This window comes from Crinia signifera, chromosome 9 (genome assembly GCF_055691185.1).
Source record: "Crinia signifera chromosome 9, ASM5569118v1, whole genome shotgun sequence".
Classification (NCBI taxonomy): domain Eukaryota; kingdom Metazoa; phylum Chordata; class Amphibia; order Anura; family Myobatrachidae; genus Crinia; species Crinia signifera.
Window position 1 is genome coordinate 48,824,751 of NC_139225.1, and position 72,089 is coordinate 48,896,839.

Sequence of the window (72,089 nt, forward strand, 5' to 3'; positions counted from 1 at the left end):
TGACGATGGGCTGCAAGCTTAAATGCATTGATCAATTCATGAACTAAAACCCCATTATTTATTTAATTGATTATTTGAATGTTAAGGTGAGTTCGTTTGTTGCAGTGAGTGCTGGACCCCTGTGTTTGTATATATATATATATATATATATATATATATATGTATATATACGCAGCGCTACTAATGTCAACAGCCGCTATGAATAAGCAGCGCTACTACTGTTGGTAACTGTAGGCATATGCAAGTGTACTAGGGGCATTTCGTGGAGCATTATGATGTGTGGCATAATAAATGATGGGCATTACTGTGTGTGGTATAATGTGTTATGGGGATTTCAATGTTATTAGTACTTTTATATGGCCTTGCCCCTTCTCCATGAAGCCACGCTTGACTGTGGTGGTGGGGTGGTCACCAATTCCCTTTCTGGAACAGGGTACCAAAATGGCTAGTCATGGCTCCAGGAAAATTTTGGGTGTGTGGCCTAATCATGGGAGGTGTGGCCACCTCCCGCGATAATGACACGCCCCCAAAATGTTTAGGAGTTTGAAAAAACACTCTAAAGTCAAGGGGCGAGTGTTATTGTCGCCCACCCCCCCCCCCTTCGCAGAAGCACACCGTCAGGTGCTGCCATCCGGCCAGAAGAGATGGAGCCGCCCACTGTACCGCCCAGCCGGAGTGAAGTGCTGCCACCCATCATCATCCGCCGGGCGGCGGCGCGGGAAGTGCTTCTGATTTCGAAAACACTGGCCGAATGCTGATTAGCTGAATCTCAGCCAATCAGCATGCGGCCAGTGTTTTCAAACATAGAAGCGCTTCCCGCTTCGCGGCCCGGCGGATGATGATGGGTGGCAGCACTTCACTCTGGCTGGGTGGTACAGTGGGCGGCTCCCTCTCTTCTGGCTGGACGGCAGCACCCGTCAGGGCTCTGTAAGTTGCTATTAGCGGTGGCGGCGCTGCAGGTTCCCCTCAGACCACGCGGACCCCCCTGCTGCATATAGCCCCCCACCCCGCCGGATAGCGCCGCAGTGACCCCTCTGACCGCACAGACCCCCCCTGCTGCATATAACCAGGGGGGAGCACCTCCGCTCACCTCCATCCTGGGGGGGGGGGGACACCTGGTTCGAACTGCCGCCTTCCAGTGGCCGGCATCCTAGGCAAATGCCTAAAGCTGCCTAGTGGTGGCGCCGGCCCTGGGTGTGTGCTGCTGCTGCTGCTACCCGGAGGGATTGAGGGGGAAGGGGGTCAGACCAGGGCCCCTACCGGGCCCCTCCAGCAAGCCCGGGTCCGGGTAATTAGTACTCCCCCCCCCCCTCTCGCCGGCCCTGCGGCTAGTTACGGCACTGGTTCTGTGGTGCTACTGTGTGGTGTAATTTGGAATGGGAGTACTATTGTGTGGCCATGCCCCTTCTTTGTGAGATCACATGTCTTTCTTTTGGTGTGCGCTGTCCCTTTGTAAAGTTTTAGAGGGCACAAATTTATAGTGTGCAGGAGGGCACCGAACACCCTAGCACTCTCCCTAATGATGTATTTTCAAGCCTTGAAAAGGTAAAGTTGTATTATGTGAATAAGATGTAACCTTTACATGACAAGCCTCTGTCAAATATTTTTTGTACATTATATTATTAAAAAATTTGTATGAAAGAGATCCAATCACGTAGTTGATAGTGACCATGTCAATATTTTTATTGTCGCTACTAGAGTAGAATGTCAATATTTAAAATGTCCCTATGTGAAATGTCTATATTCTCAAAATGCTGACGATTAGGTATGCTGGGAGAATAAACGAAGACACATTTTGGAGTGCACTAAAACCCAAGTGCAGCTAAACTGTGCCGACAGATTAAACATTCATGGAGTACTCAACCAACAATAGAAAATAGAATGCACAATAATAGCACTCTTAAAGTAATCAAATGTGGAATAAAAAGTAAAAAGAATTTTTGGAATATCACTATATAGTAATATCTATATATGTTATTTGGCATTGCTGAATGAAATTCCAAGATGGACAACTAAGCGATCAGATCTATGGAGACAATCCCCCATATCACATGACAACCAATATATTGATGTATGGGAGACGTAGAAAGGAGAGTACAAATAACATCTTAAAACAAGGACATTTAATAATACAATTGCACTTACAATAAAAAGACAACATATAGAGCATAATACAAATCTCCCAGGTAAAACTGAAACAGGTGAAGAAGCACCTGGTTATAGTAGCATCTCCTTTCCACGTCTCCCATACACCAATATGAGGGTGATAGATCTTATCTTAAAGTTGCCTATGAAAGACTCCACTTTGTGTAGACATACATGTTCCTTTAAGAAATGCATCCAGGGCCGGCGCCACCATTAGGCAGCTCTAGGCATTTGCCTAGGGCGCCGGCCACTGGAGGGCGGTACTGAGCCGCCGAGGAGAGGTACCAGAGAGAGGTACCATAGAAAGCAGGGAGCAGGTGAGTTAGTGAGCATTCCCCCCCCCGCCCAGATACCGCCCGTGAATCAACGCAGCCACCATATGGGTGGTGTGGGCACCCCCCGCGGTATCGCCTGCACCACAACCCCCCCCCCACGCTGGTCAGCGGGAATCAAGCGCCCGACATCCCCCGTGTGCCGCAGTATTGTCCGCACCCCCCCACTCCAGATCGTGTGTAGTGCCCGCTGAAATCCCCCTCCCCCTAGAAGGGAGAGGGGGAGCAGAGGTGGGGAGGGGGGGGGGGGGTTGCCTGGGGTGCAGACAGGGTTTGCACTGGCCCTGGATGCATCATTAACAGAATGTATTCAGAACACAAGTTGATTATTTGGAAACTAATAAGCTTCTTACTGTAGTTTGGAAAGCTCGGATAAGACCGGGAGTACAGGTCCCATGACCTTCACTCACACAGACAAAGAAGGCTAAACTAAGGAGCTCAGCAGATGTGGGATGCTAGCTCTCACATATTTTAGGCAATAAAGATGTTTCTTTTAATGTTATTTGTTAACGCACCTGTTTTCACTGAAGACCACCTCTGTTTTAGCACCCTATAATTTTAATATCACTTTGAATAAACCCAGAGACTGTTTGGACAGGACCGAGAGAGCGTCCTTTTCTCTCCAGCGCTGGTAACAACAGAACTTCTGAATAAGTCACCAGCGCTGGAGAGAAAAGGATGCACACTCTCTCGTTCCTGTACAAACAGAAGTTATGATAACACACATACATATTACTCTATACATGTTACATCTGCCCCAACAGCAGTGCACATGGGCCCTTATTCTGGTTGGTGCGGTCGAGCCGCATATGCGGCTCCGACCGCACCAGACGAATCCCCGCCTACAAGACGGATCGGCACGGCCGTCCGTACACGGACGGCTGCCGATCCGCATGAAAATGGTGGAGGCGTACGCCTCCACCATGGTGGGAGCTGCCCCCTGCATTCGATGGTCGTCGACCATCGAAGGCAGGTCCGCACGCCGCGGCAGCTCCCGCAAGCTGAGACCACACGGACAATCGTCCGTGTGGTAGCTTGTATGGGGGCTGAAAGCTGACATCCGGCGACGTCAGCTTTCCGCCCCCATGAGTTGCGTCATGGCCTCATTACCATGCGTACGCCCCGCGTTTGCATGGGAACGCCCATGAAACGCGGGGCGTATACATAGGGAAATGAGGGCATGAAGCCCCTCACGCCCCTATACGCCCCCTTTGCGGCGTACTAACGTTATGTGCGGCGAATTCGCCTGCACATGCGCAGATTGACCTCTGCGCATGTGCAGACGGAAAACATCGGCGGTACGGCCGCACGCGGGCCGTACCGCACGAACCAGAATAAGGGCCATGGTTTTGACCATTTTGAGAAGAAATTTTTACTGCGATCAGATCTGAATAAGGGCCATTGTCATCTGTTGTCATCTGATATTGGAGATTGTCTCCAAAGATCTGATCGCTTGGTTGTCTATTTTGAAATGTAACTAAATAAAATTGTGGTACACGCCAAAGAACATATGTGGTGATATTCAAAATTCTTTTTTATTACATATGAACTTTTTTTTCACATTTGGTTACTTTTAGGGTGCAATTATTGTGCATTCTATTGTCTATTGTAGGTATACTGGGAGAACACACTGCTACTATGCCAGAAGTGCTGGTCCAGTTACCGCTGCAACCCAGTTTATAGAGCAGCTGCAGCTATTGGGACATTAGGTTGACATTCTATCATGTCGATATCGCATCCATATATATATATAATGACTGTCAACATTCTTATGTTCTTATTCCATGCTGTTTTTTTCTTTCTTTGCTTAGTATTTTTTTTTCATGGCCTATGTGTCTTTTCTTTAAATTCCATTTGTGTTCAAAGTAATAAATAAGATATAATTTGTTGTACTTATAATAAATTTAAGTCACTTGGAGCCAGTCCTTGTTTCCCAATATAGAGGGTCATATATGAAAAGGTAGTCTCTAGATCCCCTTCAGTTTTGACAATTTTCCCATCATGCCCTGGGTCCACGTATACCTGGAGGGGGAATAGAAATCTGTGGCGAGCGAAGTGAGCCACCGTGTCCGAGGCATGTGAGCGTAGCGAGCCTGCGAGGGTACAATGCAGCTAAAATAAAACAAAATTACCTACACCTAAGTGAATTACAGATAAAATAAAAAACGTTGTGAGGGCATCTAACAACTTCCGCCCTCACTGAACATCATATCCTGTAATCAAAACTGAAGGAGATTTAGCCTCTACCTATATGAAAATGTACTTAATCTTTGCACTGTGACATTCTGACTTTCTGCCTATCACAGGGATGAAAGCTATATTAACACCGAAATGTATCAAAATAAGTAAGTTTTATTTATATAGCGCACTTTCTCCAACAGGACTCAAGGTGCTTTACAGACATTAAAGATAATGCACATACTGTAATACAAAGGGTTATCAGTACGAGCATCAATGGCAGTACAGATATACATCTCTGGGATCAACAGCTTGTCATAGGGGTGTGTTAGAACAACACTTCTCCAGTGTCAAATCAACATAGCACTGATGTAATAAGGTAGTTCTGTGTGCGCAATTAGACCAGACATGTGTGGGACTAACGGAAAGCTACTTTATGTGGGGTTTTGTTAGACTACGTAGGAATTCTTTGTGCATTTTTCTTGAAGAAATGAGTATGATTGTTTATTTTTGGCTCAGCAAAATACTAGGTGATTCATGGTGTGGGTAGGGGAATGGCGGGTTCGGGGATACAGTGGGTGGTGGAGTTGCAGGTGCGGGGGTGGCATGTGTGGGTGGCATGAGCTGGTTAGGTGTGCGGGTGCACCAGTTGAGTGAGGGGTAGTTGCGGGGGTGCTGTGGGTGTGGGGATGTTGTGGGTGGGGGAAGAATGGGTGCGTATGCAATGTGGGTGGGGGATGGGTGGGTGCAGGGTTGCCGCATGTGGGTGGGGAAGGGGCAGGGGTGCTGCAGTTGGGAGGGGGGTTGGGCCGGGGTGGCCCGGGTTTGGAGGGGTGGGTGCGGGATTGGCATGGGTGAGGGACTGGGTTTGGGTGTACTGTGGATGGGGGAGAGGTTGGTGTGCCGTGGTTGGGTGAGGGTCAGGTGCGGGGGTGCATTCCACATACATACATTAGACATACTATACTTACCTTATGTGTTGACCACCCCGCTCCTTAACGCATAAGGGAACAGCTAGGACAGAAAAAACAGGAGCAGAATTTACATGCCTCCCCCTTCTATCGCTGTGCACTTGGGGGAGGGTCCATGCTGCTGTTGGCGGTGGGGCACTGTAGCATTGGGGGAGGGGGTGGCACCATAATTGCAGTGGTGTGGTGGCGCTGCTGCTAGTAGTGGCCACTGCTGTGTGTTGTTGGCAGGCAGGAGGAGTGTTTGTGTCCAGCAGCTGTTTATGCCCTGCAGCCACTACCGCTGCCTCCGTTGCAGAGGGGGATGGCGGGGGGGGGGGGGGTGTTAGGCTGTGTGGGGAGGGGTTCAAATAATACAGGTGCTGCAGGGGGTTATTAAGCCCTGCAGCCGCTATTTCTGTACCCGGGAGGGGTTGGGTGTTTAAGTTGCTGCTGTCCCCACTGCGCTGGTGTGTGCGTGTGTGTGTGTGTGTGTGTGTGTGTGTGTGGGGGGGGGGGGCAGAGACAGATTAAGGCTCTGGAGGTCCCGAGGTACTTAAGACTGGGGAACCATAAGGGTTAAAAGTAAAAATCATAATACAAGTAAATATATATAAATATATATTACACACACAAACACATATATCGGCATCTTTCCGTCCCCACCTCCTCCAACTTTCCGTCCCCGTCATCCTCTCTGTCCATTCATCGTCGCTGCACCTCTCCGTCTCTCCATCACCCCTACACCTGACCATTTCCCCATAACCTCTACAGATCTCCTCCGTAACCGCTGCACCTCTCTGCCCCCGTACACTTGTCCATCCTCCATCACCTCTCCCCCTCGTCTCGTAACCACTGCACCTCTACATCCCCACCCTTGCATCTCTGTGTCCCTACCCCTGCACCTCTCAGTCTCCCCGTCACTTCTGCATCCCTCTGTCACTACTGCATGTATCAGTCTCCTTAACACCGCTGCACCTCTCCACCCGCGTCACCGCTACACCCCTCCGTCCCCGGTAACTACTACACCTCTCTGTAACCACTGCACCTCTCCATTCCCCTATCACCCTCTCCGTCTCACTGTCACTTTGTCCATCCCACCTACACCGCCCTGTCAACGCTACACCTCTCCGTTCTCGTCACTGCTGCACCTCTCTGTACTAACCCCTGCATCTCTCCATCCTCCAGTGAACCTATCCATCCCCCCTACACCTCTCCGTCTCCCCATCACCACTGCACCTCTCTGTTCCCCCATCACTGCTGCAGGGAGGCAGGGCCATGGGCAGGCGGGTGGCAAGTGATGGGCGGGCTGCAGGGCAACGGCCAGCCGGTTGGCAGGTGATGGCAGGGCTATTGTAGGGTGGGCGGCAGATGATGGTAGGGCAGCATCTCAATGACATTGTGACGGTTGAGTGGGAGGCAGGTAATGGGCAGGCAGGTCATGGCCGGGCAGGTGGCAGATGATGGGGCAAGCTGCAACATAAAATATTTCATAAGCTAGCCGTCTCAGCACTGGCGGCTGTGATGAGTGTCAGTGTGTGGGAGCTGTTTTTTGGCTGGGGGGGGGGGGGGGGGGTCTTAACCAAATCTCAGTTTGGTTAAGGTTAGGTGAGGTTAGGGTTAGGCTGTGTTAGAGTTGGGTAGGTTAAAATACAAAATCACACACACCTACCTATACACATGAACATTTACTTTCACACACATGCACACATTCATACAGTCCAAAATATTTAGCAGGGAAATGTAGTTTATTTGTTTGTTTCTTCACTACAGTGCACCCAGCTCCTCAACAGGGTGAAGCTCAGCTGGGGAAAGGGCCTCTCCAGGGGGAAGCTGCTGCGGGGGTTCTGTGTGTCCTGTCTCCTGAGCTGACCAGTATATTAGGCCAGATCTGTATAATGCTGGGCGGAGTTATAGAGTGGACTCCGCTCAGCGTTATACACACAGTCACAGATTGACAGATCTGGCCAAATATATAAGAGATTTAAGATTATTTTCTATTTGACCATTACAGTGTTGAATGAGACTTTATAGCACTTTTCACTAAACATAGTGTCCTGCATGGGCATCCCAGCTGAATCATGTTTATGGCTTTGGTCGGTTACTAAAACTGCTGTCACTCAGTATGACCTAGAGTCAAATAAACCAGTTCTTTGTATTTCTAAGGCTTCTGGTAGTGTTGCAACAGGGAACACTCATCATATAAATAGTAAGGTTTATCAGTCCATTATTGCTCAACAGAAACAAAAGATCTTTCTGCAAATTATTTTACAAAAAAAGATTGTAGTATCTCATACAGATCTCCAAAGTTTAACAGTATGTTATCTGTCAAAGTCTTCTCCATCTCAGAAATTCTCCTTATTGAAGTAGAACTGCACTTTTCTGGGATCCAAGCTAGAGTACTGATGGCAGCATTGTTGTAGGTTCTTACCCAATGCTTGTGGACCACAAAGAAAAACTCCCACAGTAGACCTGTAAAATAGAAAAAAAGCACAATTCAAATGTGTGTAAGATGGTAAACGGTTTTCTCTGTCATTCATGGGAGCAGGGTTGCACTGATCCACATGGAAATAGGGGAAAACCCCGGTGGGCCTCTACTGTACCTCTTCCTTTAGGGATCAGGTTCACTTGAATTACACATTACACATATGTTACAATGACAATGGCGTATTTTCTACAGCGCATTGCTGTTATCAATCTGGTACATTATAGTGCATGCATGCACTAGCAGAAATTACTATAATTTTTTTTACCATACTAGATATGCTTTAATCATTAGCCAAACCTCTGTGACAGATGGGTACACATCCTCTGAAGACTGAACACACCCCTAAACATGGTTCCTATCATGGCATTCTTCAATGGGTCCTCCATGGCCCAGTCTAACAATGAATGGGGGACACTGGAACTGTGAGTGAGCTCAGGAGTCTGAGCACCAAAGATCTAAGGCATTTTCTCCAAAGTGCAGGCTGCTATAAAGCAGTTTTGTCAGGACCACAGTTTTAGTCTTACTGGCTTTCCTTGTATAGGAGGCTTCTCCTCCTTATGCCTTGTCTCTGCCTGCAGCAGCCAGTTTTGTCTTTGGTGCCCCAGAACCCTTCTTTGGTGCTATGTTTATTGCAGTGGTGTCACTACAACAGGCATTCCCAACCATGGTCCTCAAGGCACACTAACAGTGCAGGTTTCAGTGATATCCAGGCTTGACCACAGGTAACTTAATTAGTACTTGAGTGATTCTGATTAAACCATCTGTGCTGAAGCCTGGATATCACTAAAACCTGCACTGTTGGTGTGCCTTGAGGACCATGGTTGGGAATGCCTACACTACAAGGATGCAAAGGGTGTCAATTTCTAAGGGGTGTCACCAAAATTTTTGCTCCTGTCACTGTTAAGGAGCCGCCACTGCAGATAACACATTCACTGGGAGCAGTAAGCATCTCCCGATAAGTCCCAGATTGTCCTCCAAGTACCACAGGAACATACAGAGATCATTCAGAGCTGCACCAGGTGTTATTGGGGTAAGTGACGCCCCTGTTTTTTTGCTTGTGTATTTAGATTCAGTTTGTTATAAGCTTACATTGAAATAAGCGTTCTCTCTTGATACAATGTATAAGTCAGTACAACTGACCACTATGGCAATTAGGTTTTAAAACACCTGAGCCTCAGTGACTGTAGCTATAAAACATTCAGGGGTACCACTGCCTTAAAATCCTCACAACAAACACAAAGTGTTCCAAAATAAGCACTGTCACATTCATCGGATTAAGAAGACCTCACGACAATCTTTCACTTTTATAACAGAGAAAATAAATCCTTTATTAGTGTTTGGTCATAACTCTAGATGACACTTGAGGTTGGAACCAAAAAGACACCTCACATAACTTTATGGAGACATCAGTTTGTGGAAATGAAACCCTTAGAGAGACACTTACCTAAAGTGATGCTTCCTATATGCATCATATGGTTTCTTTTTCCATGTGATCCCCTTTAAGGTTTCACTCAGGTAAGTTTCCTTAGTAGGAATACAACCAGATATCCAGTGCTCAGAAAAAAAATTTCTTCTACGATCCCATGGCAGCCTTCACATCGGGATTTCATCCCTTCTCCTTGTAATTAGACAGGTTTCTTTTTTTTCCCAGGGACCTCCCCTTCCGGTATAAATCCCTGCTCCTCACATTCCCTGGTGTCTTTTATTCCTGTCTCCTTGTTTAGTTAGAGGCAGGAGAGGTATCTTTTAGTTTGGGCTCACTTCTTAGATACAGGTGGTCACTTTGGGGATTGAAGCAACATGGAAGTGTGGGTCTTGTAGAGTACTGTCATGTGATCCAGTATGGGAGCCTGTGATCTATAAGTCTCCATATATTTTATGTACCTGGTCTCGTGCTTCGGTGGTCTGGCGGCTCCAGGGACACGGTATCTTCTGTGAGCAGGAAGCATGTGTAAGGGACTACATTGACCAGGATGCATAGGGCCGGCAGCGGGGTCGAGCACTTCCGTCCGGGGCAGCTGTTATCTTAGTCTGGACTCTGCATCCAGAAGGTATAGCGTGTTTTCCGCTTCCGGGCGGTAGAGACTACAGCCTCCACAATGCAGGAGGCGCATTCCAGCGTCTGAGGGCTTCCCAGGTGCGCTCTGCTGATATTTAAAAAGCCAAATGGTGGCATACGGAGCAGTGACCTGAAGGATCTGTGACAGCGTACGGTTCCTTGGTTCCTTGGTTAAGGATGGACTTTGGTTCCTTACATAATCACGTATAGGCTGCGCATTGTATGAGCATACCTTATGGGTTCTATGTTCATGCAGGTTATTGCAAGATGGATCTGCCTTCCCCCCTAGAGAGGATAGTGCCTCTGTGAGGTGAGCCTTGTATGTGCTTTTGTTAGGAGGATAGACTATTATTATTTCAGTATAGTTACAGGCTTTCTTCTTATTCCATAGTGTGCCTTCTGGAGCTAGGAAGAAGACTGTTTAAAAGAAACGGTACTTGTGTATTAGCAGGGCGCCCACTAAGCTATTTGCTTAGTGGGCTATTCTGCGTAGTGAAATCGCATTGCATACAATATTTCTGTGCAATGCGATACGATGCGATGCGATTTTTCATTGTATAAGCACCCTTACCATGAGATGTGATGGTATTTCACTTTAAATGCACCCATGCACACCCTCACTATCCACGTCACCCCGAAGTGTGGTGAGCAGATGCGATTACAGGTCCTCTCGATCTTTTCATACCCCCACTATCTACGTCGGCGTGGAGTTGATTTTATAAAGTGTGGCGAGCGCAGCGAGCCACCGAGCTAGAAGCATGGCGAGCTCAGCGAGCCCCGCGAGGGGACGCGTAATACATGTAAAGTAATCCACCTTGAGTTTATTAAATGGTGTGGTCTACCAAATGTAGACGCAGCAGTAGTGGAGATTACATCTTGCACAACACTACCATTGGAGGACGGTGCCTCATTTAAAGAGCCAATGGATCAGAGAATGGAGAACTCTTTAAGGAAATTACATTTCTCCACAGCAGTATCCTTAAAAGCAGGAGTATCCATGGCATCTGTATCTAGAGCAGTAAGAATGTGGTGCCCTACACTCCACACTAATATTGAGGAGAAGATTTCTAGACAGTATATATTTAAGAGTTTGGAAGTCATTCAGAAATCGGTTGAATTTTTATGTGAAGCTTCTTTAGATGTCACATCATTTGCAGCTAGAGCTATGTCAGCGGGAGTGGCTACAAGAAGGGCTCTGTGGCTTAGAGCCTGGTCTGCTGATTCCAATTCAAAGAACTGGTTAGTGTCATTACCATTTGAAGGTACCTTTTTATTTGGGACTAAATTAGATGCACTAATTCACAGGCTTACTGGAGGCAAATCCCTTAAGCTACCTCAGGATAAGAAGACTCATTTTCAGTATCCTGCAACTTCCAGACAAACATTCAAAGAAGCCAAATCATATGGGCCGGGTAGACCATATAATCAAAGAGGTACATTTGCCTCATTACATCAGTCCTTTTGGCAGAACTTCAGAAGAAGTGGTAGACAATGACGTCCAGCCATTCCCCGCAGTGGGAACATGCCTATTACAGTTTTCCAGCGTATGGGACAATTCAATTCAGGACACATGGGTGCAGAAGATAGTTTCCGAAGGTTATCTGCTGGAGTTCATACAAGTACCCATCAGAGACTATTTTATGGAATCAAGAAAGACAAAATCTACACAAGAAAGCAAAGAATTGAAAAAGATTCTAGTCAATCTACTACTTACCAAGGCAGTAGAACCAATCCCATTAAGTCAAAGAATGAAAGGTTTTTATTCCAATCTCTTCCTGGTGGAAAAAAAGCACGGGAGGATTCAGACCGATTATAGATCTGAGGCGTTTGAATCAATTCCTGGAAGTAAAGAAGTTTCACATGGAAACTATGAAAACAATTACAGCAGGAATAAGAAGAGGAGACTTTATGGTGTCTCTAGATTTAAAGGACGCTTATTATCATGTTTCAATTCACCCACGACATCGAAGATTTCTCAGGTTTTCCGTGAAAGAAAAACACTACCAATTCACATGCCTACCCTTTGGTCTAGCTTCAACCCTGAGAGTGTTTACAAAAGTCTTGATAAGATTAATAGCAAATCTCAGGAAGAAGGGCATTATTTTGTGGCCTTACCTAGACGACATCCTCATAGCGGCTTTGTCCAGACAAATATTGATGGGTCATCTACAGATTGTGCTCAAATTCTTACAGTCTCACGGTTGACTGGTGAACCTACAAAAGAGCCAGTTACATCCCACTCAAAGAATAAATTTGATAGGGAGATATTGAACTTCATAGAATCTATCAGAGAAAAGATGCATGAAGATAAGAGACCTAGCCATCTCATTGACAAAGAGAAAAGTGGTCACCTTAAGAGATTGGGTGAGCCTCCTGGGAATGATGTCCTCCACAATTGGGATAGTTCCATGGGCCCAGTGGAATATGAAAGACTTGCAATGGACAATTCTTCCATACCTGAAAATAAAGATGGTGAAAACAGGAAAGGTATATCTTTCAGGCAAGACAAAGAGGTCTTTTTCCTGGTGGATCAAGCCAACATTGAGGAACAGGGTAACATCGCTACAGTCACCTCGATTCTTAGTCATTAAAACCGACGCAAGTCAGTCAGGTTGGGGGGCTCATTGCGAAGGAGAAACAGTACAAGGTCTGTAGACAAGGCAGGAGAGTCTGAACTCGTCGAACTGTCGAGAAACCGAAGCAGTTTGGAGAGCAATCAAAGTGTTTTCCCAAAGAGTCAAAGATGACATTTGAGAATCTTTTCCAACAATACTTCTGTTGTGGCATATATAAATCATCAGGGGTGTACGAAGAGCAAGTCACTCATGATGGTAATCTCAAAAATACTTGCATGGGCAGAAGAAAACCTGAATTCCTTAACAGCTATATTCATGCCAGGAAAACAAAACTTTCTAGCAGATTTTCTCAGTCGCAATCAAATTCTTCCAGGTGAATGGGAACTGAATGGAGAAGTCTTCAGGGAATTGACCAGCTGGTTCGGGGTTCCAGATATATACCTTATGGCAACACAATTTAACAGAAAGGTGAAGATATTCTTCTCCAGATATTATCTTCCCCAGACTTCAGCCGCAGATGCCTTTTCGGTTCAGTGGACATGTTGACTAGGGTATGTTTTTCCTCTGTTTACAATTTACAAGGTATTGAAGAAGATAATAGAAGATCAGGTAGAAGTGATAATAATTCTTCCCTTTTGGCCACGAAGAGCCTGGTTTACAACAGTTCAGAGGTTGGCAGTACAAGGGCCTTGGACCTTACCGGTGATACCGAATCTATTAATGCAAGAACAAGTATTACACCCAGATCCAGCTACCTTAGCTTTGACGGCATGGAGATTGAGAGGAACTCCCTGAAACAGAAAGGTCTGTCGGATCAAGTAGTTTAAATTTTACTACAAGCAGGAAAGAAAGTATCATCGGTAATTTCTCACAGATTATGGCGTACATTTATTAATTGGAGAGGATCATTACAATCAATTCATAAAGCACCAGCTGCAGATGTGTTACAATTTCTTTGCAAGGGGTTTACTGATGGTCTGGCCAATTCTACAATGAAGGTGCAAATTTCAGCATTAAGCGTTCTGTTAGAAAGAAAACTGGCAGAAGAACTACTCATAATCAGATTCTGTAATGCAATCAAAAGAATGAGACCTCCAATTAGATCGTTAGTGGCTTCATGGGATCTGAATTTAGTCTTGACAGCTATAATGAAACCCCCCTTTGAAACATTATCTGAAACTTCACTGAATTATTTAACCTGGAAGACGGTATTTTTGGTTGCCATAACAACCGAAAGACGAGTGAGTGAGTTACAGGCTTTTTGGGTGGAGGAGCCTTACTTGAAGATATTGCCAGGAAGAATAGTTTTAAGAACCAATCCGCATTTAATTCCCAAAGTCATCTCTGAGTTCCATCTCAATGAAGAGATTTCTTTACTAACATTTTATCCTAATCCCAAGAATGAGGAAGAGGAATAATTACTCAAGTTAGATGTGGTAAGAAGTATTACCATTTATCTACAAAAGATGGAAGACATTAGGAAGTCAAGAAGCTTGTTCGTGATCCCAGAAGGAGCTAGAAAAGGGCTGACTCCTACCAAACAAACCATTGCAAGAGGGATACGAGAAGTTATAACATTTGTGTACAAATTGGAAGGCAAAGAAGTTCCGGCAATCATAAAGGCACACTCCACTAGGGCTACTGCAACATCATGGGCTTTGAAGGCGAAGTCATCGGTCAAAGATTTGTGTGACGCTGCCACTTGGTCCTCAATACATACCTTCTCGAAGCATTTAGAAGTTAGATGTATGCATACCCCAGTTTGGGGGTTAGGTTTTACAGTGTTTTTGATAATTAAATCTTACAGAACATGAATTGTGTCCCTCCCTTTTATTATTGCTTTGGTATTTCCCAATGTGAAGGCTGCCATGGTATCATAGAAGAAAACATAGGATTGTACTCACCGATAATTCCTTTTCTTCTTAGAGACCATGGCAGTCATTATTTGCCCTCCCTTGTGTTCTTTTTTCCCAGGAAGCTGGAAGGAGACACTCGAAAAGACACCAGGGAAAGGGAGGAGCAGGGATTTATACCAGAAGAGGAGGCCCCTGGGAAAAAAGTAACCTGTCTAATTACAAGGAGAAGGGATGAAATCTCAATGTGAAGGCTGCCATGGTCTCTAAGAAGAAAAGAAAATAAATTATCGGTGAGTATATTCAATATCTATAAAATGCATGTAACATAAAAGTTTAAGGAGGTCACCAGCAGGTATCAACATCTGGATAGTCCAACACAACCCTCTCATCTGAATGAGAATGCTGATGGGGCATCCAGCCAGATGGAATTGGCATCAATGGACATGCCAGGACCATCCTCCAATAGTAGCAACTGTAAAACACCAATGTGTTTCTGACACTACTGTGTCCTTCTTTAGGGTGTTTAGGTGAGTATCACTCTATGGGCTTCTTTTCCACGTACTGATGACTCCATAAAGTTGAAAGAAACCTGTACGTGGATGTGAGGTGATTCTTTTTTGGTTCCAACATCCTTGGAACATTATTTGGTGTTTGTTGTGAATATATACTACTGTATGCTTATAAGGAGAATGTTACATTTTCTTATATGGAAAACTGAAAGAAGTTTTTTATTTTTCTAAAAGAAACACAAAGAACTCCCATCTTAGTAAACAAACATATATTTTAAATGGGATGTTGCTATGGGCAACCCATCAGAATATACTTCTTTATTTAGAACCTTTTAGATGATAACAGAATCTGATTGGTTGACAATAGCTACATCCCATTTTAAATATAACTTCTATCTTAGTATGTAAACCCCATAGGGGCAGATTTATTAAGCCTGGTGAAGTGATAAGGTCTCCATTGATAAAGTACCAGACAAGTGCCCCTAACTGTCATTTTTTTAAATCCAGCCCGTAACTTGAAAGTTCAGAGCTGACTAGCTGGCACTTTGGCCCTTATTCACGTTCACGCGTACGGACCGTGCACGTACGTTGTTTTTTTTTTTAACTACTGCGCGTGCGTATAGTTCTCAAAGCGCATGCGTGTTGATTGTAATCCGTGTTTGGACGTAGCTTTCCGTGTGAAATTTACTGTACGCAACCACACGGTCATTGGCCGCGAGCGCACGGACATTGTGGGCGTATTTATGAATAATGAAGGAAAATGGGCGGACACGTGGGTGGACACGGGGGCGTACACACAAAATGCACGGTGCCACATCCGCAAACGCACCGTACATTTTCAACCCAAAACTGGCGGACGCCAAAGAGTGCTCATGACCACTCTTACAACTACCGCGTTCGTGCGGATGGCTGATTGTGCTAATTTGCGCTAATTGAAATAAACATGTACACCTGTCTGCACTTGCCACTGCTGAAGGCTATTAAGTGCCAAAACATCCAAACAGCCACATTAATAGTAATTTTTTAATTAAAAATAAAGAGGAGACACATAGATATTGATTAATATGTCACATTACAACAGTACAAAGATGCATTCAGAGAGGAATGCTTTGCAGTTTCAGCAGGTAGTTTTGGAAGGGAGACAATGTAGGTAATTGGAACAAATTAGTAAAACTCAAATTAGCCTAATAGAATAATTGACAACATTAAAGTTGAGATGTATGTTAGCAGGCCCATATGTGCGAGTGATATACCACCGTGCACGGACGTACGCTTCCGCACACGAACGGTGACACGCTGAGTTTTCAATTGAAAAATGCCTATATGTACAAGCAGTGTAGCGTACGCGCACCTATACGCAAGATGTCGGCGTGGAAATGGGAGATCCGTCCGTGCACGCCACTCCCCATTGACGGTGTCTGTGACTGTCCGTGCACGGACAAACTGTGGGCGGACTTACAGTCCCTGTGGCACACGGGAATACGCACGGTGCAGGGATCCGTACGCGCGTTTCACCGCACCAACGTGAATAAGGGCCTTTATCACTGGCCACTATATCACTTCACCAGGATTAATACATCTGCCCCATAATCATTAAAGTGAATATATGGTGACAAATAAGCTGTCAAATATGAATAAGCAAAACAAGAAATCAGCTTATTACTGTCTAAATCAGAAGTTATAAATGAAAACATGTGGCTGCTTATCTCCTTTACAGGGAAGTGACTATGTCATAACTTATGTATTCAATGCTACTTCACCAGACAAACCTGGGATGTGCATCTGCTACCCGTGAAAACTCATTCTCCCAGACTGGTCGTCCAAAACTGGTCTTCTGCTTCAATCCTGTGACTGCATCAATCGCTACATCAAAGTTAATAATGGCATGTCCAGCCTGGGAAAATACGTACAGTAGATTACTCCCCACCCAAGGTAATAGAGAAACAATTTTGCAAAAATAGTAACACAGGACTGCAACAGCTGAATAAAGCGTATATTAAATTTAAAAAAGTGGCAAACACAAGGAAAAGCTGCTTTCCAGGGAAGAGCTGGTAGCGTCTGGGGTGGTGGGGAGCTGGTGGAAGATTGGATTAGGGAATGTGTTGCCTGTTTAGAGTGCAGCATCTATAGTTTGAGTGGAGGTAACTGTCAACAATTTGTGTTCTTTACTGTACAGTCAGTGTTCTGCATGTGAATAAGATAACCTCTGCTCGACATCATGCATTATTTCTATTGGTTTAAAATGAACTTCTCTCATTTTTGTTTTTAGAATTCCTTTTGGAGGGTCTTTTAATACACCATTGAACCTTCAATAAGCACCATGCAATCAGAGCCATCTCTACTAGTGCTTGAGATGCACAATCTTACATGGCCCCTGTCGCGACCCCTGCTGTGACAGTGTGTCAGTGGGTGTGGAGGGTCACTACCCTGCATGACACACATTTCACACATCTGGTGTCACACACAGTGTAAATTGTGTGCCGTATACGTTTTTCAGTATTTTTGTCACACCGGCATTGTGTGAATGTGCGTAGGCTCCCTATTAGCCCTGTGGAGAAATTGTACTGCAAGGGGATATTCAATGCAGTTTGCTGCTTACTACTTTATCTCTTACAGTATATTGAGTATACTGCAGGGCTGCATTTTGGACTCAGGGTGTCATTAGCCCTGGGCCCCCCTCTAGCTAGGGGCCCCTTTGGTCGGATGGACAAACCTTGTGCATTGCAGGTGGGGCAGATGTTACTTGTGCAGAGAGAATTAGATTTGAGTGAGTTATTTTGTTTCTGTGCAGGGAAAATACTGACTGCTTTATTTTTGCACTACAATATAGATCTCACTTTTAAGTAAAACCCCACCCAAATCTAACTCTCTCTGCACAAGTTACATCTGCCCCTCTGCAGTGCACATGGTTTTGTCCATCTAAGAAGGATTTTGTCAGAAAGAGTGAACTAGAATAAGGCCCTATGTGAGAAGACGGCTACCTGTTGATCCTTGCCTATATATGCTGGCAAGCAGCTCATTTTAAATTTATATCGTACGTGAGCTGCTATTCATTTATAAATGTTATCTGAACATTTTGCTCATTGTGCGCTTGTCTCCTGTTCTTTTTCTTCGGAAGCCACTGACAAGTGTGCAGTGCATTACTGGAAGTTGACTAAGTCCAATGAAACTTTGCACAAGAGGTTAGAGGCTGAGAGGCTTGTGCTGAGCTCTAATTGGTGGAGCTCAACACATGCTTCTCATGCCCATAGAGGGCCACAGCAGCAGCCTCGTCATGGAAGGGTTTTTAATCAGAGGCCATGCTGAGCCTGTGAGGTCTCTTACAGTCCTACAGAGTAAGGTACAAGGTCTAAAGTGACTTGGGCCCCCCAAAGGATTAATCCGGCCCTGATATACTGTATAATGTAACAGAGCCTAAATGCCTCTGTGACTTGTTATTGGACATTTGAAGATCTATTTTCCTGCATTTGCAGCAAAAATATAACTTTGTGCCCTAACGCTAAAAAGATGTTTTGCAAATGTAGGTCCATATGCTATGTAATATACTGTAAGATTAGCATTTAAAGATACTGTACTCCACACATACTATGCTGCTGTCCCAGTTGGTGAGGAACAGTCTATAGTTAAGAAATCCATCTTTTCCTGAACAGATCATTTCCTGTTCCAAAGAGCGCAGCAGATCAGCAAACCAGGCAAAAGCTCCCGTCTCCCGACAAATCCAGTAAAAGTAAATCTGTAGATAGAAGTATAATTGATGTTCATTTGTCCTTTGTTACATAAACTGGTTTAAAACATTTATGTTAAATACACTTGCTGGAATACAGCATCGCATTAAGAGAGAATGGGACATGTGTGCAGACTCCAGAAGGGCCCCTCTTCTCCACACTACTGCAGACTCTAGAATTCTCTGAGAGTCTATTGTGTATGTGCAAGTCTCCAGAAACATGGTGCCTGCCATGTTCCGGGGCTAAAATCTGTACTGCGAATGCCCTGGTCATTTTGGTTGCATTTTTGCTAGGAATGGAGTCGCCATTGGGGCAATACACTATGGTATAATGGGAAGTGGAGGAACTACAGTGAGACTTAATATGAAGTGGGGTATAATGAGAAGTCGGTGACCACAATGTGGCAGAAAATTAGGAACTGCTATGACAGAGAAGTCTTTGTAAAAGCTTTGATGCAGGGGCCCAATGATAATATTGTATGGGTCTAACAAAATTCTAGTTACACCCTTGTCCCTGGATAAACAATATTGTAATACAGGTTTAGTATCCCTTAAGGTGAGTACACACGGGTGCAATTTCATGTAAAATCGCTGGGAATATGGTCGCTGAGCGACCATATTGCCATTGATTTGCGCGCTTCCGTGTGCACTGCCTAATGGTCGCAGGAGCATGCTCCTGCGACCAGCAGCTTTCCCTGGCGATCGCTGTGCCGGGAGGTCAGCGCCGGAGAGATCAGCGTTGATCTCCCCAGCCCCGTGCCGCTGCTCCCTCCCTCCTCCCATCAAAGTGACAGCAGCAGCGTCTGCTGCTGCTGCGCTCCCCCTCAGCCTCGTAGCAGTGTCTCCTTTTCATCGCTGATGAAAAGGAGACACTGAGCAATATGATTGCTGGGGATATATTGCTAGCAATATATCCCCAGCAATCATATTACCCCGTGTGTACACAGCATTATCCAAATATCCGTTATCCAAATTATTCCAAAAACCATAGTTTCTAAAATGTACGTTTTTTTGTTGTTGCTAAAAGCACTTCTGGGGACATCTGTATCTAGTACTACTGGAGAAATTATATGTAACTGGCTCTAAATATGTGCAGGAAAGTGATTAGCATTAAATTTCAGTGCCTGAGATAGTATACAAACTTTGTTTCATGTTTTAAAACCTTGTTTCATGCACAAATAAAAAATATTTGTTTGTATTTAATGTGTTTGATGTGTTTATACAAATGCAGGATACCTCAAGATACCACATTGAAATATAAAAATATTACGAAATACGGAATAATCCGTTATCGAAAATTCTTCTTGTCCCGAGCATTTTGGATAAGGGATACTCAGCTGTACTATTGTTGCAAATACAAAATGTTTCTGCTTGCTTTAGCATTTAGCACATACAGTAAATACTTTATGATAACACTATTTAGGGGGGTAATCAATCGCCGGCGGGCATCTCCCGTCGGGGAGATGCCCGCTGGGCCCTATTCAATGCTGTCTTCCCCGACAGTATTGAGCAGGGTATCTCGGCAGAACGAGCCTGACATCACTAGCTGTCTTGCTCGTTCTGCTGAGAACGGCCGGGAAGTGACAAGCTGCCGGCTGCAGCTTGCCTCTTCCCGGCCGCAATTCACGGCCACGCCCCCTTCTCGTCCCGCTGCAGGCGGGACATTGAATCCCGCATGCATGTTCTCTTTGAGCTGACCGAGAACGGGACTGGGTAACGGCGGTCGAGCAAGCTCGACTGCCGTGACCGTCACATTGAATACCCCCCTTAGAATGTGCAATGTATTTCTCTTACATATTACCCCTCCCTTTCAAACAACTGAGTGATATACTGTAACTAAACTAATTGAGTGTCTTACAGTATATACTGTATATGTATATCATACTTGCCTACCCTCCCAGAATGTCCGGGAAGCTCCTGAAAATCGTGTCCTCCTCCCGGCTCCCCGGAAGACGGGCAAGTCTCCCGCATGACCCCCAGAGCCCCCCTCTCCCCGGAGCCGCTGAAAGAAATGCCATTATTCGCAGGTCCGTGGGAGGGACTAAAATGTAGCAAATCTCGTCATTTTGCATCATTTTAGCCCCTTTGAGTCATCAGCCTTCTCCCCACCCCCTGACCAGGAGATTGGTTAATTATAACCCTTTGACACCAGAGCCTGGAACCGGGTTATTGCTGGGGGTAATAAAAAAATAACCTGAGTCCTGTTCCTCGGGTGACCCACCAAGCAAATGTTCAGGGTCAGACACAGAGCTGTAAATAGGTAACCTGGGTCATCCTTCCCAGTGACAAATTTCCACCAAGAGGGGAGTCCATACCTCTGGACCGCATTCTGCAGTCAATCCAAAGGTTGGGCAGGGGCCGCGTACAGCCTCCGCTGCTGTCTGCGATACTATGCAGACAGCAACGGAGGCTGGGAGGAGGTGAATGGATGCCTGTGTGCGGCATCCATTCACCTAATGGACGGAGGCTGGGGGTGCACGGAGGCTGGGGGTGCACAGAGTCTGGGGGCAGCCCAGAAACTTTCCCTGGTGATGGACTTGCCCCCAGCATGTCGGTCGGCGCCGAGGGGGTCCTGACTGGTGGGTTTCCTGGGGCTTGGAGATGATGTCCTCACTGCAAGTCTCCTCAAGTCTCCCCTGCTGGATGCAGAAGAAAACAGCATTTTGGTAGTTACTGGTAAATCCTGTTCTCCAAGTCCACAGGGGACACCGCACCGTTCCTTCCTGCCATTGGGGGTTATTGTTGTGTTTGGATTGTATTATTCATTTTTGTTTCTTCTATTCACCTCTGGTGGTTTCTGTAGTGTGTTTTTGTTCTCTCCTTCAGTGCTGTTTTTTTTAGCTCTCCTTAGGAAGGGTTTACAAAGACTAGCTTGTGGAGGGGTATGGTGGGGATATTAGTTACATTTCTTAAAGTGCCAGTGACTACACATCTATACTCACTGACTCCTCCAGTGTCACCTGTTGGAGAAAAGGATTTACTGGTAATTACCAAATCCTATTTTCTTTAATAACATCCCATTTTTGTTATGAATGTGCATTCATTACTTTTGCATCACTTTTTGTGATGCAAGAAGCTCTGGCTTGTTAAAACTAACATTTATTAACACTTTAGCTTTTGCCCTGTGTGCTGATCTAGACTTCCTGGCTTATGCTGATTTTTTTGGGTATCGCACCCTGCACCTAGATATAGCAATAAGGACCCCCAATACACAGAGAAGCCTTGATGATGGCTTGGGTGCTTGTTCATACATTTGCACAAATATATGTAACCAAGATCTCTGAATTATATTGTCATGTACAGTAGTGTTTAAACCTGGTTAATGATATCATTCAGTGTGCTGGGGGAAACAATGTATTTATCTTACTATTTATAATTCACCTTGGATACACTATCTACCAACTCTAAATCTGTCTTCACATTTTAATTTGACTCCAAACAGAACAATATGTTTCCATTTTACAAAAGTACCTTCTAGCTAGATTTAATTCGGACTACTAAAATGGTAGTTCTATTTCAGATGGGATGTTGCTATTGACAACCAATCAGAATCTAGGCCCTTATTCTGGTCGGTGCGGAAATATCCGCGTGCGTTCGGGCCGCCGATGTTTTGTGTCTGCGCATGTGCGAGCGGGGCGTACGGCCAAATCCCGCATGATATGTGAACACTCCGAACAGGGGGTGGAGAGGGGCGTGAAGGGCTATTTGGGCTCATTACCATATGCATACGCCCCGCGTTTCATGGGCGTTCCATGCAAACGCTGGGCATACGTATGGTAATGCGGCCGTGACGCACGTGTAGGGGGCGGACATATGACATCGCCGGATGTCAGCTGCCCGCCCAGATCCCTGCTTTTGCACGGAAAAATGTCCATGTGGTCTGAGGTTGCGGGAGCTGGTGGAGCACTCGGTCCTGCATTCGATGGTCTGCGACCATCGAATGATGGGGGAGGTTCCCTTAGATGGAGGAGGCGTATTCCGTGAAAAATACACGTGCGGTCCGTTCGGCCAGCTTTTTACCGCGTACGGACGGAGTTGGCGATCCGTATGGAAGGCAGGGTTTCGCACGCACGGTCCTGGCCGCATAATCGGATCCGGCCGCACCGATCAGAATAAGGGCCCTAATTATTTATTTAGTACCTAATATCTAGAAGATAGATAGAATCCCATGCCCATAGCAACATCCCATCTGAAATAGCTATCCTATCTTTGTAAATAAAACCCTAACAAGGACATGGATACTGTAGTATTTACTCTGAATATGACATATAAATGTGTTATACAAGCAGTGAAACTAGTTGTATAACATACTGAAAACAATTAACTTTGATAAAGTTGTGTAGAGCACAATAAAATGTGTTAGGAGCACTATATGGACACATGAGAGGTTGCCGTATCATAAGCTGACTTGAGCCAGCCTTCATCTTCTATTGGGATAAAGACCCACCTTATTCTCTTGCACTCTGGACTCTGACTTTCCACTGTTATTGAACTGGATCCTTCTATCTACACACTTGTGAGGTTGCAGCTGCTTAAATAGATGAACTCTCCAGCATTTATTGCCAACCAATTCCTATTGTTTCCATCATTACGTGGAAACTGAGTAATATTGGACAAGCAGGGCATACCTACTTATGGTTTTTATATTTCCCATATGTCTAATTTTACAATATTTTAGATATTATGGGTGAGATTTAATGGGATGAGAGATTCAGAAAGTGAGTGATTTGGTAAGAAATCTCCAGTTTTTTTAAAGCGCCAATCATTTACACTTCAAACTCAAACTGGTTTTGAAGTGTAAATGATTGCCGCTTTAAAAAACTTGGAGATTTCTTACCAAATCTCTCACTTTCTAAATCTCTCATCGCAGGGGCAAACGCAGGATTTTCAGAAGGGGGTTTCCAGAGGGGCGGAGCAAAGCACAGAGATGGACACTTAGGTGACCCAGTATATGCCGGGTCAGTTAAAGTATTATAGATAGACCAAATACATATATATATATATATATATATATATATATACATACATACAGGGGCGTCAACAGCAGTGTAAACCCCTGTCTAGCAATGTATTGGGGCCCGTACCGATCCTCCAGCGGTAGGGGTGGGGGAAGCTTTGATGTCCTGCAGGTGGTTGGGGGTATTATAACAACCGCTCAGCATTTAGGGCCTGGATCAGTAATTTCCACTAATTACCCCTTTACTGCACAGATGGTGGGAGATGGGGTGGGAGAAGGGGGCATTGGGCTGAATGAAGGGGCCCTGATACATAACTTCCAGGGTGGGAGAGGATGTTTAATATACAGAGGAGGGGTGTATAGTGGAGTGGGATTATTATTCATATTTTCTGGTGGGAGGGCAGCTTGCTTGACTGCTGATATCTCCAGTTCCCAGAAATAGATTTCTTAGATTTTAAAGGAATTAAAAACTAGAGAATCCCACCTACCAAATGGTACTGGGGACTAGGGGATCAGCGTTCAGGAGGCAGAGAAATATACCAACGAGAATATAAAACTACATACCAGGTGTGTGGAGCTGAAGCAGTAACCAGCTGTCGAAGGCTGATATCTCTGGTTCTGGGAACAGTAGAGACAAGTGACTAGTGTCAATCAAAGGGGGAGAGCCCCAGCTTTTGGAATATACCCTCAGAAAACTCTAAGTCAGACAGAACCTGAAATATCTGACTGGGAAGAGCAATTAACAGGCTTGGATGGGGACCACTGCTTTGAAGTCAGATATCTCCGGTTTCCAAGGGCTGATTTTTTTAATTCTTGTACCCATAGAAAGAGCTCAGCTTTCAGACTATGGCCCTTAGACTACTGGGGGGGTTTCTGGGTACTCAGAAACCCCCCCTGCGTGCGCTACTGCATCCCATTAAATCTCACCCTATGTTTTCTATGTAACATAAAATTTAGATTAATTTTAATACTAATTGATAAAACAATAACTACCATGCTTAAAACATCGTCTACAATTGTATTTACCTAAGCATTGTGATAACTAGGGGAGCTGTATTTAACAGTAATTACAGTATATGTATCCGTATTATTCCATTTGAAAGTGCCATGTGTCATGAGCTGGACCATTAGAAGCACTTTCCTACCTTTAAGTGCTCCTCCAAGCTGCTATGCGGACTGTTTCCAATGGAAACCGCTAGGTGGCCAATAGAATCATTCGGAGGAGAGGCGCTGAACATGAAACATCAGCATCTCCCCTCAGTCTGTGGGTGGGTACCGGCCGGAATAGTCTGTTTTTTTTTTTTTTTAAAGAAGACCTGGACTACGTCGGAAAGAAGAGGACGTGATCTTCACCAGAGGACCTTGGTGAGTAGGATTTTCTTCCACAGGTACCCCTATGGATTTCTTTGGATCCTGGACCCCGCACCATGGAGCCCCGAACCCCCGGAGCCCCAGACCCAGGTACCTACCTACGGGCTAAAGATAGGTAAGTATCTGTATGAAAGGGCTTTGGATGTATTAAAGTTTTATTTTTCATGTGTCAGTGTGTGTGTTTTTTTTACTATATTTAATACTGTGGAACTACAAGTGCCAGCGGGTCCTTTAATGCCCCGCATGCTGGCACTGGTCAGGTAAGTCCTGGAGGGGGGGACCCCTTTATTGGAGGAGTCGCCACTCCCCCAGGGTACCCTGGCCAGGCTGACTGGTCGGTAGGGTGAATGTTTTGGCCGCGGGACTTTATATAATAAGTGTCCCCTGGCTGTGACATTACCCTGCTGGCTGGTTGGGCCTGGGGCTGGTTCTTAAAATATGGGGGACCCCACGCCGTTTTTTTAATTAATTAAATAATTTTTCTATTTTTTTTAACACTGAAGCCTGCACGGATCTGACTGATCCGTGCAGGCTTCTGTCAAATATGACAGGAAAATCAAGTGTATTTTCCTGGCGTATTTGCCCGGCCATTCGCGGCCGTTTTACGCCAATTAGCGGCCGTATTTTTAATACGGCCACTTAGTAAATTAGGAATCACCATTCTTTTGAATGGTGATTCCTGTCGTATTCTATCGATGGTGTATTCATTCGTATTTGTAAATACAAATATGAATGTCCCATCAATACGAACACGAAAAATCTTATTTTTGGCATAGTAAATGCCAAAAATATGAATACGCCAAAAAAATTCATATTTTCCTTTTTTTCCACGAATTTATCTTAGTAAATTTCCCCCTATAAGTATGCTAGATGTAGACTACCAATCTGCCAGAGCAATTATGTCTACAGCCTAGCTGTATCCTGTGTATTTGCTCCTGTGGAATCCAGCTATTCAGAAATGTTGTGCAAACTACCATCCTGTTGCACATCCTGGCTCACTCCAGTAAACAACATAAAAAAATGGAATTTAAAATCAGGCGCTCTTTGTGGTCAACTCGATGCAGTGCCAATGGGGGCATGTTGTACGCAATAATTAGAGTCCAGCTGGGCCGCTGAGTATCGGATTGGACAAAGTCAATTTAAATATGAACCCTTTATGCAAACCTCTATACACCTTGATAAAGTCCCCATGTGGGAAGAAACGCATTGGTGAGAGTTTTGTGTTGTTTCCAGACGGACAGTGGAGGAGCTGAGCCTGACTGGACATTTTAATCAAGCTATTTCAGTACTGAATAAACCCAGTTCTAATAAACTCGGTAATTATCCACCACTGCCACTGATGTTTGTTCATTATATGAATCTACAGAAACTTTTCTGCACCATATATATGTGATTGGGGCACTTAATTTCATGCATAGTGCACTTTATGTTTTAATAGATTTTTATTGTCTTGATATACTCCAATAAATATTTACTGTACTTCACTACTTTATAATATTTCTCTTTCATGTGAAACCCATGATGGAGTGACACTGCATCAAGTTGACCACAAAGAGCGCCTGTTTTATATTCCATTTTTTATGTTGTTTACTGGTGTATGGTAAAGGGTTAAGGTACCTTCAGGATATCCACTCATTGGCGGCTCTCTTTCAAAATTCATTGGTTCTTATACTTTCTGTATTTTATTCTGGCTCCCTCCACACTGGTATTAACCTCTTCAGTTCCAGCTGATTCCAAGCACACCTGTTTCCATCTATCATCGATTACCATCTATCACGATCAGTCACTACTGAACTCTATTGTTGCTTCCAGGCTTTCCAGGTTATCAGCTAAGAACCGTCGGTTACATCAATTGCTATCGATCACCATCGGTAACCACCGATCACTGCTGTCTGCTTCCAAACATTCCATCCCATCTTCTGAGAACCATTGGTATCCATCGGTCATCACTGGTTACCACTTATCCCTGCTGTCTTCTTCTAAGCATTCCAGCTCATCTCCTGTGAACCATCGGTTACCATGGACTACCATCAAACACTATCAGGTTACAACCAAACACTGCTGACATCTACCTGCATCCCATCTCACCTCATTACCATTCTCATCTTCCAGTCACCATTCAGTGAGTCACTGTCAATATGAACCACCATCGGTAACTGTCATCATCGGTGGACTCCGATTGTGTCTGCATTAGTGATATCTTCCCTAAGCAACACCTACTTACATGCAGTGTATTATTCTTCATCACAACTGCTTCAAAAATGGTCAACAACGGACAATCCTTGTAACCATTCTCCTTGGGGTCCTTCCAATTCCAGTACCTGCCATCCTTCGGTTCCAACCAATCCCAAATATTCCTATGGTTCCAGTCCAGCCATAGTTATCATTTAGTTCCAGACGATTCTCAGACTTTGCATCTTACTTACTTTTGCAGTACTCGGCATTCTCAGTCAAGCCTTCAGGCTTTGGACTCTACCTCTCTCCCTGAGGTCAACCCACCTGTGGCCAAAGTTAATTAAAAGCCCATCTGTATTTCTATTGCCATTCCCCATTACCTCCACCAACAGTCCATGACTGTCAATCACTTTGCAATTACAGTAACTCCTCTTTTTGAACGCTATCACAAGACCATTGTCTTGTGATACACATGCACAGTGTGATTTAAATGCAGACTGATGATAATCGCTTAACTGTGAAAAAAATTGGATTTGAGTACATCTCTGAACCAGACACTCTCAGTCTTACTATACAATAGATATGTGCACCGTTTTGTGTGAAAATAGCTCAAACAACCTTGTTTCTAATGCAGCTATTAATTGAAAAACAATAGGAATATCCAAGCTTACTGCTAGACTGGCTAAAACAAGAAACATAAAAAAAAAAATTGAAAGTGCTAAACAAAGAAAATACCTTTTTGGTTTTCAAACGGTTATCTTCATGCTGAAATTTATACCATATGGATTTCAAGATCGAGGCAAAAGGTGTGACACCAATGCCTGCCCCAACAAGCATGCTGACCTCGTACTTGAAAACATCTTCGCTAGCTGTCCCAAATGGGCCATCCACTTCAAGGCTGGTGAGAAAAGAGTAGAGATTATGACCTATTAGGTCAGCATACAGTATCTTTGTCATTCTTATTTCAGCACTGAAGCTGGGTACACACTATACGATATCATTAACAATATCGATGGAGCTCCCGGTTGAACAATATAGGGCATAAACACTGAATGATAATGCTAACGATAAAGTTCATTGACATCACCCAGCCCCCTGCCGAACATGCAGTTATTGATGATTTAGGCAGATTTGACTGCATATTCACATGAGGGGGGGTTGTACACTATTATTATTATTATTAATGATATAGTGCATACACACTAGATGGTATTCATGATAATATCGTTACCAATATCGTTTAAAAATCATGCATATTGTATATCCACCTTAAGAGATATCCTACGGGGGCGTGTGGCTTATCTAGCAGCCGGGGTCGGGGGAATAAGGGTCAGCCCTTATTCCCCTGCTCTCTGCCACCCACTGCCCTTCTCCCTCTCCCCGACCTTGCTGCCGGGCGCACCCGGGGTACGCTGCTGCCTCCCTGACACCCACCGTACCGCCTGACCGCCAGGCCTACTTTACAGCCAGAGCCGTGGCCTCTATTTGCGGCCCGTCGTGGTGCGGAGTGCGGCCTCTCCCGTGCACACCGCCAACTTTGGCCTGATGCCTGGGCCTCTTCCACTCTTCCTGGGTCCCCGCTGAGCCACGGGCTCCCACCCATGAAGCGGAAGACCTCTGGCAGAAGCTGCACAGTGCCCCCCACCATCCTCTTTAGTCCCCCTTATGCCCACACACCATTATCACTACCCAGCCTCCTGTTTTCCTGTGTCGTGACCTCCGCCAGTGGGGAGCCGCTGACTCAAAAACCCCCTATTATACTATTGCATACACACACATCTAAACAACACGCACCCCCCCCACACACACACCCACAAATGTCACTGTACCATCCACACTATCAATGTACATCTTACTCTGTAACCGCTTTTTATTAAACAAAAGAATACACATCCCCTTCCAAATCATATGCTCTCTATTTAACACATTTCACCTATAACTCAAGTTGCAATACAGACCATCTTTTTTACAATTCTAACCATATTTCTCACAATACAAACATTCACAAATTAGGGGGGCGCAGCCCCTTATGATGGTGTGAAGAGCGCCCGTAGGTGAATCACCTATATATATATCTACACACACAGACACACACACACACACACACACTAGTAAGCCCGCTTCAAAATCTATTAATTGTGGTTTAACTTGCTGCCAACAGATGGCAGTGTAAGCCTGCTCGAAGCAAATGCTTTGAAAAGTAGTCTGCTACCTTGTGATTGTCTCTGTTTGTGCATGCCTGAAAGAAAAAGAGATGTAGTTTCACTCACTGCCAACAGATGGCAGTGTTTCGGAGACACAAGGACACTAGACATCTATATAGATAATTTATATATATATATATATATATATATATATATATATATATATATATATATATATATATATATATTAACTTTACATAGTTTTAGCTTAAAAGGGGAGTTATCACTTCTGGCTACATCGACCTGCATATCACAGGCTTAGAATATACCAAATTGAGGGGTAGATTTATCAAACATCTAAAAAGTCAAGGGGTGGTGCTGCTGCTCATACAGTAGTAACTAATCAGATTGTAGTTATCAGTTTGTAGAATGTACAAGATAAATGATAGCTAGAATCTGTTCGGTTGCTGTGGGATGAGTTGCTGTCCTCTTAGAACGATTGATAAATCTCCCTATATGTATATTAAATCTCACCGTGGTGGGTTATCGGCTTGCTCTTGAAAGACCTTAATCAGTTTTTCAGTCCAGTCCCCAGCAGATCGGATATGCACAGAAAACATGTCTTCCTCTGGGGCAGAAGTGAGCGTAAAGGGATGCCATTCCAGTCGGGACAACAGTGGACAGTTGATAAAGATATATTGTCCAACTTCCATCTTGAATCCTCGTTTTTGCATTTGAATTTCAAGGACTTTAGATGGATGGCTGATGGACTTGAAGGAACAAGAATCATAAACATATTTAATTATAGACTATGTAGAAGATAACGTTCTATCATTTTTCAAATACAGCCTGTAACATGACAGTGAGAAACTGATTGGTTAGAACTTTATCTTTCTGCAATCTTTGATACATCTCACCAGCTATAGATTATTGTGCTTCTCTGCACCGGTTTTCAATGCTCCCAGTATCACTTGTAAGAAAAGAAGGTACTTGTTTCCTAGTAGGGCGCCCAGATTTGTTACGTACGCAAACGTACATTTTTACCATGCGATGTGCGCGATGCGATGCGATATTTGATTGTACAAGCACCCATGCCATGAGATGTGATGAGTGCTTACAATGAGATGTTATGGGCGCTTACAATGAGATGTGATGGGCGCTTACAATGAGATGTGATGCTATGTGATATGATGTGTGCATAGTATGTGATGTGATGGGTACTTACAATTGTAAGCACCTGCACCTACGCCATTGTTTAGCGTCAACCCCAGTATCCACGCCAACCCCGAAGCGTGGCGAGCGCAGTGGAATGTGTCTTCCGTCCTTTTCATTGCCCCCACTATCCACGTCGGCATGGAGTTCATATTAGATAGTGTGGTGAGCACAGCGAGCCACTAAGCCCGAAGCGTGGCGAGCCCCGCAAAGGGGACACGGAATATATGTAAAGTTATCCGCATCCCCTTGCCACGCTTCGGGCTCGGTGGCTCGCTGCGCTTGCCACACTATCTATAATCAACTCCACGCCGACGTGGATAGTGGGGGTATGAAAAGGTCGGAGGACGCGTTCCGCCGCCGCTCGCCATGCTTCGGGGTGGCGTGGATACTGGGGTTGACGCTAAACAATGGCGTAGGTGCAGGTGCTTAGCATTGTAAGCACCCATCACATCACATACTATGCACACATCACATCACATAGCATCACATCTCATGGCATGTAAAATCAAATATCGCATTGCATTTGGTGCCATGCGATCCTATGCAATATTTCAGTGTAAAAGCACTCCTGTGCAGTTAACATGGACATCGCATCGCACACATTGAACAAAACTATAGATGGTACGCGATGTGATGTGATGTGATGCAATGTTCCTAAGCAGAATAGCCCACTAAGCTATTTGCTTAGTGGGCACCCTGCTAGGAAACAAGTACCAAAAAGAACAACAACATGTTTGATATTGCGTACTTCCCAACTGTCCTGATATTCACAGGACCATCCAGTTTTTTTGGGGGATGCGGCAACAGTGCCCTGTACTTGGGGGGGTGGGGGGGGGGTGAGTTGGGAGTCCCCTCAGCATGGCACTGCTATGCTGAGAAGAGCATCAGGGAATAGACATCTAATCCCGAAGGCAGAGAGGCTGGGGGCATGGGCAGCATCTCACAAAGCACTGACCATGCCCCCCCAGCAGTGAAGATTGTGACGTGGCCTCAAAAGGAGAGATGCAAACCCCATGTTCACTAAATTTCAGGAGCGCACAAGGATCCCAACTGTCCTGTTACAGAAATTGGGAGGTATGGATATTTAACATTTTCAGTTCATAGTCACTGTACTCTGCTATACCTTTTGCAGCCACTTCTGCTGGGCTCTGTCACAGTACACTTCCATCAAATCCCCCCCAGCTGCAATGGTGACCTCTCACATGTTCTCATTATAATATATATATATATAGATATATAGATATATATCTATATATCTATATATATATTTATATACTGTTTGTGCATCCATGTTCTCCACATCTGCCACGTAATTACTGCCCTCTTCCTATAGCATGACCAGCAGCAGGTGGGACGAATGTGACATGTAGTGCACAATGGGAATTTGGGCTCATTCCAGGTGGCATGATGTAAATTTGGGCTCAATCCGGGAGCCATGATGTGAATTTGGCTTCAATCCATGTTGCATAATGTAAATTTTGGCTCAATCTATGTGGCATAATCTGAATTTTGGCTCTTTCAGTTTGGCATAACATAAATTTTGGCTCATTCCATATTCCCTGTGATTTTTTTGCTCATTCTGTGTCGCATAAGGTGAATTATGAGGTTTTCTGTGTGTCATAATGTTTAAGGGGCAAGTATAAGGGGGCCTACTATTGTGTTGCATAATGTGTATAAATGGTATATGGCGTGGTACACTACACTCAAGGACATGCCCCCTTTTTTCTGGTGTGCGAGCACCTTCGATGCGCACATAACTTCAGCCTTCAATTTCCCATACCCCTACTTGTAAATAATAGGTATCCTGGTTTTAGAGGTACTGTAGTATGGTAAGCCTAAGCATTTATTCAAGTCTATGTGCATTATGTAGTTATTCAAATACAATAAACTCTAGTGTCTATCTTGTATGTCCTGTTATAATATCTCAGGCATTAATTTGTATCTCAGGCAGTATCTGTAATCACCCCCTGCGCTGGGGGGTGATTACAGAAACTGTAACACTGATCTCATGCGATTATGAAGTGTCTGTTAGGCACTTGCAGTTTGATAAGACAGAAAACTATCTCACAGGAAGCAGATGTTTTCCCAGTGTTAAACGTAACTCACCCGATGTAATGATAGCTGAGTTAGAAAGTTAGACACAAAACAGCTCTATAAAGATGAAAATAAATAGCTGCATTTTTTGGGTTAGAAATTATTGTTTTTGCAAATGTGCTGTAGTTATGTACTTGTGATTTTCATCTTTGCAAAATACAACTCAACCAAAATCCCAGCTCTAATTATGTCCGCAGATTTGTTTACAACTTTCTAACTCATCTCCCATTACATGGGGAGAGTTGTGTGTTTGAAATGCGGAAAACATTTGGACCTGACTTTTTACCAGCAGCTCTTATGCATACATTATTTAATTAACTAGGGGAAGCTATGGGGGCTGCAGAGAGAAAATCTAACTAATGGGGGACAAACTAATGGGGGAATTAACAGGCTGCCAAATTTAATGGGGCTGCTTAAGAGGGACAACTACAGATGGAGAAACTAAAGGGGGCTTCTACTAAGGGGCAAATACTGGTGGAGGAACTATGGACAACTACTAAGGGGGAACTAATAAAGGTACAACTACTAAGGGGGTATTACTAAGGGTACTATTATAAGGGCACTACTAAGGGGGTTGCTATATGAGACTGCTGTAAGGGACAACTAAGGGGCCAGCTGAATAAAACGTTTTTAAATTTTTACTGCAGGGTTGCCTCATTTCAGTCCAGATGTGCTGCCCTGTTTCCTGCATCAGTCCAGCTGTGCTTCCCAGTATCCCGTATCAGTCCAGAGGTGCAGTATCAGCTAAGTGTGCCATATAATTCATGGGGTGCTGCTAAATCTGCCTTATCAATCCAGGGGTGCTGCCCATTTTTTATTAAAAGAATAAAAAAGTTTTTTTATCATTTTACTGCAGGAGTGTCACCATGTGTGCCGCATACCCTCCAACATTACCCATTCCATTAGGTACAAAATGCTCTGTTCCTGGACTTCCCTGCTAGTAGCAGTTACAGAGGTGGGGCTCCATCACATCACTGGCAGAGAAGTCCGGGAACAGAGCATTTTGTAGCTAATGGAATGGGTCATGTTGAAGGGTATAATTCCATGTGTGCTGTATCAGCCATGGGGTTCCACCATCTGTGCCATATAATTCCATGTCTGCTGCCATGTGTGCTGTATAAGGTCAGGGGTGCCGCCATGTGTGTGTGTAGGTAATTTTAGCATCTTTTTTGTCTGGCCACACAGCTTCTGTAGGCTGGCCACAAACCTAAGATGGGCACTTACCACCATATTAATCTAATGGGCCCTTTATGTCCCAGTCCAACACTAGTACCCAGTATTCCTGGAGTACACCCATGGAAGTAATGAATATTCTAAGATATGTGGTTTGTACTCCACTGTCCACACAAATCCGGCATTTTCATCCAATATTGTTTTCAGATTATAAGATTATTCTTATACAGTATATTATGGTTTAGCATAAAAAGATTCATACTTTGTTGTGAACATACATGTGATATTAAACTGGCCCACACAGAAGCACATACAGTGGCTTGCAAAAGTATTCAACCCGATAAAAAATAAACACATTTTAGACCATTACAGATGAAACACAGATTATTTAGGACAGTATTTTTACAGTAGTAGTAGTAGTAGTAGTATGTTTATTTATACATTTGTACATAGCAAACAAAAAAAACAAATTACAAGGTGACGTACAGGGTGTGTTGAAAAATACAGTATATATAGGGGTATAGCTGGTAGAACTAAAATCATCATCAGTTCAGAAGTAGGTGTCAAAATTGACAAGGAGACTGAAGATGAAGTAGAGGAAGGGAAGAACAGGACAGGAGCACAGGTGAGGTAAAGAGGTAGGGTGAGGTCCCAGAAGTAAATTTTCTAACTCATAATATATACTTAGTCTGTAGTGTCATCTGCTGACTTATCAGAGGTTTGAATATTTCTGCAAGCCACTGCATTTATGTCTGATATACCATATCTTTACATTTGGAAATTATAAATCTAAGTTAATCCTATTAAACAACAATTCGGAAAACAATAAAAGGCTGTTTTTGCTCACAAGTGTAGTACTTAATAAAGTGTCTTCTGGGTTGCTCATTACCACCCCAAACACTGGCTTTCCAGCGATAAATAAAGTAGCAGGATTTTATTGCAGAATGGCCTCATGCATACGTACTATGGGCAGTACGTTTGCAAAGTCTATCGATAATCACTCTGAATGAATTAGGCGCTCAGGTCTGAATTAGGCCCTATGTGACAGTGGTTCAGTTCCACTAAGCTATTTCTAAATTATTCCAAATGCTATGTGTATTTATCTTTGTTCAAAGTTGTTAATAGGATAACTAGAATAAATTGAGTAATGCTGTACTTTGGTAATTCCATGCATATTCTGTTGTGAGAACTCCACAAAGCACTAAAGTACGCATTTGTTTATAATGTTACATGTGTAAGCTTTGAGGATGGTACTTTATGCACATCCATGCCTAATTGTCTAATGGCTCATATTAATCTGTGTACATACTGACAGTATTGCTACCCTTATCTGCTTAAGCAAACAACAGGTCTTTCCTCTAAAGTACTTAACAACTTCTGTCTCTGCAGTTCCTATATAAAGCAATAATACAAATGTTTGCATTATTGTATAATAAATCGATTATACTAATTCAATAATGGCAATTAGACAATGTGTGCTCCAATTTTATCATCTGCAATAAAACACTACATTAGAACTCTGCAAAATGATTATCCTAATAAATTTGCACATAAAAAAGAATAACATTAACAAACATATATTATATGAATACTGCACTCACCTTTATTACAACAACTCTCTGGCATGAGCGGAAAAACCTTATCAGCCTTTCAAAAATATAGAGTATTATTGGTGCTAAAGTCCACTTCCATGTCTACGGAGAAGAGACAAGTCATAATTAAAGAAAGCTTAGCTCAAGAAATGCTCTTAGTTTATGGTTCAGAGTCTTAAACCCTGTATTGCTCTAACAGTAACCCATAATATATAAATGTATGTAAACATCGAGTGTATATACATCTCTAAATTAGGCCCAAAGAATTAGCTAGAGCTTAGCATGCGCAAATAAGGGTGATGCAGTCATACACCTTTCAATCGCATTTCCACTTGGAACTGATGAGCTGTAATGGGGTATAATCTTAAATGAACTAGTTTGGTATGGACCTGTAGAGGAAACATCAAGCTATTGGAGTAGGACAAAAGATTGTTTCCAGAGTTATCATTTGTTTCAAGCATAGGCTAGTGCAAGTGCATACTGCTCTGATTAAGGGGAACATACTGATTTATTTAGATTCATGCTATGTATTATAGACTGATTCAGCATTAGGGGACTGAGTCAATGGGCAACGCAGATTACCGAGAATCGCTATGATTATTGCCAACCGAGGCCTTAAACTGTGGTCTCATTTTAAACGCAGTCTCATTAAACCCCAGCAGCCTATTTATTTACAGTTATTTACAGTTTCTTCTATAGCGCAGCAGATTCCGTTGCGCTTTTTCAAAATTATAATATTATTGTGGGTATTGTAGTACTGTGTAGCGGTAAAGTGCAGCTTTTAGGGAGGATGTAGTGTAGTTCTGCATGTAGGTATTGTCCTATACTGTGCCCTTTTTTTTCTATATATTTGATCTTTTTTTTTTTCAGGCCTAGAGAGGCGGGAGGCAATTTAGCTTCTTGTATAGGAATCCAGAAGTGGCTCCGTCAGTGCGTGACTGAGGTACGGTACCAGCACAATCAGTACACACTTGTCAGACGAGCACTGCCAGATTCCTGTACAAGAAGCGGCTTTGATTCCCACCTCCCTCCTCACAGTCAGTTAACTGCTCACCAATGCTGCCTGGCAGTTCCCCTGCTGCAATCTCCGGGGACTGGTTGAACTCAGGTAAATCCATTGGGGGTTTTCGCTGACAGTCTGGTCCATCTATGCCCCACCCATCCATCTGTCCGTCCATCTATGCCCTCATTCGTCTATCTATGCGCCCATTCGTCCAACTATGCCCCCATATGGTGCTCTGTTGGTTAATGTTCCCTCCCATCTGTCCATCCATCCTTTTATGCCACCTACCGTTTGTCGGTCTATCTCTCGTTCTCCCCCCCCCCCCGCCCCTTGAAACCCTCTTTCTCTCTCACAACCCTTTCTCTTGTCCCTAAGGTGAATTGTAGAGACAAAGGCTGGGGGGAGGAGGGCCGTATCAAGATTTTGCTATGAGGCCCACAAAGTTCTAGTTACGCCCCTGAATCCAAGCGCTCAGATGTTAGCAATGTGATTGCAAAATTTGCAATCGCAACACTGGGAGGGACTCTGTGGGATGGCCTTTTCCTGTGCTGGGTGGTCCCCGCATACTGCCAAATGCAGTTGTAATTCTGATAATCCACGCAAAACTACAGTTTGAAATGAATCAAGCCCTAGGCTCCCAATGAATAATTTGTATTAATGTTGGCCAATAAATAATATTATTCATAAATCTATTTGGTCGTGGCATGCATAACCAAATAGATTCTACTTAAAAATGATCAAAGTTTACTCTCTGATATGATTCTTCTGTTTCAACTGTGTCTTTGTGTAATGCTTATTAAAAAAATCCCACAAAATAATTATTGCATTAATTCATATCATTAGATAAGAAGAAAAGTCAGTTGTAGGACCAGTTAGAGATTGTAAAGACATTTGTATGTTCCCCCCCGAAAACTGTATTTTTCTAGACAGGAGCTCATGCTAGATCTGCTGTACAGTGAACTGCTGCACAAGTCATTTGAAGATGGGAAAGTATCATGTATCCATGAAGATATAGCGGCACTTCAGTAGTTAAAAACCGATGGGTGTTACATTTTGTAGCAGAAGCAGACGTGCTTAGGAAGTAATTCAGACATGACCGCATGGCAGTGAATTTGCACGGCCAGCATTTAATTTAAGCTGTTGCCTCTCTATTGCCCCTTTAATCATTAGAAATCAACAGGAAGCTTCAATATTGTTGATAAAAATGGGGAACTTAGGGTTAGGCTGATGCTGACGGGAGGGGGGGGGGCTGCTAGATTTTTACACTATAAACATTTGCAACGGTTTTTCATTTAATGCTAATAATATTTCAGTATATTGCCCCTTTAATCATTAGAAATCAACAGGAAGCTTCTTCAATCGTGTTGATACATCCCTATGATAATAAGATGCAATGATCAGTAATATATTTTTATTCATTAAAAAAAAAAAAAAAAGTCAGCTGTAATATAAATTCTACCATGAAATTCTGTCAGCCTCAAAATGGAAAGAAATTCGGAATTTCCCTAACATTGCTTACCGCGGGTTCATTGCCTTGGAAACTGGGAACTAGACACTCATGGTCATCATCATCATCATCTCTATTCCCATTATCATCCTGTGTCCAGTTATGGAATGTATTGTGGCAGTAATCATAATTATTGTGCTCCATACTATAGGATGTCTGGCCTCTCACTATGCGGCTGAAAATACAGTGTCAGAGTAAGCAGAGAAGAGAGGAATGAAGGCAGTATACTAGGGGTTACATAACTATTAGTATTAATATTATTTAACACAATACCGAATAAGTATGTAAAGAAGTATGTTAGAGTAAGATTATAAAGAAAACAGGGTACTTGTGGATTATCACGGCTCCCATCGCATGCCATATATAGTGGCATGCGATGGCATGCGATTGGATGCGATTTTTGCAGTTTTTTACAATTTTTACAAAATCGCATGCGATCGCATCGCATCCGATTTGCTCGCATGCGATCGCATGCGTTTTTAACAGAAAAGCATCCAAATGCAGTGAAATTAGTATCAAACATGTTCAATGGCCCCCAAATGTCATTTTTGAGGCTGTACCACCCCCACTATCAACGCGAACCCGAAGCGTGGCAAGCGCAGCGAGCCCGCGAGGGGCGGTGGTACGCGTCCTACGACCTTTTCATACCCCCACTATCCACATCGGTGTGGAGTCGAGAATAGAAAGTGTTGCTAGCGCAGCGAGCCACCGAGCCCGAAGCGTGGCGAGCGCAGCGAGCCCCGCGAGGGGACGCAGACACCTGTGAAGCCCGCGAGGGGACGCGGATACCGATCAAATCGCATGCGATGCGATTTTTTGCTATGCGATGCACATCGTGGAAGCCGTGATTATCCACAAGTACCGAAAGCAGTTCTTAATTTCTCCTATTGTAAAGTGACAGATTTTTTGGAGATGACATAAACAATATTATTATGCTCACCCTGCTCCATGAATCAGGAGGCCTGCAAAGAAGATAATGAATAGGTGGTGTGTATACCAGAAAACCTCAAAGTAACATCTGCGAATAAACTCAGTAGACGATGTGATCATTAAGATCAGTGCCAAGGTGATCACCACACCTGTTATACCGGCAATGCTTGTGAAGCAAAGGTACAGCTGTGTCTGTGAGAGAGAAGGGGGTTACAAATAAGTAACAACACCTATATGGAAGATATAATAATTATCTATTATTAAATATCTGTAGAACCAATTACTCCAATTCATTTTTCTAGGATTCCATCTTCATACTGAAATGAACACTCACTGTGTCAGATACACATTGGGACAGTTTCAATTGTTGCTGGGCATCTACAGGAAAGGTCATGTACTGATCAGATGCCCATTAGCCCATGTGTTAAAAAAGTCCATAATTTGGGCACCAACGCATCCCAAACCAGACATGTCTATTCATATACCTTGCTATACACCAAATGGTGCCACGACTGAGCTGCTGTAAGATGTGCAGCATACCATATTTTTCTGTAAATTTTTCAAATTTATTGCATCACAGATGCAGTAAAACACCAACCAAAGGGTCCTAGAGACACCGGGCAGATGTATTAAGCCTTAAAAGGCGGTATTCAATGTTCTCCAATAGTTGTGTTTTTTTCGCAATTTCTTTTTTTTCCGCTCATTTTCTATGTTCGATACTTTTCACCTATTCAAAGTTTGAATTTTGGTATTTTGATAATATATCGCTTTTTTTTTAATGTTCGTTCCTCTCGCTTATTTTTCAGCGATAATTTCGCTTTGCTCTGGCGATATCTTTAATTTATCGCCTTTGAAAGAAGGCGTTAATATATCACCTATTCGATGTTCACTTTATGCAGCCTTCTGTACATTTCACGGTGTCATTATCGCCATTTTTTAACGATTTCATTTACATGCGCAATGAAAGTTAAATAAGACTGTAATAAATAATAACATAACTGAAATAACGCTTTTTTACCACTAATGTTATATAACTAATTATTACAGCTGTAACACTTGTAATTAAATATATATTTCATTTATTCGGGAATATTTTGCAACATTCACTTTTAACCATGATCCTCGGGGGCATCATCTTGCCACACCCCAGCCCCCCCGCAACCCACCCCCCTATTAAAATAATGAGAAAAAGATCAATTTAAAATAAAAAAGACAGCACTATGCAGGGGTTTTGCACTGCAGACAACCCATAAATCATAGACTTGCACACATAAGAACACACTTGCAGTGTCAAAAAACAGCATCCCATTCGCCTTGTCATCCAAGCACATGACATGGGCGACACCCCAAACACATTTGGAAGCCCACACAATTTAACGGTGCCTGCTGGTCTAACCTGCTTTTGCAAAGTAAAAATGACATGCACAGTGATAGAGTCAGGTGAGCACACTGTCATGGGACACCACTAAAGATTTGACTGTACATCCAACAAATGCAAGGGAAGATGCCACCTGCAAACCTTGCCCCCCCTCCCTTCACACCCTCCCAACATCCTTAAAAAATACATCATAATGTGTAAAAACATGACAAACATGAAAGCTCTCTGCTAACTTCAACAACTGACTTGCAATGTCATTGACACAGACAAACAAATTAAAAACAAAACCATAATATACAGCAGAATAATGGCAACAACAAACCAGAGCTAGATGCTGAGAAATTATTAATAATAATATCATAATTAATAAATAATTACCATCCAAATTGAAGCCAAATTCCCGATGATGTCGCAGTAAAAATAACGATGTCTGTGAAATAACTTGCATCTACGACGCACGTGTCCACAATGACTAAAATCCGCTCGTCCACTCCAATATATACCTTTTAACGATGGCGGGAAAGCGAAATAACAACTCCCACCGTTCGCCTCATAGGTGTTTTATCGCAATTATGCGTTACGCGTCACACTAATTTTGAATTGCGGGAAAAATGAACTAAGCGATACATTAACGCAATACGAAACAACCGATAACATTTCATTATCGCCATGCGAAGCACTGACGCAGAACATTGAATACCGCCCAAAGAGAGATAAACGTGAGATGTGATAAATATCCACCAATTGGCTTCTAACTGTCATTTTTCAAACACAGCCTATAACATGACACTGGATGCTTATAAATCTTTATAATCCTTGCGTGTATCTCTTTTTTTAAAGCTTAATACATCAGCCCCACTGGGCTGTGACTTTGACTGCACAGGAATTTATTTTAAGTATGTTCAAAGTCGAGGTTAAAACACAGCACTTTGTATAGAGATTCCGACTTGGTTATATACAGATGTACAAATGGTGCAGCCCAAATTGATCAGTATAATCTAGCAACACAATAGCGTACCTCCCAACTGTCCCAATTGTCACGGGACAGTCCCATTTTTTGGGGACTGTCCCACCTTTGGCCAACAATGTCTTGTGGTGGTGTTGGTGTTGGTGTTGGTGGTGGGGGGCAGTTGGTACCACCTGTCACTCACTGCTCTGCTAAGCTCAGCAGTGGTGAATAGATGCTGTGCACATATGGCTGCTTCTCCTGGAACAAAGTAGACTGCCCACTGTTTTAATCAGTAAAGAACAGATTGCCAATATTTCTGTCCATCTGATTCACAGTAGTACTGAGCACCAATGCTCTGATGGGGCTTCCTTTATTTAGTAAAGTGAAATAGCCAAATGCTATTCTTCATCAACGTTGTGGGTGAGGTGGATTGCAAATTTCACCATGACCAACCTAACCCCAAAAATGACAATAAAAAAATGGTACATTGTTATTTCAAAAAAAGAACAAAACAATGCAGGCCATTTAGCCTGTATGCTGAATCTGTAAAGTGACCAATATACAACAAAGAAATCATTCTAATGATCAAAATACAATATAGTGAGCTTTCTAGTGACATTTACAAAAAGTGCATTGTAGGAACAAACATAGAATAAGGAGAAACAGGGCCCCCATCAGCAAATTTGGGGCATGGGACTGACCAAATAGGCAGCCCCTAACCTGGTGGGATGTGGGGACATATGGGAAATGTTGGTGGTAGTGGCAATTTATAGGAGAATTATTGATGTCTGGAGATAGTAAAGCAGGGAGGGCTGAACCTGGAGGGCACAGGACAGGACGGAGTAGACTAGGGGGAAGTGCATGACAGGGAGAGCTGGACCAATTGGAGGCAAATTAGAGGGAATTCTGGACTTGGGCGCGGGACCGAGAAGGCTGGACTGGGAGGTGCATAGGGCAGGGAAGGCTGGACTACAGATGGTGCACAGGCATGGAAGGCTGGAACAGGGTGGGGGTGAGGGGTCACAGGCAGAGAAGGCTGAACATTAGTGGTAGGGCAAAGTGCAGAAATGGCTCGACTTGAGGAATGCGGTGACGGAATGGCCAGGTCCATATGGGCATGGAGCTAAATTTCATGAAGGGTCTATTGGAGGTTGTCTTAGGAGAGTCACCTGCGCCATGGTGTGTGACCAGTGTTGTTAGGAGTGTGGACTGCATACAGTATGTGTATATTAACTGTATTTACACATGATCTTGGGTGATTTTTGGTGAGCATACAGTATTTGCACTAGTTTCACAGCATTGTATGGCTATAATGCATTAATATTATAACTATGCAAAAGCTGTGTAGACATAAGAGGATATTTCAGACAAAATACATGATAACAAACAGTCATAATGACATTTTTATGCACATTTTCTAGTTTGTACATACTATGATGATAATGATAATGATGTATGCTCCCATGACTTGTAATTTGTCATCTGTACATGCAGCTCAATCTAAGGATATCATTAATGAGAGTATACTACTGGAATATGGTCACGGTACTTGTGTAGTACCACGGCGCCCACTACGCAATTTGCTTAGTGTGTTATTCTGCGTAAGAAAATCGCATCACATCTCATGCCCCGTTTTAGTGCTATGCGATGCATGCGATGCGATTTTCCTAAGTAATTTATCCACTGCTCTCTTGCCGCAGGCTTATAGCATCGCATGCGATCGCACCTCATGCAAAATCGCATGCGATCCCATTATAGGGTGTGATGCCATTCACTTTACTATACACTTCTATGACATGCAATGAGGTTTTAGGCACCCCCCACTATCCATGCCACCCCGAAGCGTGGCGAGCGCAGCAAGCCCCACGAGGCACGATGGAACGCGTCCTCCCGACCTTTTCATACCCCCACTATCCATGTTGGCGTGGAGTTGATTTTATATAGTGTGGCAAGCGCAGCGAGCCACCGAGCCCGAAGCGTGGTGAGCGCAGCGAGCCACACGAGGGGCCGCGGAATACATGTAAAGTAATCCGCGTGCGCACGCCACGCTTCGGGCTAGGTGGCAAGCTGCGCATGCCACACTATATACAATCAACTTCACGATGACGTGGATAGTGGGGGTATTAAGTCCACAGTGCAGGCCTCACGCAAGGTGTCACGTACAGTTGTCAGCTCCTCCGCCCACGAATATATATAAAGCGGACAAGGGTCAGGAAGGGTAATCGGCACCCCGGGAACCAATGCGCCACCTTCTTGCGACATACTTTAATGTGGCAGCACCACATGCATTCTTTCATTGATAGGCGCATCGGGTGCCGGTTCACACAATTTTGCGTGACTGGAAGCAAATTGTGCTGCTGGAAAAACAGCCTCCTCCTGTGTCTTTGGCAAGGTGAATATGCTCACAGATGCAGCCATTAGTGTCAGTTATTCATCTCTGACTGAATCTGACAGGGACTTGGAACACTACGCAAGTTCAGACTTACTACGCTATTTGCGCAGCCTACACTTATTCTGAAAGCACAACTACACTAACTGCCTAACGTTCATACCATGTTACTACCACTGAGATTGCATCACACGCATCGCACGGCACTAAAACAGGCCATACGATGCGATGCGATTTCCCTACGCTAGCGTACGTATGTATTTGCACTGCAAATACACAAGTACCATGGTCACTAACAATATAATTGGTAAAACTGCAAAAACTGTATACCAGGGGTAACCAACTCCAGTCCTCGAGAGCTACCAACAGTTCACGGTTTTCAGCTCGCTTCACAGATACACAGGTGCACTCATTACTGACTGACACATTTTAAAAGATCCACAGGTGGAGCTAATTATTTCACTTGGGATTCTGTGTGGAGACAAGGAAAACGTTAACTCTTGGTAGCTCTCGAGGACTGGAGTTGGCTACCCCTGCTGTATACACTATGGGCCTAATTGAGCATGGATCATTAATCTGAGAAAATGCAAATCAAGCAATTATCGTCCAACTGCTCGTGCACAGCTTCAAGTTGTGAATGAAAATGTGAACGTTAGCAATCACAGAGCAGTCACAGTTTGACTGACAGGATGCCAGAGTTTGATAGGGGAAACTGAAAATTTCTGGGTGTGTTTGAAAAAAATGCAGGCATGCCCAGGCATTTTTAGGGTGGGTCTCTAACGTCAGTGCTGACCCCTGCCAGCCTTGGCCAGCCTGCCTCAGTTACAGATTAGTGAAAGCCCCAGACCTACAGTACTCACATTTGCTGAGACTGGAGGGTACTCTTTGATGTTACGCATACCTCCCAACATGACCCTCTCCAGGAGGGACACAATGCTCTGCTCCTGGACTTCCCTGGTAATGTATGATTCCAATCACCTGTGAGGAGCTAGGTAATTGATAAGAAAGCTGTTTCACCACAGGTGATGGCAATCATACATTACCAGGGAAGTGCAGGAGAAGAGCATTGTGTCCCTCCTGGAGAGGGTAATGTTGGGAGGTATGTGTTACGGGATCCATGAATGGATCTGCTGATGTACAGTGATTATCAATGCATTTGCAATTTTGAAATGGGCATTTATTCTTTTTGTTTGCAGTCCACTGCATTTCTCTACATACCTATCCTACATGATGTAGCCCTGGATCCTTTGTAATGGAGTTCAATGGAATCATTGAAGACATATCTTTTGCATTGCAGTCTATTGTGTACTCAGCTTTAGTGGTATGGCTGACCTTACATGGAGCTGATAAGTTGGACCCAATTTCCCTTGAGCTCCCCCAGCATCTCCCCGGGAGAGTGAACATGTGACTTGGCACTTGATGTACAATTTCACATGAAATTTAAAAGCACCTGCGATGTGCCGCTGACAGCTGCACACACGATTTTACAGGATGCTTGATGCATGGGACTGCGACAGTGCATCCTGTAAAAATCAGTGCAGATGTCAAATACATGATTTGGTCGGATTTCACATAATTTGTCAGCTCGGTACGAGGCATAGCCTTGTTGTGCACATTGGATCGGAGTCTGAGGTTGGACCTGTTTGTACGTCCAACCTCCGACCTGGCCCCAATACATCACATGCAGAAGGAGCACATGTATCCCATGCGATCTTGATACCTGGAAAGGTTTAGAGTGGCTTAAGAGAGATTGGTTGGCCAAACCCTGCTGTGACTCTTGCAGTAGTGTATGGCCACAAGGGTAACTGGGAAAGAAAAAGCTGAGAATATGTGGGCGATTAAATCCTTGATTGGAGATTAAAAAAATGGAAAAAAAGTAGAAAGGGGAATTTCAGTTGGCAAAATTACTGTAGTTAAATTAAAAGGGGATTAGATAGGTTGGTTAGATTTGGAAGCTTTGATTCTTTCTTCCTTTTATGTCTCTGGTAATGGTATGCTTTATTTTTGTTGGTTTTCGAGACCAGTTTTACAACGGTAATATTGCTTCTGTCAAGATCAATGAAAATAAATGACTTTTCAAACCAACAAATAAACTCAGAAGACCTTTGTCTTTGAATTTGTTGATTCATAAAATAAAAATGTAAAACAGATATTACTTTCTAGAAGAGTATTAGTCTAGTACAACAATTGCATACAACATTAAAATATAATACCTCAGTCTTTGATCTGATTGGGTTTACCCAGTCACTGTCCTTGCTACCAATGCTCGATAATATTCCTTCAATGGTGGTTATTGTAGACTGTGCACCATCATAATACTTTTCAACGTTAAACAAGTGTGCAATGATGTGAACAGCTGAAAGAAGCATAATATTTTAGTTTACATAAAAGCATACATGAGTAAGTAATTTATGTAGCACACACATATTCCACAGTGCTTTACAGGGAATATTTGGACATTCACATCAGTCCCTGCCACAGTGACAGCGGCTAACACATGTAGTCAAACACAAGGTCCATTTTATGTTAGGAGCCAATTAACCTGCCAGCATATTTTTGGAGTGCACAAGCAGGAAACCCATCTAAGTACAGAAAGAATATACAAACAAATTAACTCAAGACATCAGTGTTGTAAGATATTAACACTAGCCATTACACCATCCAAGCTGCCCAGAATGTAATGTTATGTCATTTAATGTAAGTGCGACAATATAACTAGTTTACTAAGACCTAAATCTACTATAAATACAATAAAAGTTAAAGGAGTTTATGTGGTAGAAAAGTTATAATTAATATATGTACAGGCAAACAGGAGGGGGGGGGGGTTCTTTTCTGGGAGCAGCCTATTCTGAAACCCGGGAGTTTCTCAATACATGCGCAGAGTGACGGCCAGGCTGTAATTTAAACCTTCTTCAAATTGGATCATGAAAATCACCTGATTTTCATGAGCCAATTTGTGGAGGGTATAAATTACAGCTCCTGGACATTCACTTCTTATTCTGCTCCTGAGGAAGGTGCTTACTTTGTACACTGAAACGCGTTGAGCTACCATTCTAGGTTCTGCAGTTCACCATCCCCGTGGAACAGCTCTGCGAGCAAGAATTGCTAAACCACATGGACAAATGCAGACAGACCTAAGCCACCCAACAGGGTAATTTTCTCACCTCAAGCTGGGTAATATGCCAAAACCTTTCTCAATTCTGGTAAATCCATATTCCCTGCTCCTCCAAAAACAATAGGAGCTTATATTGCATTACCAGCTGAACTCAGTTTCCAACATTTAGTCACACAATGGGGTGTGTCCCATTATTCCTATATTTCAGGAATATTATGTATTTTAACAGTGTTCATTTGTTGCCAATTCAAACTCGCTGATGTGGGCATCGCATAGCACAGTACAAAAAGTATGTGCTGCACATACTTTTTGTACTGCCTGCGGATCGCATTGCATGCAAAACACATGTGATCCAGCCCATAACGCACATGGGCACTTTTAAACAGCGCTCTTTGATACAGCCTTTTCTATTTTCTTATCTCTTTTCCAAGTGTTGCCAGGCTTATTACATCTGCCCCAACATTCCTGCACTTTTTAGGAATTTCATTTAAGAGTTAATAAATAGCAGAATAATGGTGTTGTCTGAACATAGAGAATACTGAATAAATATATTCAACAGTATAATGCCTATGTATTGTTTATTGTGATTCAAATAAAGCATGCTTCCCCATTTTAACATCTTCGTTGTTGTTTTTTAAAAGTTGGAACACAATTTGTATTTATTAACAGTTATTTATATAGCGTACACATACTGTATTCCGCAGTGATTTACATTTTAGAATTCATATCCCCAGTGGAGCTTACAATCTATAGTCACTACCATATGTACACGCATACACAGACATTTTAGGGTTAATTTAGTTGGGAGCCAATTAACCAGTATGTTTTTGGATTGTGGGGGGAAACCAGAGTACCTGGAGGAAATCCAAACAAGCACGGGGAGAATAGGCCATGGTGGGAATCAAACCCATCACATCAGTGCTGTGAGGCAGTAATGCTGACCAATACACCATCCGTGCTCCCCATAATAGCTCCAGTTAGATGTCAATGTGAGTTAGTGCACATGGTATTACCTGTCATTAGGGCAATAGTATACCCCAGAAGTTTGTGGAAGGCAAGATTGTTGTCGAGCTGTTTCCTCATAGATCGTCGACAGCACTGGAAAATAAAAATATACTTCAGGAGAAATTAAACACGTTTTCAGTGCCACCCTTCATCCTAAAAAAGGTTGGTGTGAAGAGTGATACACTACCAAAGCAAAATAACTTGTATAGTCAAAAGCAGACAAACAGTGAATTGCCTAAACAAAATACGATGTTTCAATTGTATGTAGGGGTTAAAGTGAGGTAGAATGGGGTGGAAATGGTGAGCTGGAAAATTGTAACCTCCACATCGGCCCTGCACAGTATTTCTCATAGAAAAGTATTCTAGTTTGCAGGGGATGCCAAAAAACCCTACCACTTGCCCTATCTCTGCCTAATGGGGGAGGCGAGGGGGGTAATTAGGTGGCATAGAGAAATGAGTTCCCCCACCTCTGGAGAAGAAATTTAAAGGGCCCCTTACACGAGATCCGGCACATGAGATTTTGACAGATTTGACCCAATTCAGATGGATTGGGCCAATCTCTCTGACAAAATCTTATGTGCCTGTCTGTCAAAATCTTATGTGCCGGATGCTGTAGGATCCAATGCGCACAGGGTCTAACTAAGATATTGTTCTCCTGCACAGGATAAATCTTGAGTCAATCAGGTCTAACTTGTCCCTCAGAAAAGTTGGATAAGTGTAAGGTGGCCTTAAGCCCTGGTTGTATGTCAGCAGCAGGGGGACAATGGAGATATCAGAATTACATTTCAGAAGTTTCAAAGTTTGGAAATTCCCTAAAAGTCGGGTTGAGATATATTTCAATGGCTTACAGCTTGCAGTTATAGCTGAGATATTTAAGTCCCCAAAGGGTTACAGTTCAAGGTAATAAAGCTGGGTATAAATTTGGTGAGTAAATCACCTGTGAGACAAAGGCACAAGTATGTGGAGGTACAGTGCAGTGTAATACTGTGTGTGTTTGCTGGTGCAGTACCCAGAAGGGAAGGAGGAATGATGATCACAGATGAGGAATGAGGAGGAGATCTACCATGGTATACTGTGCATAAGGAGTTCTTCTTTGTAATGTGTATAAGCGGCTCTAGTGTGGTGTAACATGTATAAAGGTACTACTCTGTTATGTACTGTCACTAGTGGATAATACTGTGCTGCATAATATGTAATGTGCTGTGTATTTGTGCTGCTGTATCAAACACCAGCTCGTTAGTATCAAACGCCAGCTCGTTTCAGTCTTTGGCCTATATTGTAGAAAATTTGAAAACAATATTATGAGATGTGAGGTGGTCACGACTGACTGGAAATTACTGGATGTTATTGCAGTAAATAATAATTTATTTTTGACAAAAATGTAAATCCAAATCCAAAACTGGATGACGAATCTGAGCCAAATCTAAATCCATCAAAATTGGTCCAGTACACATCTCGAGTAGCCACATTATGTCACCCTTTTGCCTATGCAAATTGATATTCCTGTACATATGCAGCCATCTTGCCCTATAAACCAGTGCACCTTGATGGAAAATCTTGGTATACTTGCGCAAAGTGTTTAGTAGTGACTCTAGGCCTAAAGTTTATCTAGAGCTTGTTGCTAAAAGCATGTCTAATCAACTGTAAAATGTACATACAAATGGCTTTTGAATAATAAAATATACTTTTCCAACACAGCCATGTTATTGGTCACTTACAGTGCAGGCCCCACGCAAAAAGGACAGGAGATTTCGGCATACAGGCAAAAGGATGAGCAAACAATTAAAATTCAGACAAGCAGCAGATCCACGGGCCCATGCAAGGCATGACTGCAAATAAAAATAGACAACAAAGTATATTAGTTTTAATATATCTCAAGTTTATTACTATGTTAGTCTGACACTTTAAGAACCCCGTGGGATTTTTTGGAATGCAGACAGTTAGTATAACAAAGGGAAGCTCATTATAAGGTCTGCCCTTTGTGCTGAGCGACAGTCCCTGGAATTCTGGGTTTATGATCTGGGAGTCCATCTTTGCATGCAGAGTATGCTGGGAGGGATCTGATAGGATCCCTCTCAGAGCACAATGAGGAAAGAAGGCATTGCTGGCATTGCTTGGCTTAGTACTCATGGGAGTTGCTGGAAAACTATGAAAACTGTGTTTGTACTGTGTCTTCATGTCTAATATATCCTGCCCATATTGTCTTCCATACTGTAAGCTTAAGAGCAGGACCCTCTTAGTGCTTCATCTGTTTCTTATATACACTCTTGTTTTATTACTGTGCTTGTTCCAAATTGGAAAGTGGCAGTGCTATGGAATATGCTTGTATTATAAATAATGTTGATAATTGCAATTAAATTGACCAGCTGTTTAGCAGCTTCATGTAGTCTTGAAGTTATTTTGCTAATGAGCAGAGTGGTGGGACCATTGTTTTCCTGCCTTTACCTTTCCCTGCATTTTCAGATAACATGGAGATGGTGATTCCCATATATAGTTACACCTCTCCACCTAGGAATACCTTGTTACAGTGCATTATGTGATATCTGGCTTAGAACATGTGAAGATGATGGTGTTGCCTTGATGAAACCATATTTAACATACTGTACAGTAAACTATTACCATTGGACCAGAGGAAGATAAGGTACATTGTTTACTTCTACTCCTACTACAGGTAGAGCTCTTCTTTTGCATTTCAAAGATCTGTAGGAAACAAGTATTTATTTTTTCTAGTATTATGTTTCTAGTGTTATATTGATACTTACACCTAGTAAAACCCGTGTATATGAATATGACTGTCCTTTTTCATATATCATGAAGTAATAAATAAATAAAAATATGTTCAGCCCCAACCAGGCAACCTGCAACAAATAAACAAGAAAGGGATAAGAGTAAACATATGTATTATGGGAAATATGTAAATATAATATACAAGGGAATACAAGGGAATAACATAAAATGCCATATTCTTTTGTTGTCTTGTAACTTACAAGACAACACCTTTAATTTTGTGGTATGAGCATTTACAGATTGTTGATGGATGACTTCTCTCTCCCTGCAAAATGGACCATGGGCTTTATTCACACCCACTCACTAGGAAGCGTATATTCAATGACTAGCAAGTGGGTAAGCACTGCCTGCTGCCCCGACGAATGAAACATGCACCACCCCCCCCCCCCCTCCCTTGCCAGCACTGCCCGCATTCTCTCGGTAACATGCGAGATGATGTGAGAACACATGCTGAGTAAAGACTGACTTATTATTTCAGCCGGAGATGGCCGAATACTGGGATGTCATGTGATGTCAGCCACCCGCCCGAGCAGTCTTCAGCCCACCTGCGTTCCCACGGTAACGCCCGGGTGTTCCCCTGCTGCAGCCCGGTGTCCGTCCCTGCCCGCCCCCTCTGGAACTCGCCAAAGCCTTTTGCTCCTGGTGTTTCCACATGCAGATAAACGCGCATGCGCATAAACGCACATGCGCAGACCCTCACCATCAGAATGGGGCCAAATTCGGCCCCTTCCGATCGCATCTGAATTAGGCACTTTATGTGTACAGAGGCTCTAATGTGCTGTAATAATAGGTCCCATCTAAGAGAATTTCTATACACTCCAATTCCTAGGTCCAAGTGGATTTTACCCTATAAAAATAAATAAATAAAACATAAATAACATCTGATCCACGTTCCCAAGAGCCCCCCCGGGAAACCTCCAAAGCTAAACATTATCATAATTTGCTTATGCGTGTCAATCTCTATATTCTAATAAACATATAAACAAACTATTGTATTTAGTTCATGGGTGTTACAGTATTCTCACGTTTGTACAGTATTAATAAAAGACAATTAAAATAGGGTGTATTTCTTATGTTTCCATCGTATGCCACTGAAATTTCGTTCATAATTCCTTTCTTTGCTGGGTGAGTCTTTTATATTGTTTTCTGTTATGTAGTTAATTGTTCTATAAAAATAGATTCCCTGGCAAAGGATGAGGAAACATACAGTATATACATATATTTCCAAAACCAACCCTCATCACCGGCATCAGTCATCCAGATACCTCCTGTCATTAAAAACAAATCTAAATTCGATCCGCAATTGAGCAATCCCTCCATCAGATGCTTCACACGCACCCTGGAATATCAAATGACAAAGAAAGGCCCCAAGGTCACTACTAAATGGAACAACCTGACCAGATTGGAACAAGCAGCACTGAAGGATCTGAGATCATATATGGACATTGTAATCAGAGCTGCAGACAAAGGCGGTAGCATTGTCGTACAGAATCTTACTGACTATAAGACAGAGATACAACGTCCACTGAGTGACCAGAAGTATACACCAAACTACCCAAAGTCCCCACACTACAGTACAAAGAGGAATTGGATGACATCACAGCATAGGTATACAGAAACAAAGAGAGTACCAACAAAAAGTGCGCAATTAAAACACAGTGCAGCAAGTGTGATTACACCAAAAAGTATGACATCCAAAGCATACTTAAAGAAACATATAGCAAGAACAACAAGAGGTGTCTCACACACAGCGCTCAATGTATAACCTCAGGACAATAGATACATATCACCATTTGTTTCCAAAAGATTCCTTTGACTGCAGGTCTCAATTCAGCAGACTTTTAAGACCTGTAATGATAGCCACCCAATCTCACAGTATATGTGAGAAGGTGGAATGAAAGGGAAAATTTTAATAACAGTCTGCACTTACAAAGAGTAGACTTAAAAACAGCATGTGTAACAATCCCACAGGCAAAACTGCTCACAGTCAGATGGATATTGGGGCTCACAGTCAGGGGTCCATATACCAGTACGGAACTAGGAGATGAGGTCCACCACTGCACGCCTCTACGACCGTTGGTCAGCCTCTTCTTCCTGGGATGTACACGAATACACTCAACGCGTTTCGAATAGTCTTCTTCAGGAGTGTATTTTCCTGTAGGTCTGGAGGTGTATTTATACCTCTAGACAGTCCTGGTTTTACAGCTGAATTGAATAGCATAGGTCACACAGTCGGGCAATCTGGCAGTTGAACTGACAGAACATCTCACACAATCCTTTCCAGTGGCACCAGTCCTGTACACAGGGCCGAAACTAGGTGTTTCGGTGCCCGGGGCGGCAGTCATTTGGTCGCCCCCCCCAAAAAAATCCCCCCACCAAATTACTGCCTTGGGGACAGGCAGCGGGGTCCGGGGACTGGAGAAGGTTAACTCCGGCTCCTAGCGCTGCCGGGCAGTGGGCGGGAAGCAGATTTTGAAAAGACTTGCCGGACGCTGATTGGCTGAATTCAGCCAATCAGCGTCCGGCAAGTCTTTTCAAAATCATCAGCACTTCCCGCCGCCAGGCAAATAGCGAGCGGCTGTGTATGTGAAAGCCACCAGGCAAATAGCGAGCGGCTGTGTATGTGAAAGCCACCAGGCAAATAGCGAGCGGCTGTGTATGTGAAAGCCACCAGGCAAATAGCGAGCGGCTGTGTATGTGAAAGCCACCAGGCAAATAGCGAGCAGCTGTGTATGTGAAAGCTGCCGCTACACCAGTCCCTGGACCCCCACTGCCCACATACCTGTGTGCAGCCAGCAGGGGTAGGCAGCATCCAGGGGTTCAGGGACCGGTGTAGCAGCAGCCTTCACTCACTCCATCTCCTAGCGCTATCTACCTGGCGGCGGGAAGCGCTGATGACTTTGAAAAGACTTGCCGGACGCTGATTGGCTAAATTCAGCCAATCAGCATCCGGCAAGTCTTTTCAAAACCTGCTTCCCGTCCACCACCTGGCAGCACTAGAAGGAGCCGGAGTTAACCCACCAGTCCCTGGACCCCCGCTGCCGGTCCCCGGGACCCCGGCAGGAGCCAGCGTTAACCCACCAGTCCCTGGACCCCCGCTGCCCATCCCCTGGACCACGCTGCCGGGACCTCACACTAGCGCCCCCACCCTCCAGCGCCCTGTTCTCGTGACCCCCTAGCCCCCCCTAGTTACGGCCCTGCTGTACACTCTGCCGAAACTCCACAAAAACGCAAGCAAGCCCCCTGGATGACTGATCATTGCTGCTAGGGACTCTGTCTATTACAAAGTATCTCAATTTCTGGACTATTACCTACAACTTCTTGTCCAAACACAAGATATGTATCTAAAGGACACCACTACCTATTAACAAACTGCAACAGCTGCCACGTCTGTCCTGAGATGGCATCTTGTGCAAGATGGATGTCGTTTCTCACAAGGCGATACATGAACTTCGGGACAAAAGTGAGGACTACACATGGCCCCCAGTGGTCCTCTTCATACTACTTCTTGAGCTTAACGTAAAAAACCCTATTTCTTGTTTGACGGACACTGGTACCTACAATGCAGGGGTTGTGCGAGGGAATCATGTGTATCCCCATTATTCGCAAATGCCTACATGTTCAAAATCAAAAATGAACTACTACTCAACAATCTAAAGTTTTAGATCTTGAAAAAGTGCTATCAACGCATGAAATGCGTAGATCCAGGAAAGAAGAAACCCGGAGTCCCTCTGAAAGCCCCCTAGCCATCAATAATCTTGCAAGTCGACAATTAACAACTGCAACTGGGGACCCGCTGCACGCATCGGGAAGGTGAGAGTGAACACCGTCCGTGGTCACTAGCCATGAACACCCACTGTCTCCACTTCATACCAGCATGCTGCCTCAGTTCCCCAAACACCCAAACCATCAACAGCAAATCCGCCAGCTTCAATTGTAGGGACCGGTAATTACCGGTAATTTAAGAACAGGGTCAGATCAGCCTAAACATTATATACACATAATTTTTAGGTTTTTGCCTTCCATTTATTTATTTTTAAAAGCACATTTTATTTTATTTCATTATATATACTTTTATATATTTATTTACTTTTTCATATTTTTCATTTTTTTGTATTTTTTTTATATTCACCTCTTACTCTGCTTGTCTCTTCTGTCCTTCCCTCTCCTTTTTAGTGCTCTAAAAAACATTTTAGCAACCGTTGATATCGTATATATATCGCCCTCTGATGAAGTTTTACAATGAAACGTGTTAGGACGGGGCCTGTGATGTCCGCTCTGTACTGCTGCCCGGCTCTCTCCCCAACTGCTGTTCCCGTCCGGTCTCCTGACACGCTGCCTGAGCTTTGGTGATTCCAGCGGGGGTTCGAGGTCTCCGATGGTGCCCCAGCGTGGTGGTTGGAGTTATGCCTGGCTTTCTATACTGATTATAAAAATCTTTTATGCACTATGGAGCGCCCCTCTTGTTCTTTCTTCCGATAGATACCTTGTTCCCTTCAAGAGTCCCGGGAGTATATTGAGGAGGCTGCAGTCCATATTGGACTTAGTGCTACAAGCTACAGTGTGGACCCTGTCTAGCCCTTGCAGCTGGTGTGGAAACTTTTACTTTTAATCAGCACCCTTGGTTTTCCATATATATATATATATATATATATATATATATATATATATATATATATACAGGGCCATCTTAACAGCAGTGTTGGCCCCTGGGCAAAGCAATGCACTGGGGCCCTTACCCGTTCTCCCCTCCTAGGGGTGGGGGGTGCTATCAGCAGCAGCTTTGATGTCCCACGGGTGGCAGGGGGTGCTCTATCTTCCACTCAACATGTAGGACCTGGAGCAGTAACTTCTGCTAATTACTTGTTTACTGCACAGGTGGTGGGAGGGTGAACACTAACGTGTGGAAGGAGGCACTGAGCTGAATGAAGGGGCCCTTGTAAATGACTTCCAGGGAGGTAGGTGGTGTTTTATACGCAGTGGAGGTTTGGATAATGGAGTGGGCTTAATATTCGTCATTTTCTTGTGGAAGGGCAGATATCGCCATTATCTGGAAATAGATTTCTTAGCCTTTAATAGTATAAAAACCTAGAGTCCCAACTTTCAGGTGGTGCTGGGGACTTGGGGATCAGAGATCAGGAGCCAGAGCAATCCATTGACAAAAATATAAAACTGTACACCAGACGTTTGAAACTGGAGCAGGGACTGGCTGCTGGAAGGCTGATATCTCTGGTTCTGGGCAAGATAGAGACAAGCAGCTAGTGTCAAGTCAGAGAGAACCTGAGAAATATGACTGGGATTTGCAATTAACAGGTCAGATGTGGACTGCTGATTTGAAGTTGGATATCTCCAGTTCCCCAGGGCCGATTTTCAAAATTCTGGTATCCCTGGAAAAAGGGGATCCTCAGCTATCAGTATAGGGCCCTTATACACATGGGGACCCTGGGCAAGTGCCCATTAAGCCCATATGAAAATACAGCCCTATATATATATATATATATATATATATATACATATATATATACACAGTTTCTCATAGTATCAGGGCACTCACCAGAACATCAGTAGATCAATGCTTTTTATTCCATCACAATAGTTGGTAGTAAGCCGACGTTTCGGACCTGTCCAGGCCCTTATTCATGGCAGACCAACTCCCGCATAAAAAATGCAACAGTTGCTTTTTTATGTGGGAGTTGGACTGCCATGAATAAGGGCCTGGACAGGTCCGAAACGTCAGCTTACTACCAACTATTGTAATGGAATAAAAAGCATTGATCTACTGCTGTTTTGGTGAGTGCCCTGATTCTATGAGAAACACCCAAAGGATTAATAGTAACTGTGAGTGCATTGGACATATGTTCATATATATAAATATATATATATATATATATATATATATATATATATATATATATATACATACATAACTGCTTGCCCTTCAAAGAAAGTGTACACTTCCTCGACATACAAGTGAAGCTTGTCAATGGAGAGATTCATAATGGCATATATACCAAGCCCACAGACAGAAACACCTATCTACACAATTCAAGTCAGCACCCCACTGCCTCATTTAAAGGTCTGCCCTACTCCCAATTCTTGAGAGCATGCCGCATATCAGATTCCCTGGCGTCTGTAAAAATGGAGATTGACAGAATGATTGACCGGTTTGTACAGCACGGTTATCACCCAAGTGAGCTTAAAGTGGCAAAAGATAAAGCCCTAGACATACCAAGAGAAGATCTTTTGCAACATAAAGCCAAACCTAATGGCACAACCAACAAAATGTGTTTTGTTCAACAGTAACACTCACGGTCTGCACACAACGGAAAGGTTACTAACAACCTGTGGCAGATGGTGGCAACCAACCAGAATCTCCTGTTTGCCAGAGGAACTACTGTGATGCGAAGTTACTCCAGAACAAGTAAGTTGAGGGATTTACTGGTGAAAAATGACATTACTAATCTCAAACCACCTAAACCGAGCACCTTTATCACTCGCAGAACGGGATACTATAAATGTGTGGGGTGCACCACTTGCAATTATATGGAGTCAGAAGACTCATTTGCACATCCACACACAGGTGCCCATATCCCCATCAAAGAAGTACTTACCTACAGCACCAAGTATGTAGTGATTGTGATCCCGTGCCCCTGTGGCCTACTTTATGTGGGCAAGACCACTTGTGCCTTCAAGGAGCGGATGGCAATGCACCGCACTTCAATCAGACATGCCCTACAAGGAACCACCCAAGAACAGCCGGTCATGAGACACTTTAAACAACTTAAACACAGCCTGGCAACACTCAGATACAAAATAATTGACCATGTACCCATCAACCAAAGAGGTGGAGATCGGGCAAGAAAATTGCTGCAACTTGAATCTAGCTGGATATTCCGGTTAAACACAGTGGCCACTAACGGCCTGAATGAAATGCTCCTGCTGAGCTGCTTCCTTTAAATGAATCTGAGCACTCTACACCTGCACCCCATTAACACAGTCTGCCATGCAGGTCTCAAGTTTAACTGATCTCACAGCATGTTGCTTCTCTTAACTCTGGGCATGGACCCACAACACAGTATCACTGAGCTGATCGACTGAGACCAATACACTCTTCCATGGACTGGATGAGGGGATAGTGATTGCAATATTAGACAGAAATGCAGGGGTCAGGTATCAGCATCTGGTTAGTACAGTCAGCCAGCGTCTGAATAGCACAGACAGTCAGCGACCCTCCCTTCACAGATACCCACCAGATGGTCAGGTGAGGAAATTATTGCATCTCAGATTACTGAAAATATTCTGCTACAGGATGTACACTGCATTCCAGTCTTATCTACATCTGTGTCTAACTTGTTCACAGGAAGACTTGCCTCATCCCAGGGAAGGGATTGCACATTTAGTTGTTAATGATATGACTTGTTTTCTATTCAACATGTACATTGAGGTTAATCATTTAACCTCTCCCTGCTAACTGTTGTAAATCTGTATCTGATCTTGTTCACATTAAAACTTGCTTCATCCCAGCGAAGGGATTGCACATTCAGTTGTCACTGATAAGACTTATTTTCTATTTAAACATATACACTGAGGTTAATCATTTAACTTCTACCTGCTACTGTCTTTCACTTGATATTAATACTTCCAGGTAATTCTAAAAGTGTGGGTATTGACCATATACCACAAGAACGGCACCAATCTGAGCAGGGCCGGATTAACAATGGGCCTGATGGAGCTGTAGCTCCAGGCCCACTCTCCTAATAGGCTTTTGTAGCTAAAGGCCATGGCGTCCAACGAGCCCAGCCTTGTGCCGCTAGCCGTCTGAGAACCGGAGATACAGCCGGACAAAGCTTGAGGTTGATCTCAGTCTAACCCAAATCGCTAGGCCTTCAATCTGATATTTATTACTTGGAGAGAAAAAGGTTTGACATTAGTGGTGCACCGATTGTAAGAAAAGAGTAATAAAATGTACCTTTTATTAATAAAGGTTAAAAACGCTGCGAAATATGACAAACAACAATTAACATACAGACAAGTGAATACAGTGCAATTTTAAAAAGCACGTGCAGAGTTTCAGAGCAACTGCCAAGTATTGATATGTACCTTTTATAATATTTTGTGTTACACCTTACCGTATTCCTTCCTAATTAGTTTAATTATTTGGAGGAGAGGTGTCTTCAAATTCTTACTGGGGTCTGTGTCCTGTATTTTGCTAGAGTCTGCATGGTACCAGATGGTCAAATATTGAGTGATACTTAGTATGTTTGCATTAGCGAGAATGTGTCTATAAGAAACTTTTCATTCACACGGTGCTGTGTATTGATACTTTTTATGTTTGATTTAATAGTGCCGGCAATTATAGTGCAGAGGCACCAATAAGTGTACTATTTTTAAGCGCTGCATACAAGATAAACCATGATGTTATGGATAATCAAACACTAGTGTTGGTATATTGGTAATGGCTGCTTTCTCAACAGTCAACGCTTAATTTGCTTATCATTTTTAATCCATTTCGAAATGAGTGACATGTAGATCCCTAATTACTGGGGAGTCATTTTCTCATCCCCAAACAGGGAAGAAATTCCTAATAAAACATAGATTAAGCTGTACTTCTAAGTGTGTTCTCTACATTATTGTGTGCCCGTGTAGCAAATATTACATCAGAAAAACCGAACGCATGTTTAAAGAGCGCATTGCCCAGCATAAAAGCTCCATCAGATTGGCCATAGAGAAGGGATCGGCCGATCAGCCGGTGGCCAAGCATTTTCTGTCTGAGTATTATCGATCAGGTCCCGGAGAATGTCAGGGGAGGAGACCGGGGACGTAAGCTTTTACAATTGGAATCCAAATGGATTTACCAATTGGACACATTAGCCCCTAAAGGGCTGAATGAGCAGATGGGGCTACAATGTTTCCTGTAATCATATTGCTATTTTTCCAGTGTATTTTATGAAAACCTGTTTATATATAAAAATTTGATTGCTATTTGTATGCGGAATAAGATTCTAGGATGCATCTTACTGTGTTTAAAGTGTTTAAAGTGTTTAAAATGTTTATGAGCTGTTTATTTTGTTGCATCAGGAGAGAGCAAGTAGGTATCTGCGGCGATCAGTATATTCTTTATATATAATATTTATAGATTACTTGTAATGTCTATTTATAACATTTTTATGCCATTAGCTTAATTAATGTATTGTTCTATAGCCACATATTTTCTATACATGTACCGCTTCTAGTATGCTAGCATGTCTGGTTTTAATACACTAGGCTCAAAAACGCAATTTTGTTTTGTTCTTCACAGGCCTCCGTAGTTGTAGTTTTCTATGGCTGCTCTGTGATTGGTGTTAGGCTAGTCACATAATAGTGACGTCATTCTCCCTGCGTGTGGCGGAAGAACGCCATTTGAGCACGGGGTGATACATGTATAAAGGTAAGATTGTAACAAGTTGTCTGTTATCCTGATGAAAAAGCGAATACAGCTTTGAAACCTCAATTAAGTGACAACAGTGTATTGTCGTTATTTCTGTCAAGTCGCCCTTGTGTGCCGCATCTGCACCTCTTTGGAAGGCACCGGACTTTCTATTGCTACCAGCAGCCCATTGCAGCCTAAGCCATTTGGAGTGCCACCATCAGAAAACCCTATATATATATATATATATATATATATATATATATATATATATATATATATATATATATATATATATATATATATACATCCTTTGGTGGCACTCCTGGTTTAGTGGTTGGTAATTTGATAGTAGAATGGAGCAGTGCCCTCCAGCAGAAAGACAGCATGTAGCTGTCACAAGTATATCACAAGTATATGGTCACCAACGTTTCAAAGAGTTCTCTACTATACACCTTGATAAAAAAGCCTTGCGGCTTTGAAACATTGGTGACCAAGCACGGTCTCTTGTGTTGTTGTTTTTCGAGTTCCACTGCAACCCCCCACGCTGCATATATATATGGTTCTTTTCCTCTCCTGCAAGGGAAGTAAGTGTTGCTATATATATATATATATATATATATATATATATATACATATATATATATATATAGAGCGGTAATCCACGTCCCCACGTTTCGGGCTCAGTGGCTCGCTGTGCTCTCCGCACTATATAAAATCAACCCCATGCCGACGTGGATAGCAGGGGTATGAAAAGGTCGGAGGACGTATTCTGCCGTCGCTCACCACGCTTCGGGGAGGCGTGGATAGTGGGGGGTGCCTAAAACCTCATTGTATGTCATTATTGTATACCTAATGGCATTGTACACCCTATACAATATAAATAAATGAGCACTGTAACATTACATAGGAAAATCGCATCGCATCGCACGGCACTTACAATGGCCCATGCAATGCGATTTCCCTACGCAGAATAGCCCACTAAGCAAATAGCTTAGTGGGCACCATGATAATACACAAGTACCGAAATAATACCCCTTTCACACCAGAAAATGCAGGAACTTACCCAGGGAATATGGTCCTAGGATCATGCAGGGACATTCCCAGGCTGGTCCCTTTCACACCAGCCTAGTCCCTGCATTTTCTGGAGTGAGGGTTAGAGAAAACCACCCCCCCCCCCTTTAATGAACCGGCTATATCTTCGGAACCAACTGATCCATTTACATGAAACCAGTATCATATTGAAGAACTTTTGAGTGGGCTTCGAATGATTTTGGTCCTGTGAAACCGGGATGTTTGGTTCCAGAGAAATCTGCCCTCAAACAACATGAACAGCCAGAAATTACATTTCAGAAATGAAAAAAATTGGTTTACCCACAATAACTCTGGAACCAACTAACCAGCCTGGTATCAGATTGAAGGCCCAGCAGTTTGAGTTAGACTGAGATCACCTTCGAGCTTTGTCCGGCTGTATCTCCGATTCCTATTAGGAGAGTGGGCCTGGAGCTACAGCTCCATCAGGCCCATTGTTAATCTGGCCCTGGGTTTGGCTTCCTCTTGGTGTCCCTGGAGACTCTCAGTTCCAGCTGAATACTGCATTGTTTTCTTGAGATGTCTGTCCACTCCTCACCATCGATAGTCACAATCAATCATCACCATCAATGGTCACCTTCAATAGTCACCACCGACTGTCACCATCGATAGTTAACATTGCTCTCCAACATCGATTGTCAAACATTGATTGTTACTATTGATATCATCGTTCTCTAGCATCGATCTCTAGCTGCACATTTCCGTCGATCTCCAACTATCTGTCTCCAATCATCAATAGTCATAATTGATGTTTTTCATTAATACTAATCATTCATTATCCACACTGATTGCAAACATCGGTTTCTCTTGTCAACCGTTAGCTTCAAAGGCATCGCTCTTTAGCGTTGCATGCTAACACTGTGCCCTAGCAATGATTCTATTGATTACCTGCTACAGTTTGCATCTGCTAATTTCAAAGTTCATTGCTGTACTTCTACACTGCTTCCCTCTCAATGTACCTTTCCTTTCCCAGTCACCTTCAGAGAGTCCATGCAGATATCCTCTATCATCAGTATCCAGCATCGGTACCCATCATCACCAGGTGTACCCTCCTCTGTGCCTGTGGTGTAAGTACTCCAAGTACCACATAGAGAACAGATCATAGTCTACCAGTGCCTTCTAAGATACTTACCACTTCTTCCTCATTCCTCGATGGTCATCATTGGACATCAGTGAGGACATCCTTCGGCTGTTGCCAATTCTACTTCCTACCGGTTCCATTCCGGCCACAGCTCCACTCAGGAAATCCCCAGTCCAAAGACCATTACAGTTATAACTGTTTCATCACTCGGGCAATCCCGAGTCTAAAAGACTATTACAGTTATTACTGTTTCCTCATTCGGGCAATCCCCAGTCCAAAGACTAGTAAAGTTATTACTATTTCCTCACTCGGGCAATCCCGAGTCCAAAAGACTATTACAGTTCTTACTGTTTCCTATCCTTAAAGTCTAATACTTCCTCACAGTAATTATCATTGTTTAAGTAACTTCAATAAATAACAACTTGATTTTATTTCTGTTTCCTCCATGATTAGTCATGCCTTCGGGCTCTGGTCTCTGCATCTACACCTGAGGTTACCTACATATGTGGACATGGAATCCATCTTCAAATTCATACTAACAAACACCTCAACGTGACAATCAGCTTCTACTGGTGCAAGCCTAATTAGCCTGCTCTTAGGCCTATAACCTAAAGACCTGAAATGTGCCTTGTGGATGGAGCCCTCTCTTCATTCTCACATCCACACCCCCAGGACCCTTATCTGGCTTTTACCGAAAGCCAACAATCTAATCTAGTACTAAGTGGAGTACCACAGGGTTCGGTTCTTGGGCCCATTTTATTTAAAAATTTTATTAACGATATTGGGATGGGGTTACTCAGCAATGTATCCATATTTGGGGACGATACAAAACTGAGCAGAGTTATAAAATCATAAGAAGATGTCACCACGCTTCAAAATGATCTTGACAATCTAGATGAGTGGGCAAAAAAGTGGAAGATGAGGTTCAATGTGAACAAATGCAAGGTGATGCACCTTGGGAGACATAACCAGTGTGCTAGTTATTACCTAAGTGGGGATGAATTGGGTAAATCAGTACTCAAAAAGGATCTAGGAGTCCAAATAGCCAACCACCTGGGGTGTAGTGCTTAATGTAATATAGCAACAAAAAAGGCCAACAAAATTCTCGCATGTATTAAAAGGGGCATGGAAACTAGGGATTCAAAAGTAATTATGCCTCTGTACAAATCATTGGTTAGACCGCACCTCGAATACGAAGTGCAGTTCTGGGCCCCACACTATAAAAAGGACATCATAGAATTTGAAAAAATCCAAAGAAGAGCAGCAAAGCTTATTAGGGGAATGGAGAATTTAAGCTATGAGGAAAGATAAAACAATTTGGGACTATTTACACTAGAGAAAAGACGTTTAAGGGGGATATGCTCAACATGTACAAATATATCAGGGGCCAATATAAGGAACTGTCAAACACCCTTTTTTCTACTAGAAAGGAATCTAGGACGCGAGGGCACGAGTTTAGATTAGACGAAAAAAGATTCTGTTCATCTATAAGAAAAAAATTCTTTACAGTCAGAACAGTCAAACTTTGGAACTCTCTTCCTGGAGAAGTGGTGTCGGCAGGCACTATAAATATGTTTAAAATAAGGTTGGATAAACATTTATTGGTTAAAAACATCCATGGGTACGAATAAGTAACAAAATCTGTCTTTAAAATATCATAACATACTATACAACAAGGGATATGCTACTATAAACATAGGTTGAACTAGATGGACGCAAGTCTTTATTTAGCCTCACCTACTATGTAACTATGGGGTTTATTTTAGTTCATTCTTTCTGACAAAATCCTTCTTAGATGGACAAAACCATGTGCACTGCAGGGGGGCAGATGTAACATGTGCAGAGAGAATTAGATTTGGGTGAGTTATTTTGTTTCTGTGCAGGGAAAATACTGACTGCATGATTTTACACTTCAATATAGATCTCACTTTGAAGAAAAACCCCACCCAAATCTAATTCTCTCTGCACAAGTTACATCTGCCCCACACGCAGTGCACATGGTTTTGTCCATCTAAGAAGGATTTTGTCAGAAAGAATGGACTAGAATAACCCCCTATGTACCTATGTAATCAAGTCTGATTTGCAGAAGCAGACATTTCCTGGGGGTTTACATCACATAAGAAAAAAATTTGGCACATAAATATCTCCCATTAACAACTTTGCCATTGCCTTTATCACATACGTCCCCCTTTGTCTCAACCTATGGGGCAAAACAAATGTAACGCACAACCAAAACACACTGGACAAAGCATCAACATTGGCCATTTGGCTTCTTGGCCTGTGCTCTAATGAAAATTTTAAGTTTTACAATGCCAAATACTACCTTGTTATTCTCCCATTGCTCTCTCCATCCATTTAATGGGGTGTGATCAGTAATCAACCTGAATTTTCTTCCCACTTTATTGCCAACGCTACCTTCACCTTCTCAACTGTGGCATAGCTTCTCTCACGCACATTTAATTTTATGCTTAGGTAAATAAGAGGATGAACTTCACCCTCTTTGTTTTGGGACAGGACCACCCCTATCCCAACATCTGATGCATCAGTTTTTACAACAAATTCCCTTTGAAAACCAGGTGTCATTAGAACTGGTTGGGTTGCCCATACCTTTCTGCTTCAGGACTCCATTTAACTATAACTTTCTGTTTGCCTTTGGTAAGGTATGTCAGAGGGACTGCAATGGTAGCAAAATTGTCTATAAACCCCATGACTCCTAAGGAAGCTCTCACCTGCTTCATATTCAGGGGTCATAGCCAATTTTGTATTGTCTCAATTTTATTAAGTTGGGGCTTTATCATACCTCTTCCAATGATGGTACAATCCAAGATACTTTACTTCGGTACTTGTTTCCTAGCACGGCCACACCGATCATGATCTTGGGCATCGCAGGTAAAAAAATTGCGTTTAGCCCGCATCGCATGCGGGCTAAAAAATCGCATGCGATGCGACCGACGCGATGCCCGCGATTTCCCATAGGGAACAATGTTAAATGCCTCAATTTACCCAAATGAACATAGGGAACAATGGTAAATGGGCCAGAAACCCCCAAAAACACCCCTGAACAGTGAAATGGCCCCCCAAAATTAGTTAATGCCACCCCACGATCAACGTGAACCCGAAGCGTGGCGAGCGCAGCGAGCACGCGAGGGGCGGGGTACGCGTCCTCCGACCTTTTCATACCCCCACTATCCACGTCGGCGTGGAGTTGAGAATAGAATAGTGTGGCGAGCGCAGCGAGCCACCGAGCCCGAAGTGTGGCGAGCGCAGCGAGCCCTGCAAGGGGACGCGGATACCTTCACAGGTAAACGCGTCCCTTCGCGGGCTTCACAGGTATCCGCGTCCCCTCGCTGCGCTCGCCACGCTTCAGGCTCGCTGGCTCGCTGCGCTCGCCATACTATTCTATTCTCATCTCCACGCCGACGTGGATAGTGGGGGTATGAAAAGGTCAGAGGACGCGTACCGCTGCGCTCGCCACGCTTCGGGTTCACGTTGATCGTGGGGTGGCGTTAACTAATTTTGGGGGGCCATTTCACTGTTCAGGGGTGTTTTTGGGGGTTTCTGGCCCATTTACCATTGTTCCCTATGTTGATTAGGGTAAATTGAGGCATTTCCAATTGTTCCCTATGGGAAATCGCGGGCATCGCGTCTGGACCATTTAATGCTTTTTTAGCCGCCTGCGATGCGACCGACGCGATTTTGACTTTTTTCAATGCATTTCAATGGGAAATCGCGGGCATCGCGGGCATCGCGTCGGTCGCATCGCAGACCACTAAAAATTACCCGCGATGCCCGCGATTGTGGCCGTGCTAGGAAACAAGTACCTTTACTTCTTCCATCCCAAGACCACATTTTTTGGGGTTGGCTGTCAATTCTGCCCTACGGACGAAGTACAACACTGATTGACTGCCAATCAGGACTATAGATAATTACATCATCCATATAAGCAGCAGCATACTGTCTATAGGGCCTTAGGACTCAATCCATCATCCTTTGGAAGGTGACAGGTGCCCCAGGCAACTCAAATGGCAACATCTTATTTTGGAACAACCCTTCTGGTGCAGAAAATACTGTTTTTTTCTTTGGCATTCTCAGTTAACGGCACTTACCAATAACCTTTGGTTCAGTCTAGAGTGGTCAAGTATTTTGTTGTTCCTAACCTTTCAATAAGTTCAATTCATTGGGTAGGCATCGAACTTTGACACAATATTCAACTTACAGAAATCATTGCAGAAGTGCAAACTTCCTCCAGCTTCGGAATAAGCACAATGGGACTTTACCATTTGCTATGTGACTCTTCAATTACCCCCCAACTCCAACATCTTTTTTATTTCTTTAGGCACCAATTCCCTTTGGGCTTCCAGTATTCCATGTTATCTTTTGGTGTAGGTTTGAAGCTGAACCTTTGGGCTTCCGGTATTCTATGTTATCTTTGGGTGTAGGTTTGAAGCTGAACCTTTGGGCTTCCGGTATTCCATGTTATCTTTGGGTGTAGGTTTGAAGCTGAACCTTTGGGCTTCCGGTATTCCATGTTATCTTTGGGTGAAGGTTTGAAGCTGTACCTGGCTTTCCTGAGCATCTGCCGATGCCACCACCATGGATAAAACAACAAATGGGTGTCTGTCACTTTAAGTTTTAAACATACTTTTTCCTATGGCTGCAGGTTCAGTGTGTTGTTCACATTCTCCACCAACTGTGGTAAAACCAGGGTAGGGGTGCCCTCACACCCTCACACAAAACCAGGGTAGGTGGGAATCTTCTCACACACACATGGCTGCCAGGAAAACAGCACACTAGTCCAGAGTTTCTGCAGCAATCTAGCCATGGCTAGTTTTTATTTGTGCAATACATAAAACAAAACATACAAATAAATCCTAGCCCGTCTGGGCACTAACTAAACTTACATTTTCCTCTCTCAGAGTGATAGGGCCTAATGTCCCTACCACAAACGTAAGCAGATGCACATTATTCACAGCCAGTATGTCACAGTGCCTGCAGCCTGTTTCCCCAGGTAGTGAGATACTGAGCCAAGTTCTGACACAGCTTATATCAGCATCTACAGGTGGAAGCCTAATTAGTCTGCTCTTAAGGTGCGTACACACAGGGGCGATTTTGTGCAAAATCGCGGGAAATATGGTCGCTGAGCGACCATATTGCCCGCAATGGGAGTGTGCACCGGCGATATATCGCCGGGTGCGCGCTCCCATTTTTGCCCCTGTGGTGATCGCTGGTCGCAGGAACATGCTCCTGCGACCAGCTGATTACCACTGCCGGGCTCCCCCCGGCAGTTTCTTTTTCATCAGCGACCATCTCTGGTCGCTGATGTAAAGTAGAAACTGAGCAATATATTGCTCAGCCATATATTGCTCAGCAATATATGGCTGAGCAATATATCTCCCCCGTGTGTACACAGCATTAGGCTGATAGCATAAAGACCCAAAATTAGCTTTGTGGATGGAGCCCTCCATTCTGTCTTTAACATTACATCCAAACCCCTAGGATTCTTATCCTACCCAAAGCCAACAATCTAATTAAGCCTGTTTTACAGACACAACACATTTCCTGGAGTTTACATCACATACTGCAGTGACGGTTTTTACCTGTATGGGCTGCAGGTTTGCAGCCCCCCTAGGTGGCGTGGTATAACAAAATGGGGCGTGGTATTACACTTTAGACCACACTCCGTAATACCCATTACACATAAATCAAGATGCCGTAATGCCAATTACACATAAGGCCACACACCATAATGCCCATTACATACTATATAACAAAACGTTATGCCCATTACATATTTGACACATAAGTGCTGCTTACCTACGTGCTCATTGCTAAGGGGTTCATGCTCGATAACAAGGGGGCTTCATGCTCGATGCCATGTGGGAATACATGCTTGTTTCCAAGGGAGGATGTCTCGCACCGCTGGACTCACTTTATTGAAAGAAATGTCAGCCGGGCAGAGAGCGCTGTGCTCGGCTGTTTAGTCTAAGGAATTGCTTGTTGCCTAGGAGGGGATGTTAAACGCCGCTGGACTCACCTAATTTAAATAAATGACAGCTGGGCAGAGAGCGATGTGCGCTGCCCGGCTGTAGTCTCTGCAGGAGCATCAATATTTTCAGTTCTCGCGCTGGGGTCTGGCAGCCAATCAGGAGCAGCTACCAATACGACTCCTGATTGGCTGCCGGCGGTCCAAAGGGAAAATTGAAAATATCGATGCCACTGCTTAGACTACAGCCGGGCAGCATACATCGCTCTCTGCCCGGCTGTCATTTCTTTCAATTGGGTGAGTCCAGCGGCGTGAGACATCCCCCTTGACAATAAGCAATTCCTTAGACTAAACAGCCAGGCAGCACACAGCTCTTTTCTGCCCGGCTGTCATTTCTTTAAATTTGAAGCGGCTGGTGGTCTAATGGGTTGTCCGGTGCACCGGTGCAATTATTGTCATGGGCCAAAAGTTTCTTATTAAGAAATTCAGAGAAAAAAAACATTAAATTGAGTAATTTGTATTTACATGAAATCCTTAGGGTCAGATATGCAGTAAGGGGCATGATTTACTTCTGTTTGTCCACATACTAGACCAATACTGGCCGACCTATTAACACAGTTGACCAAACAACCAGAACTACTTTACTCCAAGCAGTGGTAGTGGTACTTAAGGAATGTAGTCATCCACCAGAGGGGTTGTGGCCAGCCACCACAAACTTTTGGCTAACCAATCATAGTGTCATTTGTATAGAGGTAATCCAAGCCATCTAATTGTGTATTTTGGAGTAAATTCCCCCTAGAAGGAACACATACTGGGGCAAATGTATTAAGCCTTAACAAGCATAAATACAAGGGTGATAAAGAGAGATAAATGGCCAGCCAATCACATCCTAACTGCCATATTACAGGCTGTAAGGAGCTGATTGGCTGGACATTTATCTCTCATTATCACTCTTGCATTTATCTCTTGCTAAGACTTAATACATCTGCCCCACTGTCCCTAAAGGTAACAGACTCACAGGGCCAGTGCTACCAATAGGCAGATTTAGGCAGCTGCCCAAGTATGCCGGCACCTGATGGGGCAACACTGAGGCTGCTGTCACATTAATAATGATATATTATAAAGATACCTCCTTATTTTTCTTAACATCATCGGTGGTAACCTTCGATGATAGTAATACTAGCCATGCTTGCCAGGCAAAAGCAGCAGTGATAGTGTTGTATGGTAATACAGCAGGAGGCGTCTATTACAAGCAAACACCACCTGCTGAAATAGTGATCCGACCTGTGACATAGCATCAGAACATTCACTCAGCATCCCAGACCTCTTCCTTCTCCCTAAACAGTGGAAACGAGCATCTGTTTTGAGAAATGGAGGCCATCATTGCCCCCTCCCCTCCCAACAAACAGCAGAAGACTTTCATTCACTGACAGTATGCTGCCATCCAGCTTCCAACACCGCAGAACCCATTTCTGCAGGCAGCACGAGTCCTGTGTATGCAAAAAGTACCAAAAATTGGTACTTTGCACAACCAATTGCAGTTTCTACGGGATCGGAAGAACCCATTATCTAATATGACCAAGATTTTAAAAAGGTCACATGGTCTCATTGTTTCATTATTTTATAATAATTCTCAATAAAGTCAAAAAAATAGTATTACAGTAGTACATTCAAATATTTGTATAGCATTTAAGTTCGGTAAGCAGGAAACAGCTAATAATAAGAAATTCAATTTCTTACCATGACTACAGCAGAGAACCAGTTATTTGCAATCCAGTTTCCCATTTTGATCTCTTGCTTTTAAAGTAGTTCTTCTTTTACATGATACTTCATTTGTATGTTTTCTTCAGGAAGATTGTAAGTATATACTACTTGGTGCTTGCCACACTGACTCTTTATCAGCATGCTGAATGCGTTAGTCACTCCTCTACTTTGGCAGGTAAATTCCCAGTACTGAATATAAGGAAATGGTGAGATTTTCAAATGTCCTTTTTCCTTTCAGACTATTGTGACAAGCTTTGGCCAGCCCTTCCCTAAATCACAGCTGGAGAACTGGTTTATGATTATTTGGATAAACGTGCAGGGAAAGCAAAATTCGACTTTTCTCCCCACAAGGCAAATGCATACCTCCTCACTGTCCCGATATTTGTGGGACAGTCCTAACAAAGGGGAGGATGTATTAAGCCTGGTGTAGAGATAAAGTGGAGATAAAATAGAAGGTGATAACGCACAAGATAATCAGCTGGTGCGTTATTACCTTCTACTTGATCTCCACTTTATCTCTTCACCAGGATTAATGCATCTGACTCATAGTAAGTAAGGTTAAATAAATGCTCAGCTGTGTGACAATCAGCAATGCAAACAAATCTGAATAAGGCTCTAGGTCTTTTGGAAGAAAGGCTTAATACCTGTTTCTCTTCACTCATCCCGGTGACACAGCTCAACATTGGGATGTAGGAGGGTCCGAAGGAGCCAGGCACCTATGCTAAAGACTTGAGAGGCAGGCTCCTGCATCCCAGATATCTTCAGTTTCATTTTAGGTGCCCACCAGAGTGGGTGCTATGCTGAAGAGCTGCTGGAGCAGCTACAAAGAGAGCTAGCTAGGGTGTTTGTTTTTTTATTCATTTTACACTTTAGTTAGGCAGGCACAGTGGGCGGGATTCTCCAATAACCCCTGCCGCACATCGCCAGCATTCGCATTGTTAATAATCGCATATGCAGTAACATATGCGATTATTAACTCAAAGGCGATGACCAGCGATGTGCAGCGGGTTCCCCCCTCCATCCCTGCACCCTTACCCGGCTGTAAAGGCTCCGTTTCCTCCTCCCTGCACCCGAAAGCTGTGCAGGGAGGAGGAGGTCACTGGTCCGGGCAGCACAGCAGGAGGCTGCCCGGACACAGGTGAGGGGAGGGCAGCGCGGATCGACGGGGGCGCACGGGGCGGCGGGGGATGTGAAGGGAAGCCCATAGGCATCCATGGGGTTACGCCATATAGAACTGGCGTAACCCCCCGCAGCGAAGCCCTGGCGGTGGGGCTTTGCTGCATATGAAAATGCGGTAAAAACACAGAAAACAGGGTTTTTACGGCATTTTTAGTTTGGTGAATCTCACCCAGTGTGAGGATTCTTTAAGAATCCTCAAACTAACAGCGCAGCAGGGCCTGACAGAGACGCTGTCTGTCCCTCAGTGCAGCGATTCTACTTCCGATCTGAGGGGGGTTTTCCTGGGCCCCAGGGGACCCCGGAGCTGGCTCCCTGCATAGGGGGGAATCTTGGGCAAAGGGCAAACCCACAATGGCACCCTCCATTTTGGAAGGGGCTTTCTGGCTGAACTCCACGGAGGTCGCAGCCAGGTACAGGAGCTCATCTATTGGGCACATCCATGTGATCCCTTAAGTAGGGGAGTCACAGGATTAGAAGAATCCTCAGTGGGAGCGGCTTGCAGGGGGAGTTTAGGCACCAAAACCTGGTTCTCCCCACTGCAGCAGAGACTTAGTCTCTTCCCTCACTCTGCTGTTTGGCACCTTTCTATCTACATTGCGTGGAGCTGAGAAGAGAGATTTCTCATTGCTGGCAGAGTGTCTGGATTCCTGGAGGCGACGCTATCCACAGGACCACAGAGGGTCCTGCAGCAGACAGCTCAGTACACTGCATATAATGGCAGGGGGATAGTTTTCCCATATGCGAGGCTGCGCCTAGTGGTGCACAAGCCCAGAGGGTTGAGCAGCCGGAGCCAGCGTGGGCTGGGTCTTTGGGAAAATCTGTGTCAGCCCTGTTACAGCTTTTGAACAGGCAGAGGGAAGATTTGGTTAAGTCTCCAAGACCATTGTCATCCTCTCAGTGTTCAGGGGGTTCCATTCCTCTGTCTCAGGGGGACCCTGCTTTTCTTCAGATAATGCATGAGACAGCTTTGGGGGTACAAAAATTAA

At 43.6% G+C, this 72,089-nt stretch overlaps 1 protein-coding gene across 1 annotated transcript; it reads right to left on the minus strand.

Moving 5' to 3' along the window:
* Positions 1–7,812: 7,812 nt before the first annotated feature.
* NOX1 (NADPH oxidase 1) lies at positions 7,813–56,595 on the minus strand. The gene is made up of 14 exons (XM_083160711.1): positions 56,522–56,595; positions 52,584–52,692; positions 50,574–50,669; positions 49,530–49,640; positions 47,820–47,904; positions 45,905–46,047; positions 38,986–39,167; positions 38,058–38,220; positions 35,545–35,637; positions 29,996–30,231; positions 28,053–28,215; positions 18,677–18,823; positions 16,860–16,984; positions 7,813–8,074 (listed from the first exon to the last, which is right to left on the minus strand). Exons 1-14 carry the CDS (start codon positions 56,593–56,595, stop codon positions 7,948–7,950), a joined length of 1,854 nt encoding a protein of 617 aa, XP_083016837.1. The 3' UTR covers positions 7,813–7,947.
* Between the last annotated feature and the right edge of the window lie 15,494 nt (positions 56,596–72,089).

Bases quoted from the DNA above. Each gene is read 5' to 3' on its own strand.
- NOX1 (XM_083160711.1), bottom strand. From the start codon at position 56,595: ATGAATCTCTCCATTGACAAGCTTCACTTGTATGTCGAGGAAGTGTAC. The intron at 38,221-38,985 runs GTGAGCATAATA...CTGTATTTTCAG, and splicing joins CTCCTGATTCATGGAGCAGG to CCGCATAGTGAGAGGCCAGA. The intron at 18,824-28,052 runs GTATTTTCTTTG...TTCTATCTACAG, and splicing joins ACCGTTTGAAAACCAAAAAG to ATTTACTTTTACTGGATTTG.